The 72,089-nt window shown below is 44.8% G+C and overlaps 1 long non-coding RNA gene across 2 annotated transcripts; it reads left to right on the top strand.

Annotated features, from left to right (window-relative positions):
• The first annotated feature begins 63,235 nt into the window (after positions 1-63,235).
• Positions 63,236-68,590, top strand: LOC120382985. 2 transcript variants are annotated; one of them, XR_005588307.1, is made up of 3 exons: positions 63,236-63,317; positions 65,506-65,610; positions 67,413-68,590. It is a non-coding gene; the product is annotated as an uncharacterized LOC120382985 (long non-coding RNA). The 2 variants fall into 2 exon arrangements; XR_005588308.1 differs by having other exon boundaries at positions 65,506-65,657.
• The last annotated feature ends 3,499 nt before the right edge of the window (positions 68,591-72,089 follow it).

Here is a 72,089-nt window from a genome sequence, read left to right as displayed (position 1 = left end):
GTGTGAGTTCTGCCTTTTCCAAGGAACAACAAAGAGAGCGTTTCAGTGGCATTGCAGGGTGAGTAACACAGACTAATCCACATCCTCCCCCACCTCTTGTCCCAGATTGTGAGTCAGTCTGACTCTGGGGCCAACACGATGAGAAGCTCCGCTTCCTCAATCCTACGCCAGACCCATTGAGAATAATGCCCTCCCTTCACATTCATAACCTGCTGTGATGGCCTTAAATGGGAGTCGGGCACCTACCCCTTTCAATGCCTTTGAAAATCCCACTTCAAACTCCACCTCGGCAATGTCTTGTGGGTGTCTGATCACTCCCAGTGCTTTAAACAGGACTCCAACGATGGCTCTGCAAAGAAGCCTCATCCTCTGTCAGGAGAAACCCACTGCTTGTTACACCTGCACAATAAATATTGCTGATCGAAATGGATGGTCTCCCAGCCAGAAGTATTGCTGCTTTGCATAATTGAAACCATCCATCTTTCAGTAGCTAATTTTCTGAAAGGAAACTATTCATTGTAAGAGCCAAACATTTTCACCATCCCCTTTTGTTGAAGGTCATTGATAAAATATGAAACAAACAACCAACATGAAGGCGTCCTTTCCATGTAATGACGCTTAGAGGCTACTCCAGAGCTTCAAAGACTGTGCTGCATATGCCCTTTATTGTTGCCCTTAGTAATCCACACTAAATAAATTAATTGATACATTAATTACAAACCCAGAGAAGCAGCAGATTTGCATCTTTGCTGGAAGCAGGAGTTTTATGCCTAGGTGATTTGTATGTAAATGTTGTGTCCTTTCCATGAGGATGAAGCACAAAGCTTGGTGCCATACTGACCTTCCAGAACTTGGCCCTGTTTCTGTAAAAAAAGTATTTCCATGTATTATTTTCATTAATAAGATACTAAAAGATGAGAGAGTTCTGCCTGATGGCACATCTACAATTCAATAAAACCCCACAGCACCACATCTCAGAGCCTGGTCAATTGACTCGGGTTTGCAGGGCGCAGGCACCGGGGCTAAAAATTGCAGTGCTGACGTTCGGGCTGAGGCTGGAGCCTAGGCTTTGAGATCCAACCCCTTGCAGGGTTTCAGCTGACCCAGGCCAGCTGCAGCCATGTTGTGGTTCTTTTACTGCGGTATAGATAACCTCAGTGGTTTGAGGAAAGGCCTAGGAATCAGAGCATCTACATTAAATATCCAAAATTGGGAAGAGCCAAAGCGGGTGAGGTAATGGCTTTTATTGGACCAACTTTGGCTGGTGAAAGAGAAAAGCTTTCACGCTACACAGATCTTCATAGTTTGAAAGCCCGTCCCATTCACAAGCAGTAGTTGATCCAGTAAAAAAATATTACCTCACCACTTCGGATCCCATATCTTGGGATCAACAACACTGCAAACAAAGTCTGGGAAACATTTTTCCCTTCTAGGTGCTACCACTGGCCTGCTATTAGAAAATGGGGTTTCCATATAACTGAGCGGCTTCTAGGGCCCTGCAGTACAGTTTAAAGGGTCCATGGAAGCAATGGGACGCAGCAGCATGTTTTGAGAAAAACAAGGATGGTCTTGTGGTTAAAGCACTGGACCAGGACTCAGGAGATCTGATATTAATTCCTCGCTCTGCCACAGAATACCTGTGTGACCTGAAGTTCTGTGTTCCATAGTAGCTGCCCTCTTGCCCCTCAAAAAATGAGAACAACAATACTTTTTCCCCACACTTTGTCTTGTCTATTTAGGCAGTAAGCTCTTAGCAACAGGCAGTCCCTGCCTCAGTGTATCTGCACAGCAGCACCAAGCCTCATGGTGCCCTGATCTCGGTTGGGACTACAAGATGCTACTGTAATATGAATAATAATCATCATCTCCCATGCTAGAGAGCTCCCCAGCTGGGCATCTTGCAGAGAGAACACTTAATATCTCAGGTCCCCCTTGCTGCAAAGGTGGTGGGGAAACCAACGCAAGTGCACCTACCTGCCTACAGGACAGCACCTACCAAAGAGGCACTTCCACTGCTGCTTTCCCAAGGGTGCAGGTTGGGAGAGGAAGGCCAGACAGCCTGAAGAAGCAGAAGGGAGAGAGAACAAAGTGGCGAGCCCCCAAGGATAAATGTGGAAGACCACCAGGCCTCACACCTGCCCAGGTGACTATCAGGATGAGCTGGGACAGTGCCCATCCAAGCTTATTTTTCTTCTTTCAGCCCCTCTGGAAGTTGAGGTCCCCCAGCGCACAGACTAGCATCTTTTCCTCCCCACTCCCTTAAAGGCTTAAAAGGGCAGAGTTCTTTCAGCTTTCTGGATAAGAACATAAGAACATAAGAAAGGCCGTACCGGATCAGACCAAAGGTCCATCTAGCCCAGTATCTGTCTACCGACAGTGGCCAATGCCAGGTGCCCCAGAGGGAGTGAACCTAACAGGCAATGATCAAGTGATCTCTCTCCTGCCATCCATCTCCATCCTCTGATGAACAGAGGCTAGGGACACCATTCTTACCCATCCTGGCTAATAGCCATTTATGGACTTAGCCACCATGAATTTATCCAGTCCCCTTTTAAACATTGTTATAGTCCTAGCCTTCACAACCTCCTCAGGTAAGGAGTTCCACAAGTTGACTGTGCGCTGCGTGAAGAAGAACTTCCTTTTATTTGTTTTAAACCTGCTGCCTATATATACCTGCTGGATATAGTCACAAATGGATGAAGGACCAAGAGCACCCTCTAAAAGCACTCAGCATCCCTTAGGCACTGAACCTGCTGGGATCACAATTCCTCCAGCAGCTCCTGCTGGGTGCTGTGCCTCTATGCTGCCTGCTAAGGCATGTGATGGTCATAACTGAGCCTGTAGAGTGAGATTTTCAAAGATGCCTAAAGGATCTGGACCCCCAATGGGCTGGAAATTGGGCACCCACATCCCTCAGGAGGCTTTGCAAAGTTCAGCCCCAGTCTTGTGCTTTCCAAAGCGGCAAAGGCCGAGTGTGTTTGCTCAGCCCTGAAAGAGGGAAGTGCCTCAAGTCACTGAACAACATCCCTGGACAGTGTTCTGAGCATCCTGCGACACAGTCAAGAGGCATCTTTCCATTGACTTCACTGGGCTTTAGATCAGGCCCAAAGTGAGCCCCTTCAGCTGCACTGATTTGATAGTAGGGAGTGATCAGCACCTTGAAGGACCAGCCCTGCAGTGCGCGAAGTGGGGGTGAAGTCCCAGCATCCTTGGTTCATAGGTTGGCTGTGGTATAAGATCTTGGTGCTGCGTGGGGTGGAGACTAATAGAAGGATTCTTAGGAGCCTGTAAACATCTCCCAAGACCCAGATAAGCAAATGCTTGTGCTGCTGCCTGTTTTAAAGAACTGCTTTACAAAAGCTCATTTCCAAACACTCCTGCCAAATTTCATCAAAAAACATTAATCAGGCAAAAGTGGGGAGGGCGCAACAATTGGGAAATTGCGTGTGAAATGACTGCATTTATCTTCTGGAGCCTCTGGCAGCATGGCTGGCATTCATACAGGAACGAAGGCTGCCTTCCTCCCAGTTACTTCCAGGCTACCTGACATGTTCCTAATTGCTTTTGGTAATGCAAAGGTGAACATTAAGCTCTGCCTTTCAGTTATTCAGCAACTATTAAGTCCAGAAATATCTGCTGCTCCTGCCTAGTGCCTCCCCTCATATCGAGTCTACTGCCCTGAAGGAAGTTTGGTCATCAACATGGAAACAAATTAATGAGGGACACAATGGGCAGCAATAGATGCTTCTGTCATTGCGTCATTCTTTATTTCTCCCAAGCTGCACTAAGTCTCAGGAAAGAACAACGGAATGACTCTAATATGTGCAAGATGAGCCGGGGGTACAGAAAGTAAATATAAGGAAAGCAGGAATCACCTCTGTCTGATAGATACGGGACTGGATTAAATGGGATGGAGGTGAGTCGTAGGCTGGAACAAGGAGCAGGGTACTTGAAAAGCTGCAAAGACAGAAGGCCCTGCCATTCTATCTAAGGACAGATCGCAACTATAGAATCTTCATCTGTTTGCATTCAGGGGACGTAATCCCCTGTTCCCAGTTCATTGGCCAGTGACACAGTTTCTGGGTGCAAGGCAGTTATGTACAGTGGTGAGAGCCTGATAGAGTTTGGTAGTAAGAACATTTTTTAATATTTGGAGGAGGAAAAAACTCTTGCGCTGATACAAATGATGCTCTGGAACTTCCTTACATCCCGTGACCATGGAGTATGTGGGTGAGAGAAGAGTCTGAGCTGGAAAAAAATAATTTGGGAAGCATCCCATGAATGCCAGCAAATGACACAGTGTTATGGACCCAGTCTTGGCATTCTCATTCAGTCAGAATTCAGGAGTTCCATGGGAGTTTTGCCTGACGCTGAACTTCAGCTTTTAACCCTACCTAAAACATCTTATTTTTTTTATTGAATTCCACAATGATTTAATGGAAAATTGGGGTTTCATCTGACGATTTGGGAATCTGTCTGCACACTTGATGAATTCTGTTTAATCCTAAGGCCTCTGTACACATCAGTCAGACTGCAAACTCCATTTTGAACGTGCAGCCTTTCGCCTTCTCTGTTGCCCGTCTGTCTCCATGTTGGACTGAAATTCTAAAGGTTGGTGGCCAAAGAACAATAGGGAGTCATTAAACTTTGACAATTAGCCAGCCCAGTGGCAAAGACATAGCTCTTACCCAGGAGGCCTGATTTGAAAGGTGGAAAGGTCACCTTGGCAACGAAGTCTCTTGGCATGGGTTTTCTGGTCACCTGGAGGAGCCAAGCAGGATGTCCCCTGACCAGGGGAGCTCAAAGTTATAAAGAGGGAGGAGATGATCTCTCTGGGGTCTTGGGCCATTTTGTCTCTAGCTCAATGAGAGAGGACAGAGAAGCAACCCAGCATGTAAGGGCCTGTATGAGGCAGGGGGCCCTGCCGGCCTGAGCCCTAAGGTTGCCAACCATCCAGGATTGGCCTAAAGTTTCCAGGAATTAAATATTAATCTTTAATTAAAGATTATGTCATGTGAAGAAACCTCTAGGAATACGTCCAACCAAAATTGGCAACCCTACTGAGACCAGTTGGTCCCCTAAGGATTCCTGAGGGATGGGTGAGCTAAGGAAGGGCATTGCAGTTAGGATGTTTATTGTTTTCTAAATGATTTGGACTCTCTTGTGCATTATATGGTTAAGTATGAAAGAGCAATAATGTGTTAGACTTATTCAAAGTATCTCCCTGGCTGTTGAATGCTCCACAATTACTACTAGGAGCTGCAGGAGCGAGTGAGAAAGGAACCCAGTAGGCTCTCACCTTGGGGTGGAGTTCTGAGTTACTGTTAAAAGTACCTGGGAGGCTAAATGGTCACCATTGCACCCAGGCACTAGGCGGCTGGACAGCGGGTTCCAGCTCTCAGGATGGGGTGTTAGAAAAAGGATTTTTGCCCCAAGACTGTGCCAAGGAACTCCAAGATTTCGGCAGTGGCTGGGCTCCACTCAGGCTCCAGGAGGCTTAACACACCTGGGGACCCAGAGATTTGGATTCCCCTCACAGCAGTCTGGTGGGTGGCCAGCGAAGGGGAGCCCCAAAAAGATCTGTGACATCGATTCAATGATGTATTCCATTAACTGTGTCTGTTTTGAGCTCCAACATTGTTGTTGTTTTTTTAACAGAATTTCCTGGGTGGGGTCATTTTCCAACCAGCTCTAAAAAAGAAAACGGTGGCTGCAAATGAACTGTTGGAGAAGGAAGAGTTGGCCAGTTGTCACTTTGCCCTGTAGCTTGATGAGTCCAGCCCTCGCCCTGTCAGCTCCTAGGAACGTCTGACAAGCATCAACGGCAAGTTATTCAGAAAGCTCCCCGACGGGATGATCAGGTTTTTCATCCTGCTTGTAACATTCACAGCTGGCGGAAATAAACCTGTTACATGTCCAGCTGCGTGACCAATGAATAGCTCATGCACAGGACGGGGGCGTGTTGGGGTAAGCAAGTCAAAGGCACGGGGAATGGAAGGCTGGATCTTTAAAACGAAATACAACGTACAAGTGACTCTAGGAGTCACAGTTACACCAACAAGAGCCAGGATACGTCAGAGGGCTCCTGCTAGCACTTCCTCTGTGGACATTACAGGGCTGTGAATGCAGGAGGGAGTGACCAGGCAAACTTGAACCTCTTTGTTTTTGACTGTTAAGGTCAGACAAGGTCAGTTAAAAACCTGAGAGTACTGAGCCAGGGGCTGCCCCTGGTTAGAAGAGCCCATAAGTATACTCAGGGGGGTTTCCACCTCGCTGTTCGATCAGGGCATGTTGCATTTACAGACATGGAACTAGTAAGGGGTTTAGTCCCCAGCTATTTCTCTAGATGAGCGTGGATATACAACACATACAGAAGGTAGGAGAATCCAGGCATAGCTCCACAGGTTCCTTACAGTTCCACAGGCTTCTTCCGCCCCCTGTTGCCGCATAGCTCCCAGGTCCCTTAGCAGCTCTGTGCCTCAGTTTCCACATCTGTAAAATGGGAGTGATAGTACTTCCCTACCTCACCAAGGAGTTGTGAGACTTAATCCATCAGTGTAGGTGAAGTGCTCCAAGATCATCCCCCTGGCTGGCACTACAAAGTGTCATTGAATTATTATCATTCAATGGATAAGAACCACAGCATCCAGGGATTGCACATAGGAAAGGGCAAACATCATGGATATTACAATCTCACACCTAAAAGAAGATCATAACCAGTGCCCCTCCCAGCTGCTGAAATCTCCCTTCATTCCCCTACTCTTCTTCCAAGAAACAATTTATTTAGACTTCCCCTTCTCCCCATTACAGCTGCTGAGCCCTCTGGCAAACCACATACATGCAATAAACAAAGAAAAATAACCTACATTGAAATCAAGTTCTATGTGGGGGGTGGGACAGGCTGTCTAAAACTTGCCTCCAATTTCTTCTGTCTTGGTGCATCTGTTGGGAGCAGATCATTAAAACAATTGGCCAGAAAGTTTTGGAAGAAAATGGTTTAGTCAGTCAAATATAACAGGCATCCACTAACCAGATCATTTTGTTGTTCCAAAATGTTACTCTTTCATCTCTTAACAAGGCCTGTTCCTTTAACGGGGTTTCATGTAACAAAGCTGTCCTGGTTTGTGAAGTATGTAGTCTGGTTTGCTTCTGTACCTTGAATACGCATTGCATTCACAGGGCTCTTCTTTCATCACGTCAACTTCAACAGCCTGGTATCTTTTGGTGCACTGGGAATTTGTTTTCAAAAATATTTTTCCTCTTAGCAGAGATTCATTTCAAAGGGCTCTGCTGTACATCTTTGCAGGTTTTGATTTGGATGAATGGAAAGTATTCTCATCTCCCAAGGTCTGATCTTTCAACAAGTGCTCATTGTAGACAGCACAAAAAACATGATAGACACACACAGTAAAGGGGATAAAGGGCCCAGTCTTGTAACCTGTATAATAGCAACATCCCCACTGAAGTCTGGCCATACGACATGAAATGTATCTAGCTGTGGTTATTGCCATCTTCCCAGTCATTATTATAGGCTTGTTATATAAAGGAGCTGTAAAATAATTCAGGGCAAGAAAGCACATGGCATTGCTCTGTCCTCCTGAATTACTGCTGTTTACATGGAATAAGAGATAGAAAGGGAGAATGCTAAACCAAAGCAACCATATTTTAAAGGGGCCAATAAAGCAAGGAAGGTCAGACTCTCAAAGGTATTTAGGTGCCTAAAAAGATAGACAGGTGCCTAGTGGGATTTTCAAAACTGCCTCAGTAGCCTAGGTGCCTGGCTCACCTAAGTGAGTTTATAAATAACCCCAGATGCCCATCTACATCCTTTAGGCACCTAAAAAGTGAATTTGGCCCTGATTGCATATTAAGAAGTACTGAGGGCTCCACACCCCATAACCTTAAACCATACACAATTCTCACTGAAGTCAAGGGAAGTGTTATATAGTAAAGGGCTGCAGAATCAAGCCCCTGGTTTGGATAAATTACAATTCCCAAGCAATTTTGGAAACCTAGGATTTCAGTTCATGGCACACATCCAATTGTATAGAACCATCAGAACAAAAGCCTGTCAGTCTGGATTATAGACTCATAGAACCAAAGAAATGAAGGGCTGGGAGGGACCTCAAGAAATCATCAAGACCAGCCCCCTGTGCTCAGGGCCGGCTCCAGCGTTTTTGCCACCCCAAGTGGCAGAAAAAGAAAAAAAACGCGATCGGCGGCAGGTCCTTCCCTCCCAGAGGGACGGAAGGACCCACCACCGAATTGCCGCCGAAGAGCCGGACATGCCGCCCCTTCCCATTGGCCGCTTGCTGCACTGGTGCCTGGAGCCGGCCCTGCCTGTGCTGAGGTAGGACCAAGTAAAACTAGGCCATCCATGACAGATGTTTGTCCAACCTGTTCTTAAAAACCTTCAGTGATGGGGATTCCAAAATCTCTATTGGGGACTTAGTCCAGAGCTTGACTACTCTTATGGTTAGAAAGATTCTCCTAATATCTAACCTAAATCTCCCTTGCAGCAGATTAAGCCCATTAGTTCTTGTCGTACCTTCAGGGGACATGGAGAATATTGATTCCCACCTCTTTGTAACAGCCCTTAACATATTTGAAGACTTATCAGATTCCCCTCCGTCTTCTTTTTTCAAGATTAAACATGTCTTGTTTAATCTTTCCTCATAGGTCAGGGTTTTTTAAAGATTGTATCATTTTTGTTGCTCTCTTCTGGACTCTCTCCAATTTGGCCACATCTTTCCTAAAGTTGTGGTGCCCAGAACTGGACACAGTACTCCAGCTGAGGCCTAACCAGTGCCGAGTAGAATGAAACAATTTCCTCCCATGTCTTACATATGACAGGCCTGTTAATACAGCCCCGAATGATCTTAATCTTTTTCGCGACTGCATCACATTGTGGACTCATTCAATTTGTGATCCACTGTAGCCCCCGGATCCTTTTCAGCAGTACTTCCCCCTAGGCAGTTATTCCCCATTTTGTAGTCATGCACCCGATTTTTCCTTCCAATGGGAAGTATTTTGCACTTGTCTTTATTGAATTTTATCTTGTTGAATTCAGATGATACATTTTATAAATATATAATGATATATTAACAGGATTTACAGAGCCTAGAAACTTACACTGGAGTACGGAAAAATATTTTCCCTACTTTATTTTGCTGGGGGTTTTTACTGCTGTTTTTGGAAACTGCTATTCTGTTCAGACACACATCCCGCCTTACTCTTACTCCATAAATTTACCGACAGCTGGCAGTCAAGATCCAATAAAACCACTCATACGCTGCCTTTTATCCACATGGTTACCTGGCCAGGGAAAAGCAATCTTCAGAAGAATTTATTATTCTTATCCCTTATCACTGGAAACCAGGCACAGAGGAAACATTCATAAGCACAAGGGGACCTTCAATCTGGAAAACTACTGTTGAGCCAGAGGTACAGTCAGTAACCCTAGTGTCTTAGGGAGGTCTGGTTGCTGAAATTTGCCAATGATAGCTGGGATGTTCTAGCAGCGCTGAAGCAGAAATTGTACAAACAATCTCTCTCTCACACACACACACACACACACACACACACCATCGTTCCACTCTTCACAGCCATCTGAAAGTTCATAGGCTGAGCAGTAGAAATCAGGACTTTCACTAATAACTTTATTTTCAGACACTAGCTATTTATGAGCCTTCAGCATTAGCTCAGCATGCTGAAGAGTGAGGTATGTTGTATGTCAGCTACTGGAAATAGTCCATGATTGTTTAAAGAACACATGAAAAATTAAAGGCCATGTAACGTTGGCTTAGAGCCAAATGAAGATGTTTGCCAAGAGCCGCAAATAAACCTCCCCATTGTCTCTTACAGTGTTTTGGGGAGCACTAGGGCAATCTGAGAACAGTACTGATGCAGCAGCACAGTGATAGAGGTGGGCTGGCCTTGACCCAACCCCAGGGCTGCCCACTGACAATTCAGTTCCCAAGGTTAGGACAGCCCTAACTTTCCCCTCAGCTACTCAAGGCCCATAGTGGAATTGGAGCTTCTAGTGGAATAGCTGGACCGCACAACGGCCCCAGCCACACACCCTCTCGCCCCTTGCCTGTGTCCCATATGGTCTGAAAAGTCCCCATGCACGAGGCGCTCTCGCAGGGGGATTGCAGAGCTGAGTTATCAATGGACTGTATCTCTATGTGCATTATAAAAACAAGGAAACCAAACACAAAACTAGCATTAAATAATTCAAAGCAACACAGTCAGCAGATGATCACTTTAGATAAAGATGCCTTGGGTTCACATTCAGACAGGTGTAGTTCCAGCCCAGTCCAATTCCAACATCCAGAGCTGATCTACAGACTTCAAGTGACAAAACAGCCCTAGGAACTAGCTAGGATGAGGCCGCTCATTTTCCTGAGACTCATCAAAGCCGCAGCGTAAAACAGAGGCATTTGCTACCTACAAGCACTTTCGCTGGAGAAACCTGTTGGTTTCCATTTGAAATTCTTCTTTGCCACCTACGGCCCTCAGGATTATTGACTGCCAAAGAATTTATTTCCCTCTTACATGAGGGAAGCAGCTGATGCTGAAAAACCTCTGCACATGTTCAAGCCTTCACAAGCTTGAAGTTCACTGCCAGATGGTTACTGGTTCCCTATTAATAAAGGCAATTTATTTTCTCTCTCAATCAACCGCTCTCCTTTCCCTCCTTGTGATTCTGGAGTGGCAACTGCAGACTGTTGTTGCCACTGTTCTTTGGCAGGAATGGGAGCTCCTATCTGGTAATAAGAAACCCCACCAACATCCCTTTCTGTGAATCTGTATACTACCAGCATAGAGATACGACTGTCTGTCAGCAATCACCTCGAACTCAGAGCCTCACCCTGCTCCCACTGAAGACAGGGGCAAAATTCTATTTGACCTCTGCACCTTGAAGTCTTTAAACCATGATTTCAGGACTTCAATAGCTCAGACATAAAGTTAGGGGTTCGATACAGGAGTGGGTGGGTGAGATTCTGTGGCCTGCATTGTGCAGGAGGTCAGACTAGACAATCATAATGGTCCCTTCTGACCTTAAAGTCTATGATTCCGCAACCCAGAAAAATGGAAGTAAGCCAAAATAATTTCCCAGCTTCATCTTCTTTGCTATGTGATCTGGGTTTTCTCTACTGTCTCTCCCATTTACATTTTTCCATAAGCCACGGGGATTGAAAAATGGAGATAGCTGCCTTGGTTGCAGGGAAATAGCTCATCAATGGCATTTCAGGTGCCAGATTTTTAAATAACCTTCCTGTGATTATGAAAACTCTGATTGGTCAATAAAGGTTGTTGGCCAATGGCTCAGAACACAGAGATTTGCATGCAATATAATTAGAGAGAAATAGCCATATAGTAATTATGTAAGACAGCCACCAAAAACCAAAGTGCAAAAGTTGCAAACACTCATTCCCCAGTAACATTGCAACACCCACAATCACTGAATAGTAAACACAATTCCATTTGATTAACAAATAGAACAGAATATTTTAAATACTTCGTTCTTTATTCAGTCTCCTAATAGAAAAGGCTCCTGGGAGTGTGGATTAAAGCCCTATTTGAGAAAAAGAACAGAAGCAATGACAAATTGGAGGAGGGTATCCAGAAGTAAAAGTGACTGAGGAATTGATCTATGAGCATAGCTACCAATATTAAATACATACTGCTTAACTGAGGGATAATACAACAGTCTCAGCAGCATGGGAAATGTCTAAACATTAACGAGTTGGAGTGAATGGTTAAGGCAGGAGTAAGTAGATCTAATGGGCCAAAACTGAGCCTATAAAAGTCAGTTAGGCTGTGGAATAGTCTCCAAGCCTAGTCCACGAGGAGCCATTTTGGAAGCTCAGAAGGAAGATCCAGCTATTGCTAAAGTTCTTCATTATAAGTCCTTTGGGCATGAACCAAATGACCAAGAGAACACAGGAGGAGGATGTGGTAAATTCTCCACTCTGATGCGTGAATGGTATGGTTGCATTTGGATACAGATGGAATATTTTTATCAGAAAAAAACCAAATTACAATCAATGCACAGAAAACCACTCATCCCAGGCTCTGGGCATCCTGGGGAAATTCTTAATAAAGCAGTTAATCGTAAACAAACTCTAGCAGTCACCCACTAGCAGCACTACCTGGAAGCACCGGAAAGATAATCAACATGTGAGAAACCCACTAATGAAATCACCAGAGTCCCCCAACCCTGCCTTCTCCCTGCTGGCCACTGGCCCAGCTCCAGTGATACATGTGTGTGTTGGCAGGGTGGGGGGGTCAAGAAAAGTGTTGAGAAGATCTGAGGATCATTTGCCCTACTTGAGCCACTGCTGAAGCCAGATGAGTTTTATCAGGTGTCAGACAACTCTGAGGATAATGCGGCTCATAGAGACCTTGGTGACACTGGGCCTGCAATGTGTGTGGCTCTCCCCACTGCCCCATCACAGAGTGTGCCCAGGCAGCCAGTGAAAGCGTGAAACACAGCCACAAAACATGAAGGTGGTGAAGAGTGCGAGGGGAGAGGGAAATTCCTGCCACCCCGGGACTCGAGCAATGGCTGCTCAGATGTCATCTCAGGCTTTGTAGCCAGTGTGTTACTTATGGTTCCACACTTGCTGGTGAGATTTTTCAGAAACAAAGTTACAATTCCACCCAACTGTGCTAAGGGATTGCCTCCAGGCGAGTTGATTTTCTCTCTCTCTCTCTCTCTCAAACTAGACCTAAATACACCTTCTTGTTTCCTGTGACTGTGTCAGAGGCTGTGGCGGGTGTGAGGGAGGGAATTCTCCTCTATGCTCTGACCATGGTGCTGAATTCTAATAAAGTCGAACAGTCAGCATCTCTCCAGGTTATTTATTTACTCCTCAGCTTACGTTTTCAAATGACAGAGCAAGGCCTTTTTCTCTAATTACTCGGGTGGTATGATGTGTCTACCCAGGCTGGTCCTGAGTCACGAGCTTTGCCTGCCACACTGAGCTGCCATTCTCAATGGCTGTGCTCCCGCCTCCTCTTTACATCAGATGCCAAACGTCAGAGCTCCCCCAAAGCAACACTATTGAAGCTGTTGTGCATAGATGGCAATAAACAGAGCGCAGTCACATTATCCATTGTTGCACGAGAATCTAGGGGGTTGTGGAGAGAACAAGAAACTAAATAGACACCTCTTCTAAAAACAGCAACAAAAATTAATGGATCATTGGCCTTTTCAATGTTTGCTGATCCAGCATCTAAAAGTCTCTATTTCGATTCCAGATACAACGTATTTCTGGTTCACAAGGGTTTTTTAACCGTAGCAAATATTGCTGCTCTCTGATTCTTCACCATGAAAAACTGCCCACAAAAGCTTGGCTTTGAGCTAGGGTTAGGTTGCTTACCAGTGCTGGGCTGCTAGCAGCCTTTTGCTTTGTTTTTAAGAGAGGAAAAAAAGAAAAAAAGTGCTGCACTATTTATTCTGGAAGAACAAACCCTAGGAGCATGCAGACTTTTTTTAAAAAATAGTATTTGTTTGCTAATAACAACTGTGATGGGGCAAGGCCAGATGGCTACAGTAAAGTAGTGAGGAACAGGTATGTTAGCCCCAGGCTAAACAAATCCCTGGTACCATGGTAACCAAATGGCAGTTGCTCCAGGTTAATCAAGACACCTGGGGCCAAATAAGGTCCTTCTAGAAGGCAGTGGAGATAGCTACATTGATTGGGACACCTGAAGCCAATCAAGGGCTGGCTGAAACTAGTTAAAAGCCTCCCAGTTAGCCAGTGAGGTGTGGGTGTCAGGAGCTATAGGAGGGAGCTGTGCTGTTGGAGGAATGAAGCAGTACAAATCCATATCAGGTGTAAGGAAGGAGGCCCTGAGGTAATGGTGAAGGAGCTATTGAGTGGGGGCTGCTGTGGGGAAGTGGCCCAGGGAATTGTACATGCCCTATTTCCAAAAAGTCAGCTACCATAGCTGCTCATTTTAGGGTCCCTGGGCTGGAGCCTGGAGTAGAGGAAGCTCCCCGCTCCTCTCCTTGATTAATCACTGAGACTGGGAGACAACAGAGACTGTGCGAGGGAGGATTGCTTCTCCTCACCTCCATTGTTGGCTTATGATGAAAATGGCTCAGTAAGCTGTGACCCTTGCCTCTACAGAGAGAAGGGCTACATGGAAGGTCACAGGGAGCCTCTGAGGCTAGCAAAAATCTGTCAGGAAACGCAGGACCCACGGAGTCAAAGACAGAACCTTGTCACACAACCCAACACTGCATGTCTTGGATTCCCAAAGAAATGCTAAAAAAAGCAACTTTTTTTCTCTTGCGTGGCTGCACAAAGAAATTATTTTTGGGATGACTGGGGTCCCAGTAATAAGATTATACTCTGCAGCTGAGAAAAGCTCTCCTCCTCAACATTTGCAGTCCAAGATACCATGCACTTCCATCCCTGGGCTGATTAGCTCTAATACCATTGCTGCAGATGCCTCTCTGTGCTTAATGAAGCTTATCCATGCTGAACTTTTGTTGCACACTTGAGACAGCTTTTGCTAACATCAGCTGTGAAGCTCTCAGCTGGGCCTTGACCTCCAAATAGATCCTCTTCTGTTCTTATCAGCCCAGATATTAGGCATAAGAAGATGCAATAATTGGTTGGGGCCCAATCAGGGGGGAAATCTGATTACCTAAACGCAGGTTGTGTTCTTTGTAGCTAGGCCGGCAGGAGGAACAAACGATGCAAACTGGGATTATTTAAGGATCTGCACTCAATGTTTGAATAGCCCCTTTTATACCATCAAATTAGCAAATTATTCAAATCTATTCACTCTCCCGCTTTAGCATTGTTAACTCTTTCCCCATCAAAGTCACCACATCACATGCCTCTCCCAGGAACTCAATAGTAAGTCCTTTCTTAGACCGCTATGGTATTGCGATGGAAAACCTTAAAGACCTGACTACTTCTGAATAAGAGCAGTAGAAAGGGCAAGCAGGAGGCACTGTGTTTTACACTCTAGTGAATAAGTCTGATCACATGACCAACTCTCTAAAGAAACAGTGTGGGCTAGTGGATAAAGCAACACTTTGAGCGTCAGGAGACCTGGTTTCTGTTTCCAGAAATGCCGGTCACTTGCAGTATAGCATTTTAGGTGGAGTGATGGTGTGCCTCGGTTTCCCCACCTGTAAAATTAGGCTAATGATACTTACCCCCTTTTTGCAAAGTGATTTGCGATCTGTAAATCAAAGGTGCAAGCCTCTATCAAAGTCAATGGGAACTGTGGGAGGAGGGTCCTTTATGTTTGTTTCCTATTTTCCCTATTTTAGGGTAGGAGGTGCCTGAAGACAGGACCGTCTCTCTCTCCATCTCTACCTCTCCTCTCCGTGTGAAAATTTCCTCTCCTCTTTTGTTTCTCTCATTGCCCTGTCCTGTGACTTCTCTTAGATCTATGCATCGGGGGCCTCAACCTTTCCTCTCTTTCCTCCCCTGGCAGTTCTCCTCCACGCACCTCTTCTCTGCTGAGAACTAACTGGGTGCACTCAGCCTCCTGTCTTCCCTGGTCTCATTTCCCATTTCTCCATCACTGGAGGGGAACCTGCTCCCCCAGCCTTGCTTTTTCTGCCTCTCCCCCAACACGCCCAGTGAATAGCTAAATCCACTCCTGGACACTACGGCAACTAGCACTCTGTAACCCCAGTCCTATTTCTCTCCCATCAATGGGCCTACTGGGTCCCCCAAACTTCCTGTCTCTTCCTCCCTGAGTTTAATTAGGGGGCTCTTGCTAACTGGGGTTCTCCACACCCCAACAAGAGATTACCTAGATGTCTCCCCCTGCCCATGAGAGGCCAGATGGGCTAGTCAATGTCTCCCCCATCTCTCCTGCACCCAGGCAGGAGTAGAAAGCAGGGCCCAATTCCTCCGCCCTCAGGCACCTTTTCTTCATCTCATTCCTGCACCCACCCCACATCAAACAGGGAGGGTCCTTTGCCACTGCTAGGATCAAAGAGCAGTGAGCAGCCATCTGCCTAGGTACTCCACAACACAGGGTGGAGCCCCCTGCTATTGGCAGGGGTGCGGGACACAGACGGCTGGCTGGTGTAGAGGAAGAGGAGAAGCTGACCCATTGGGGGAGGTGCAGTGGCACTTGGAGTTGCAGGCCTGTGTTTACATGAAGAGCAAGGGGCCCACTCAGATGTTGACCCAGCCAGCCTTTCAGACCAACTGTGCACACAGCTCAGAGCCAGGCCTGCTGTTTCTTCTGAATCTTCCACAGGCCTAGCACGGCAGGCGGGCGGGGAGGGGGGGTCCTGGTTCACAGATGACTAGGGCACCTAGGTGCTACAGTAATACAAACAATAAACAATAATGATGTGAAACATATAACCCCACCTTCTGATACAGACCCAGCCAGAAAGGAACCAAATAGCAGTGCTGCGGGAGGCAGATGGGGCAATTTTATGTGATACCCATTTTGCTGCTTTCTGTCAGTAACTGTGTGTAGTTCACGTCACCTGCCAGAAGTCGTGCAACAGGAATTGACCATATATTATTACAACTGTCCAGAGTAAAACCGATTACAGGAAATACTATTTTACATAACACAAAATTAACCTGTGGAACTCTTGGCCACTGGGTAGCATGGAGGCTAAGAGCTAAGTAGGACAAATCTGGGGGAGAGTTGGATATTTACATGGATAATAAGAATATCCACATTTACTGTAGATAGGATACAAAATATAGGGATATACACCAGCATGCCTCAAGGCAGAAGCCAATCACTAACTGACAGGGCTAGGAAGAAACTTTTCTTATGGGTAGGTTACTCCATAATTGTCCATTGCAGGATCCTTGCATCTTCCTCTGAAGCATGGTCTCTGTCCGTGACAGGACCCTGGCCTAGATCCAGAATGGCAAGTCTTATGTTAACTGTATACACTATTACACACACACAAACTACATTCAAAACACAGGCGCTGGCGTTTCTTTTGCCCAGTGGGTGCTCCTTTCCCGCTCTGCCCCAAGGCTCTGCCCTCACTCCACCTCTTTCCGTTCCCTGCTCTGTCCTCTCCCCTGAAGCCAACCCACCTGCTGCCTGCTCCTCTCTGCCCCCAAGCACCTCCTGCCAGCCCTGGGGCCTCGCTGAACAGCTGATCAGTGGCCAGCCCTGGGGTCACAGAACCACTATGGCTGGTGGGTACTGAGCCTCGTTCAGTGCACAGAAGAGCTGGTGCTCCCTTAACAATCAGCTATTCAATATTTTGTTTTCTCATTATTCAATATGTAGCCCCCAAACCTCATTACTTCACACTATTCAAACCATGCTCTGAAGACAGAATTATCAATTTCCTCATGGGTATTTCTATGGCACACATTGCGATAGTATCCAAGTACTTCACAAACATCAATTAATTTATCGTCACAAAACCCCTGCGAGGTGAGAGAGTGCTATTATACCCATTTTACAGATGGGGAATAGAAGCACAGTCATATTAAGATCGAAAGTATCCACTAATTTTAAGTGCCCAGTTTGAGACACCTAGAACCTGATTGTTCAGAGTAATTAGCATTTGAATATTTGGCAAAGTTCTAAGCAACTGAAAACGGGATCTTATAATGGGAAGTGTCGGGCAACCTTAATAATAGGCAGTACTCCCAGCCCTGCCTGTAATACAAAACACAGCTCCTGAGGCTGAAAATAAATAGCAAGCAATAATGCAGAAGGAAGATAAATCCACAATCTTTATTTAGGCAAGACTCCCTTTGAAATTCCCTTAAATCTGAAAGACCTGAACTTTACCACCTTTCATTGCATTAGAAATGGTTCTGTTCATTTAAAAGTGTGTGGGTGGTTTATTGCATTCCTGTAGACAGAATTAATCCAGATGGTTTGTTTATGCATCGTTAGCGTTAGTTCAGCTATTGAGCTTCTGGTTCTCATTTAATAATACAGGGTTATGTGATGATTCCATTATATTTAAATCATTGGATACTCACCCAAGTCAAATTTTGGTCAGTGCAAACGTGGGTAAGAAAACAGGTCACACTGTTTGCTTTCAAGTGTTTAAAATCTAGATGTGCACCCAAATTTCAGACGATTTTTCTATGCTGAATTGGATGTGGCCAAAAATGAGATGGTGGGATTTCAAAATCCAGAGCCAGACCCACATTTTGTGGCTTATGTCCATTTCTGCTTTTCAGTGCCTCTATGACAGTCTTGCAAACTGTCATGAAAATCTAACAGCCCAGACACACTATCTACTTGCCAACTCTTTACCATAATGATGGTTGTCACATTTCAGGGCAACTGCACCTGTATTCCCCTTCTGTGGTACAGCAAGGGCACCTCCTCTCAGGCTTCCACCTCTCCAGCCATCACCTCTCTTGGGCAGTGACATACCCCAGTCAGAAGGGAGAGAGATGTATTTCCAGGCTGCAGTTTCCTTCCTACGTTAATATCCCCAGCAAGTCAAGCTGCCTCAGCAGGCCAGCTTTCCTTCCTTCCTCAGAGTCTATAAATAGCGTAAGGCCCACAGTTACATTACCACACATGCCTTGCTAAGCAAGCACATTTATTCTTAAGGTAAAAGCATTACAGAGAAAACATACTGAAAATAATAAAAGAACCTCCATGCATGCTAATAAGTTTACCAGAGATCACTTCAACTCCAACAAGATTTCTGGCAGGTGAACAGTCTTTCAAACCCCACCAAAGGTTTTTCTGTGGTTACAAGTTCATAACTGCCTTAGCTCAGAACAAGCACCCCCATGAATGTGCAATTTTGATTCTTTAGTGACCACGAATGGGTAACCAGGCAGACAATGGGTTTCTCCTTGAGGCGTAGCTTCAAAAGGTTGGGTCCAGCAGTGAGGCATTTGTGTTCCCTTTCAACAGGTATTTCCTAGGAAACTCAGTTAGCTTTAAAAGTTCCCATTGGTTGAAATAGTCCTTGAAGCTTATAACAGTTTCTGGGGTTTACATTAGTCTGGTCTCCTCCATAGCAACATTACATACAATCGCACAATCACACACACATTTGCATTTTTAATACAATGAACTCCTAAAATACTAAAACTTAATTCAGTGAGGTTTATCCAGGAAATGGCCATATTTGACATTTGCCCTTAAAAATAAACTATTTGCCCCAGGTGTAGAATTTTGCAAGGCAGCTTTAAGGAGTTAAAGACTCTGAAATGGCTTATCTTCTTAACAATTTTTTAAATCCTTAATCCACTTTACAGAACTAAAACCACATTTGCTCTTAAAGCAGCTGAACTCCTGAAAGTTTAAGCCACTTTCAAGAAGTGCTAAGCTGGTTTAAACTATCTGGGCTCCATACATTTTTCACACTCACTATCCAATGACTGTTCAATAGCCTCCAAATCTGGTATCTCGTGCAAATCAAATCCAGTTTGTGTGTCCAGTACTGCTAGCTAATGATGTACATTTGTACAGATTAACACCTACAGCCTGCAAGGGGATTGGATTAAGAAAGAAAGAAAGAAAGAAAGAAAGCTCCTCAGCTGGAGTAAAACAATGTAACTCCACCACCTTCAAAGCTGATTGACACCAGCTGAGGATCTGGCCCGTGCTCTCGCTGATCTATGTTTTCATCCTTTACTATATGTCCAAAACTAAAACAATCTCTTTCTCGCTGATAGGTTGCCAAAACCTCTCTAGTTCTTCCCCATAGAATTGCTGCTGTATGTTTCAATAATCATCTTTTCTCTGCCAAGAGCTATTCTGTTTCTGACAACTCGTGAACTCTGCACTGGAACAGGATGCATGTTCAGGAGAAACACAAGGAAGACAGCAGCAAGTCACTGGCTTTCCTGTTCCACTTCTGGTAACTCCAAGACAATATGCTACCAGCAGTTTGCACCAGACATCCCTGGAAAGGGAGCATAATCAAAAATGAGTGAAAAGTGAAATCAGTGGTGCTACCAGTCCTGTATCTAGCGGACAGCTGCCACTATCTCAAAAACAGCCATTACAGGAGGAATTAATTGGCACCTCTGCTAGCAGTCCAAGCAAAGAAGTCAGAGACTAAATAAGGGTGGGAACTGACCCTCACATCCTTAGAGTTTTGCTATCTTCAACTCAGGATTAAGTCATATCAGCAAAGGCAAGGTAGAGAATCCTGTGCTAACTGCCTGCACAGTCCCTGTTCTATAGCCATGCAAAGTTCCCATCATCTTAATCTCTAATGCTGTCAATCTGGCACCAGTTCTGAGAACTAAAACATATGGGGGAGGAAGTGGGACATTGGTTTCAAAGCATTAACAATAGCATGTGGCTTTGGAACCTAGTGTTGCTGTCTTTGGTTTGGTTTCAAAGCTATTATGATTGCAGTTCATCTAACAGAGAGAGTGCACAGGAATGAAAACCCACAGAAAACCCTCTAGGTTTGCTGCAGTGTGTCTACACAGCAAAGAAAAACCCACTGCTGGCCTGTGCCAGCTGACTTGGGCTTGCAGGGCTGTTTCATTGCTGTGTAGACCTAGGGCTTGGACTGGAGCCTGAGTCTGGGACCCTCCCACCTTGCAGGGTCCTTGAGCCCAGATGTCTACACAGAAATGAAACAGCCCCACAGCCCGAGCCCCGCAAGGCCAAGTCAGCTGGCATGGTCCAGTCACAGGTGTCTAGTTGCTATGTAGATGTGCCCCTAGAGGTCACACACCCCCATGCACCTCCCTCTTAAGCCAGGCCCTATGCCCCTTAAATCTCAAAAGTGAGACGCCTTTTCCAAGAGCTCCTTTTCCCTTCCCATGCATGCTCCCCTTAAACTTTGGCTGCTCTCCTTCGTGCCGTCAGTCCCCTGACTTCCTCAAGGACGGACTAAGGAGAATGGGATGTCTGCAGACCCATTGGTTGCATGTCCCGTGGTCTGCTTAAAACTCATTTGGACAAAGACTCGGCCTTCAAATGATTATGAAGCTTTGCAGCCACTTTTAACACTTCACGCTTCTCTAGTCAGAGCAGCTCCAGGCACTCATTCCTCCAAACATCTCTTACTGCTCTGTAGATTCCTGACTCTGCTGGTTTTGTTTTATGCTGCACACAGACTGCAGCTCACGAAAGCTCATGCTAAAATAAATTTGTTAGTCTTTAAGGTGCCACAAGTACTCCTGTTTTTTTACAGACTGACTAGAGACATTCTTGTGCTTTCAGAAGGTTATTGAGCCACTCTGAGCATGGACGACTTATTGTAGCATGCTGGAATTTAAGTATCTCTTGCCAGGGTCTGCCCTGGTGGAAGCAAGTGTCACTCTGTTGATTTCAATAGACTTACTCCAGTTTTATACTGGTGTAACCAAAATCAGCATCTGGCCCAGACCAGGTATTGGACCTGCATAAAACCACTCAACAGGTCCGTGGCAAAGGCAGGATTAGAATTAAGGATTTGAGGGCTCCCAGACCGGTCCTCGGGCTCTGGGAAATAACCTCTCTCCTGGATTTGTAGCTTGTGAATTTACCCTTGATAAGAATAATTGATACGATAGAGCACCTTCTATGGAAACGAGATATATGCACAAAAGAGATTCAGCAAATTCAAGAGTTTCTATTTTATTTATCAAAAGGAACTCCGCAGCCTTTCAGCACTCACTGAGTTCAAGGTACTTACACAATAAAAGGGCACGCTTTCATTACTGACAATGGAAGTAGATTGCAGGCAGTAAGGGCCCGGTGATTAAAGCCAGTCCCAACACTATAGCGTCTCTTTTCTGATCTCAGTCTGGAGTGCCCTCAGCCTGCTGAGCAATGGATCGTGACATCCTCACTGGAGTGTGCTTTCCGGTTTCCATTTAAAATACCCATCCCATTTCTGCATCCATTTGTGAAGAATCTTGTTTTATGTTCCGACCAGGATGCCAGTTAGTCAGAGAGCTCAAAAATCCTTGTTCCATGCAGAGCCAACGCAGACCCACATTACAGACCAGTCAGCTAAACTTCTGTACCCGGAAAGATAATGGAGCAAATAATTAAGCAATCAGTTTGCAAACATCTAGAAGATAAAAAGGTAATAAGTAACAATCAGCATAGATTTGTCAAAAACAAATCATGTCAAACCAACCTCATAGCTTTCTTTGACAGGGTAATATGCCTTGTGGATGAGGGCAAGTGGTAGACGTGGTATATATTGACTTTAGCAAAGATTTTGATACTGTCTCACATGACCGTCTCATAAACAAACTAGGGAAATGCAACCTAGATGGAGTTGTTATAAGGTGGGTGCAAAACTGGTTGGAAAACCATTCCAAGAGAGTAGTTATCACCATTTCACAGTCATGCCGGAAGGACATAACGAGTGGGGTCCCGCAGGATTAGTTCTCGGTCCAGTTCTGTTCAATATCTTCATCAGGGATTTAGTTAATGGCATAGAGAGTACACTTATAAATTTTGCAACTGATACCAAGCTGGGAGCGGTTGCAAGTGCTTTGGAGGATAGGATTAAAATTCAAAATGATCTGGACAAACTGGAGAAATGGTCTGAAGTACAGGGCCGACTCTAGGCATCAGCAAAACAAGCAGGTGCTTGAGGTGGCACATTTCCAAGGGGCGGCATTTTGGCCATCTGGGGGTCATAGAAGACCACAAGCTAAACATGAGTCAACAGTATAAAGCTGTTGCAAAAAAAGCAAATATCTGTCTGGAGTACGTTGTAAGTTGTAAGCAGGAGTGTTGTAAGCAAGACAGGAATAGTAATTCTTCCGCTCTATTCTGCGCTCATTAGGCCTCAACTGGAGTATTGTGTCCAGTTCTGGGCACCACATTTCAGGAAGGATGTGGACAATTGGGGAGAGGCCAGAGAAGAGAGACAAAAAATATTAAAGGTCTAGAAAATATGACCTATATGGGAAAATTGAAAAAATTGGGTCTCTTTAGTCTGGAAAAGAGAAGACTGAGGGGACATGATCACAGTTTTCAAGTACACCTCTACCCCAATATAATGCGACCTGATATAACATGAATTCAGATATAACGCAGTAAAGAAGCACTCCGGAGGGGTGGGCCTGCGCACTTCGGCTGATCAAAGTGAAGGACATAAATCCACACCGTGTAGAGGTCAAGCATAGGAGTTTATTACACACAGCGCTGGCGGAGTGTCACCTTGCTTATTAGGCTCAGAGACACTGCCAATCAATTGATTACAATAGAATATATAGATTTTCCATGGGTGGGGGAAAATGACAGAGTAGGCAGTTCCACACCCCGGGATAGGCTTTGCAGCAAGACAAGATAGCACATTAGCCAATGGTTAAAAGGGTACATAATGTCTCCGCCCATGGTTTTAAGTTAGCAAGTTAACATTTAATGAATACTTTGATAAAATGTTATTAGTATAAAATATATATGTTGAATTCTGATTTGGGGTCCATCGGAATGGAGCAACTCCTTTGATTGTCCAACAGATACATTCTTAGGGGTTAAAGCAAAGAAACAGTGAAAGTATATGGCAATAAAGATTGTTTTCTGTGTGTCTTAAGGCAAGGCATTGGTTCCTTGGAAGGGAGGTGAAAGGATGCCAGATCTTATACTGACATGTGCCAACTTTTTATAAACTCAAGGTTGGATCTGTGGGAAGAATGTTTCCCTACAGGAGAAGCACAATAGGACAGGGATCCTTTGTTCAATACATAATTATTCAGTTATTGCTTCAACATCTGGCATTTCTACTGACCAAGCATATCTTTAGCAAAGGCAATGTTATCTTGTTTACCCCAGCTTTCTCTTAGCTGATCACTGTTTGCGAGGCCTCTGGTCTCTTGACCAAACTCTGGACTTTGGGTCTGCAAAAGAGCTGGCACAAACCATATACCAGGTTGTTATATAAAATGCACATGGATTTTAACCCTTCACAAAGCAAGTTCGATATAATGCGGTTTCGCCTATAACGCGGTAAGATTTTTTGGCTCCCGAGGACAGCGTTATATCAGGGTAGAGGTGTATGTAAAAGGTTGTTACAAGCAGGAGGAAGCAAAATTGTTCTTCTTAACATTTGAGGATAAGACAAGAAGCAATGGGCTTAAATTGCAGCAAGGGAGGTTTAGGATGGACATTAGGAAAAACTTCTTAACTGTCAGAGTGGTTAAGCACTGGAATAAATTGCCTAGGGAGGTGGTGGAATCTCCATCATTGGGGATTTTTAAGAGCAGGTTAGACAAACACCTGTCAGGGATGGTCTAGATAATACTTAGTCCTGCCTTGAGTGCAGGGGACTGGACTAGATGACCTCTTGAGATCCCTTCCAGTTCTATGATTCTATGGTTCTAAGACTGTACGGTGTGTTCCGTGCACACCTAGAACATTGGTTATGTGTATGCTTGCATGGTGAACTGATGATGGTATACTAATGTGGTGCTGGGTGAATTAATGAATAAGTGGTTAAAAATAACCAAGTGTTCTGATTTGAGAAATCCTGTTCAAGTGAAAAGTTGACCCAAAAAGAATCCAGCGTTAAAATTAGAACACTAACACTCCCGGGATTCCATCAAAAGGGGTTACCCTGTTAGATTCCATTCTGTTTTAGCTACAACACTTATTAATTGGCAAACCTAATTTGTTCAATTTCAGCTTCAATACCTAATTAGCACCTTGGCAGAATCATAAAAATGGATCCCTTTTCTCGCTTACACCATCTATAAACCACAGTGAAAGCCACCCTGAGCTCTAACATAACAGACAGCTTCCTGCCACACATACAATTCAATTAATCACCTACTTAGGGCTGCTAATTACATTTCACCAACCATAGAGGACCCTTGCTAAGTCAAATTGAAAAGTACTTAAGATCTGCCTTTGAATTAAAGATGCTTTCATGCTATAAAAAACAAATCCCTCAACATGGGAGCAGCAGAGAATACATCACATCACAACAAAACAAGCACTGGCAAGAGCCAACAAATACATTTGTTCGTATTTAGTTTCTGGTATTAAATATGTACTAGATACAAAATAATGTTTCCGCCTCCATTGTTTCATGTGTCTTAAAAAGGAGTGATGCTGACAGGCCAGGTGCCAGCGCATGTCAAAGTACCTATGTCTCAACTGAACACTTCCAGATACTTAGCAGGACTCTGTCTGGCTTGCCTGTGGGTTAATATTGATAGACTAGGTATTAGAATTATAAGAAAATATTTAGTGTTTAGACTCTGTTAAATGCTTGTGAGTTGATGCCTGCATAAGCACCAACTCTGGGGTACTTCAGGGTTGAGCGCCACAGAAAAAAATTAATGGGTGCTTAGCATCGACCGGCAGCCAGCTTACATCCCCGCCAGTACCTCCCACCTGCCAGCAGCCTCACTGATCAACTCCTCCCCTTTCCTCCCAGCGCCTCCCACCCGCCACTATCAGCTGTTTCACAGCATGCAGGAGGCTCCGGGAGGAAGGGGGAGGAGCGGGGACAGGGCACGCTCAGGGAAGGAGGCTGAACTGGGCAGGAAGAGGCGAAGAAGCAGCAGGGTGGGGTAGGAACTTGGAAGAAGGGGTGGAGTGTGATCAGGAAGAGGCAGGACAGGGGTGGAGGATTGGGAGAAGGGGCGGGGTCTGGGGTTGAGCACCCTCTGGGCCTGGAGGAAGTCAGCACCTATGGCTGCCTGCATTAATCTCACTTGTAATATCCGTGGTCCATACTGTAATGTAATATTTGAGCGGTTATATTGTGAGTCTCTGTGACCATATGAATGGCCATCCAGGAAAGGGACGTTAATTAGTGTGAAGAGCTGCCCTTCCACAGAAATTGTTATGCCCTTCCCAAAGGAGGAGACCCATCAATACCAGACAGGCTATGAGTAGATCTTACAACTGGAAACACCCCTACATCTCGATTGAGGAATCATCAACAAAAGAACTAAAGTCTTTTATTGTTGTTCTTCTCTGCTCCTCGTGAAGATGAGTCATGTGAGTGGACTTTTCCCATCAGCTGAGTTTGCAGCTCAGAGCACATGGCAGTAGGGGGATAAAAGGAACTAGGGATCTCTATGCTGCTTGAACTCTGTGGCAGCAAGATGTTTCTAGGCATAAGCAACAGATCCCCAGCTGCTTAGCCTGAGTTAGCCCTAAAGGACAAATGGAGCTTGCTGCTGATAAAAGTGAATATTTCCTTTTGAAACCTCAGACTGTAACTCAATCATGTGTCTATGTTGGCTTTCTTTAACCTTGCAAATAGCTCTCAAATTTCCTTTTCCTATTTAATACAGCTTCATATAGCTTAGGTTGCAAGCATGGTCTCTGGTGTGAGACCTAAAGTGCAGCTGAGCCAGGGTAAGTGACTGGTCCTTTCGGCTCAGGAGTAACCTGAATATTGCTGTGATTCTTGGTGTAAGGGGCCACTGATCACAGAGATATGCTCACCAGGGTGGCAAGACAGACAGGAGTGCCCAAGGGGACAGTCGGTGACTCCATGTTAAGGTTGTTAACGTGTCTCAGGAGTTGCACTTGGTGCACTGAGTTGGTGAAATCTAAGTGTAGAACACAGAACCTATTAGGGCTTGTGCCCTGGTTTAGCTTGGTACTCATGCTGTTGCGTCACCATTGGGAGCATTACAATGAGAAGGAAAAGGAATTTGCAGACTTGACATGACAGCCGACAGTTCATGAACCATGTCTTCCCTTTGATTGTGTCATTGATTTGTTTTGGATATATCAATGCACCCATCCAGTGCTCTGCACGCTGCACTAATGCTAACAGACATGACATTTAACAGAACTAAGAAACAATGTACAAAGAACTCCACCCTCCAGAGTAAACTACTCTCCTGCCCACTCGAGAGCGGAGAATCCCACGGGACGTAGGTGACCCATCAGGTACCACAAAGCGTGAATAACTTTAGGCACAGTCCAAGCAAATGAGTCTGCAAACTATTCAGCGGCTGGACTAGCAGCAGCCCTTGTGCAGGTTAGCGCTGAAGTGTTGTTTGCAGAGCGGCTGGGGAGGAAGCTGGCAGAGTGCCTGTTTGCATTGCCAAGTTGTACTCCGTGTTATTGCCCCCCCCTTTACCTCCACGCACACCAAGGTCACGCCAACGCCATTTCAAAAAGAAACGACAACGAGCAAACAGCCAGGTCCAAAGCACTGTAATATATTTTAGTTCATGAGGCCGATTGCACTGAAATGCCATGCCGGTGCACAAAAACCATTAATTCCAGTCAAAAACCAGAGATGGAAAACATTCCAGCCCTGTCTTAAGGCCACTCGACTCTGCGATGTAGCCATATCAAGCTGTTATGCAGCAGCTGAAAGGCAGGGTAGCTGTGGAACAGAACTTTTGAATTAGACACAATAATGTAAGTACTCATTGTATTGCAGGAAAAGCAACACTCTCTGAGGCTAGAGGTAACTGATGCATATCACGGGTTTGGATTTTAAGAGCAATACCACCAAGTGAGTGGGAGACTTTTGTCTAACCTTTAAAGGTCTTGGGAGTCAGTGATCCTACATAAGTGAGAGTTAGCCTTCTAAAACTGCTAGAGTGCAGCAGCTCCGAAAATGCGTCTTGGCGATGAAAAATTCAGCCTTCAATCACCCTTCCTTCACATGGAGTGATCTTTTTTATACAAGATGTCCTAATACGTGCTTTGAGCCTGTGCCATTGACTTCAGTGGGGACTGAAAGAGCCCCATAATCCCAACAGTCTTGCTTTCAAACAACATCGTGTTGCCTAAGTGCGAGCAAGGGAAACCCCAATACATTTTGTTTGGTGTTCTTTGAAGCTGGTCCAGCCTAAAAATGGTCCATCGGTGCTTTGGCAAAGGTCAGGCAACGATGCCATGGTTTTTTATTAACGCATTCAAACAAACAAAACAAAAAACAGGCTTTCAGTTAAAAAAAATGAAAATGGAGTATTTAATTCCAATTCCCAAGTAATGAGCACTTCTATGAAACCCCACCACACTGCTCGGGAGGGATTGGACGGATTCTAAGCCGCGTTGGAGGAAGCAGCTGAACAGTGTGATTTGGAGCCTATGGAGCGAGTAGGTTTTTGGACCCCTGGCTTGCTAAAGCAATAATCAGCTAGCTAGGGCCATTGACTATCTGCACTCCTTTACTGGGGAGCAACCAAGGCAAAAGGCGGGAGGAGGGACAGATTCTACTATTGAGCTAACCCCTCTGTAAAGGCGGGGGAGGAGGTTCCCACCAGCAGGGCTTATGCAACTTATTAGGCGACCTAGGCGGTCGCCTAGGACGCTGGCATTTGTGGGGCGACATTTTCTTCGGCGGCAACCACAGCAGCTGGATCTTTGTCCACCCCGGTCGTCATTGGCATTTAGGCGGAGGGAGCTGGGGCAGGGGGGCGTGGGGAGAGCTGCCTGCAGCAAGTGGGGGGGGGCGGCACGCAGGGAAACTCCCCACCCCAGCTTGTCTCTGCTCCGCCTCCTCCCCTGAGCACACCACCCCACTCTGCTTCTCTCCCTCCCAGGTTTGCGGTGCCAAACAGCTGATTGGCTCCGCAAGCCTGGGAGGCAGGAGAAGTGGAGCAGCGACTGCGTGCTCGGGGAGGAGGCGGAGCAGAGGTGAGCTGGGGTGGGGAGCTGCCGCACAGCTCCCCAGGCGGGGGAGAGAGCTGCCACGGGGGAGGTGCCTCAGGGCGGGGGGGGGGGGGAGCTGCCGCGGGGGGGCACCTCTGGGCGGAGGTGGGGTGGGGAGCTGCCACAGGGCTCGGGGATGGGCGAGGGCGCAAGGTGGAAGTTTCACCTGGGGCGCGAAACATCCTTACACCAGCCCTGCCCACCAGCAAACTCAGCCAGTTATGGAAGGGGAGTTCCTGTTGTTTTTCCTAATATGTGACACAACAACTGAACAACTCCCGACACAGTGCAGCCCCACCCTGCTCCCTACTCAGGGCTGTCCCCTAGTGGTACAACCTGGCCGGATAGGACAGTTTGCTTAAAGGGAAAGATTTATAACTTACTGACGGCTGAAAGCCTAGCTGCTGACTGGCTCAACCTCTATGTCCTACTGGCAGTGGTTCAGCTTAATACCACATGGCAAGCATTGGCTATGCCTTTAAAAAAACAACACTCACAGTAAATACTTGCCTCATTGACTATTCATGGCTTTGAGTTTGTTCCTCTAAAATAAAAAATTAAGCATCAAATTCCTCACTAGGCACAGGGCTTTATTCTCCTCTCCTTTCTTCACATTTTACTCCAGTGACTTGGATGGCATTCCTCTTGATTCACACAACCGTCAGCGAGCAGAGGATCAGCCCTCAAGTATTGCTCTGTCATAGGTGAGCAGCACAAGCTGTCTCGTATCTGATGGATTGTGACATTTCACAAGCCTCCCTTTAAAACAAAATCTATTAAAAAAATTCCATGTTAACCATCAGTCAGGAAACAGCAATAAGCAAAGCAGTGTTCAAGCGACTCATGCTCTCCAGAAGCTGAAAAATGTTCCGAGCCGTCTCTCTCTTATTCACGTTGGAATTCTGGAGGGAAGAGCGGACATCTGCCTCCGAGGTTAATAACCAGCCACTCCCCACCTGCTGTCAGGCTCTTTACGGTGCACTGGAATTTCATCAGCTGCAATTTGTGGTGCCAAAAAATCTGAAGGAAGGAATCAGCCATGTTTCATATCCCTGAGCACTGCTGAACTGATAAGAGCAAAATCCCTTCCCTGCGGATGTGCTCTCTAAAAAGAGAATTTCATTTTTATTTTTTTAATCATTCTGACAGATATTTTGAAGCTTTTTTCTATTTTTATCAATTTAAATTTTCACAATTGTGCAAAATTCTGGGTTTTAAGCTTTTTTTCAGTATTTATTGATTTAAATGATCATAGTTGCAGGAAACTATGGGCATTTCAGACAACAGGGGGTACAGACAATAATTATTAGTTGAGAGTCAAAAATCTTGAAGCTTTATAGCCATTAAAACATAAACTGTCAACATCCGCGTGTCAAAACATACAAAGTAAATATTCTTAAATCAAACTCTAAGAAGTTCTCAAGCAGCATGTTCCTTACTTTGCCCGTCTGTAAATGTTGATTATTATGGATGGAAGTATTTTTCCCATTAGTTTCTGTGTGTACATTGAAATTGATGTTTAGCTACATTGACAGATTAAAGTCTAAGCTTTCCCAGCCTATTTGTAAATAAGAATGTGTCCAAAAGGTTGCACAGTACAGTTCAGGTAACTTCACCAAGCCAAAGCAGGGAATACCAAATCCAGGGAAACCTTTTAAAAATGGATCTCCGATAACGGTGTCAGGCTGTCTAGGGTAACTCTTGACTGTGAGTGCCAACCTCAAGGCAGACTGTTAAGAAACACGGCACAAACCCCAAACTGGTTGTGTGTTCTGTACTTCGATTTCACCAACCCAGTATCAAGTGTGAACTCCTCAAGCACTATAACATTCTTAACATGGAGTCACGGACAGTCCCTTTGGCCACTCTGGTCTGTCTTGCCACCCACGCAAGCCTGCCTTTGTGATAGAGGGTCCCCTACATCCAAAATCACAGCAATATTCAGGTAACTTCCAGTCCCAAAGGACCAATCGCTTATTCTAGCTCAGTTGTACCTCAGAACCAAAGACAATGCTTGTAGCCAATCCTATAGGTAAAGATTTATTAACTAAGAAAAAGAAATGTGAGTTATTTACAAGGTTGGTACACAAACACACACACACACACACACACATGAGTTATAGTCTTAGGTTCCAAAAAGGTAACAGAAGCTACTGTAATATGCAAGCTCTATATGCCCATTAGGGCTAACCCAAGCTACACAGCTCGGGGATCCCTTGCCTAGGCTTAGAGGTATTGCCCTCTCCAAATTCTGAGCAGCACAGTGATATGGTTCCTTCTGGTCAGGCATTTTTATTCCCTCCCCCCAGAGTTCAAACTGATGAACAAGTGTTGGCGCCTGACTCCTCTTCATGGATGGGGGTGGGGGAGACAAGCAACAAAAGTCAACATGAGTCAAAAGTGCAAAAAAAGCAAACAGCATTCTGGAATGTATTAGCAGGAGTATTGTAAGCAAGACACGAGAAGTAATTCTTCCGCTCTACTCCGCGCTGATTAGGCCTCAACTGGAGTATTGTGTCCGGTTCTGGGTTCCACACTTCAGGAAAGATGTGACCAAATTGGAGAAGGTCCAGCGAAGAGCAACAAAAATTATTAAAGGTCTAGAAAACATGACCTATGGGGGAAGATTGAAAAAATTGGTTTTGTTTAGTTGGGGGAAGAGAAGACTGAGAGGGGACATGATAACAGTTTTCAAGTGCAAGGAGAAGGGAGAAAAAGTGTTCTTCTTAACTGCTGAGGATAGGACAAGAAGCAATGGGCTTAAATTGCAGCAAGGGAGGTTTAGGTTGGACATTAGGAAAAACTTCCTAACTGTTAGGGTGGTTAAGCACAGGAATAAATTGCCTAGGAAGATTGTGGAATCTCCATCATTGGAGATTTTTAAGAGCAGGTTAGACAAACACCTGGCAAGGATGGTCTAGATAATACTTAGGCCTGGTCTACACTATGATTTTAGTAGAATTTAGCAGCATTACCTCGATTTGTCATGTGGACGGGTCCAGGGTTAAAGCCCTTTTTTTCAACTTAAAGGGCTCTTTAAATCGATTTCTTTACTCCACTTCCAGCGAGGGGATTAGCGCTGAAATCGGCCTTGCCGGGTCGAATTTGGGATAGTGTGGATGCAATTGACGGTATTGGCCTCCGGGAGCTATCCCAGAGTGCTCCATTGTGACCGCTCTGGACAGTGCTCTCAACTCAGATGCACTGGCCAGGTAGACAGGAAAAGGCCCGCGAACTTGTGAATCTCATTTCCTGTTTAGCCAGCATGGCAAGGTGCAGGTGAGTGCAGATCTCATCAGCAAAGGTGACCATGATGGAGTCCCAGGATTGCAAAAGAGCTCCAGCATGGACCGAACGGAAGGTACGGGATCTGCTCACCATATGGGGAGACGAATCCGTGCTAGCTGAACTCAGTTGCAGTAAACGAAATGCCAAAACGTTAGAAAAAGTCTCAAAGAGCATGAAGAACAGAGGCCATAACAGGGATGCACAGCAGTGCCGCATGAAAATTAAGGAGCTACGGCAAGCCTACCACAAAACCAGAGAGGCAAACGGAAGGTCCGGGGCAGAGCGAGGGCCTGACGACGTGTACCCAGAATCACCTGCGACACTGTTTTGGCCTCCGGGAGGCCCGCGAACTTTTGAATTTCATTTCCTGTTTGGCCAGCGTATTTGCAGAGCTCATCAGCATGATGTGCACATTGCCCCCCGACCCGTACTTTGTGAGAAGTCTATCACCATGTCCCTCTCGTTACCGCACTGCCGTCACCACCTCGCCTGGTTTTGGGCAAAACAATTGTCTGCCATTGCTCTGATGGAGGGAGGAAGGGAGGAAGCAAATGAATACAAAACAAATCGGGTCTATTTCTTGTTTTGATCCACTCCATCTATCTTCTACATCTTTAGGGTGGCAGCAGATGATGCACTTCGACTCCTAGCCATCATCAGCTCCTGGGTGCTCAGCAGAAGATGCTGCATTATGATTGCTAGCCATCATCATCTCCTGGGTGCTCGGCAGAATATGGGAATGACCTGGCTGAGTCACTCCCACACCCAGGAATATGATGACGACAGCTACCAATCGTAATGCACCATCTGCTGCCAAAAGGCAATGAGCTGCTGCTGTGTAGCAATACAATCCCACATCTGCCAACACCCAGGAGACGTACAGTGACAGTGAGCTGAGCGGGCTCCATGCTTGCCGTGGTATGGCGTCTGCTCGGGTAACCCAGGAAAAAAGGCTCGAAATGATTGTCTGCCGTTGCTTTCACGGAGGGGGGAGGGAGGGAGAGGGGGGGCCTGATGACATGTACCCAGAGCCACCCACAACACTGTTTTGGCCCCATCAGGCATTGGGATCTCAACCCAGAATCCGAATGGGTGACGGAGACTGCAAGAACTGTGGGATAGCTACTCACAGCTACCCACAGTGCAACGCTCCGGAAGTCGACGCTAGCCTTGGTACTGTGGGCACAGTCCGCTGACTTCATGCACTTAGAGCATTTTGTGTGGGGACACACACAATCGACTGTATAAAAACGATTTCTAAAGAACCGACTTCTATAAATTCGACCTAATTTCATAGTGTAGACATACCCTTAGTCCTGTCATGAGTGTGGGGGACTGGACTAGATGACCTCTCGAGGTCCCTTCCAGTCCTATGATTCTATGAAAATCCTCTCTCTTCGTCCTCTGATGTTTCACAAAGGCTCATTTGGTTTCAGTTCTGATCAGCAAGGCCAGCACTTTAAACTAATGAATGTTTGGTGAGTTACACAATTACAGAGGGTTACAATGCAAACACTCACTATGACTTTATACTAGGGAGATCAATACACGCAGCATTCTACAAACATTTCATCAAGTCTAAACATTAAACACATTCTTTAAATTCATTAAACATTCTAATCAACTTAACATTTATTTTAACAATGCTAACACACAGGTGGACCAGACTGGTTCCCAGCTGTGCATTTGTCATTGTTCAGTGAGGCATAGGGGCCTTGGCATGAGCTGGCACCTGGTCTGCCAGTGTCACAAAGAAACCTGATGAAAAAAAATACAATTCCAGGGCCCCTAGAAGGGAAAAATGCCTGTGAAAACTGGTCTCAGAAGATTCCATTGTAGAGGCGGTAGATGGAAAGTGTCAAAATGGAAATGTTTGTGGAAATATCCATTTTCAATTAAATGTTTCAGGTTCTCATGGGGAAAAAAATGAATGTTCCCAAACTGAAAACATTTGTGGGGCTTGGTTGCACTATTGCAATTTTCAAGTGTTTGTTTTTTCAACAAGAACCTGAAAAAGTTCAAGGAAAAACTTTGATTGAAAACTATTTTTTTCCATTTTCATGGAGCAGGCATGGCAATTAAGACTCTTGTTCCCTATGCACACAGGGGAAAGGGGGAATATGTTGCTCCTGAATTTTTCCGACATCGATTGCTTTCCTTCCTCACCCCAATGTCCATTCCACTCGACTTCTATTTGGTGCTCCCCCAACCCCAGCAAATTAATGGCCACACCTGTGAAACGCTGGGTTTGCGGGTAACCACAGTTTGCAGCAGACGTTATCTCAGCACAGCCTGAGTAGTTTGAAGCTGTTCAGCAGAGACTCAAGAGAAACTAAGGCTGAATCAAATGGCAGGGGAATAATGCAGACAGCGGAGCAAAAATTTGTCTGGGTTCTCAGAGGACGTGGAATGCTCAACAATAAAAACCACAACAACAACAACAGAGATAGAATTACAGCTTTCCCTGCAGTAGAAAAGTGACTTTAAATACAAACAAAACCACCGCAAACGGCTCACCAATTTCTATTGCTGTTTAGCAAAGCCACTTACAGAGAAAATTGCCACCTGCTCCCCGATTGCTAATTTGATAGCACTTAGGCTTCTGCTCAGATGCCAGTTCCACGATTATTTTCTAATCCAGTCCGAATACCCTGAAGTGCCACCCTAAAACTGAAAAAACACAGCACACAAGGGATGAAAATAATGACTTCAAACTTCTCCTGAATAGAGCAAATCTCTTTTACATATTTCAGGGGATCTAAGGCAGCACTTGAACTGTGAAGGGAAAGAAAGGATTGGTAAAGAAGTTGGAGAAAACTATCACCTTTTTCTTCCAATTTGAACAGCAATCTGAGAACTATTTTCCATCACTCCATATCGAGGCTTAAAAAACAGCAACCCAAAAGAGACAAAGACAGCTCTCAAAGTAAATTTTAATGGCATTTAATAAACAGATACAACCACAGAGTCTGTAGTCAAAAGAGGTCACACAGTTAATATGCAAATTCAAACCACAAACTAAAACTTTTATTTGCATAAGTTAAAACATTTGCTCTGTTATTTCCCCCAGCGGCGGATGCAAAACAACTGCATAAGATACTGCTGCAAATTCTGTCTGAGGCCTTTTGTCATTGCTCTCATGTAACAGCAGAATTTTTATCTGCACCTTGGTTTTGATAAGTCAGAGCCTGCTGGATAATGGAGGAGGATAAGAAGAACACATTGTGGTGCATGGACAAATAAGCAATGAATATTTTCATTCCGTTATTGAATGGCGCTTAATCAAGGGATTTGAAGCATCTACACCTCCACAAGGAGGAGGGATGTGTTGAATTCAAAAACTATTCCAGCCTTTTGTTTGTAAACCCACTTTTTTTTACTGAGTTGATGCTTACATTCCATCTATAAACAATGTACCCCTCTACCCCGATATAACACTGTCCCCGGGAGCCAAAAAATCTTACAGCGTTATAGGTGAAACCGCGTTATGCGAACTTGATTTGATCCGCTGGAGCATGCAGCCCCGCCCCCTCCCAGAGCACTGCTTTGCCGTGTTATATCCGAATTCGTGTTATATCGGGTGGCCTTATATCGGGGTAGAGGTGTATTAGATTTTTGGTGGGTGGTGGAAGAGACAGGCAGGGGGTCATTTGCCATTTCAAAAAGAAAAGCAGTGTGTGAACTCATTGCTATCAAAACTTGAGAACCCAGGCCCAGATCCTTAAAGGTATTTAGGCACCTAACTCCCATTGAGCTCCTTGGAGGATCTGGGCCTCATTCATGGCTACAGTCAAGCATAATTCACACAGGTGTTGTGCACACTTCCTGTATACCCCTTCTGCCAATGGTCTTCTACCCTCAGCTGCTGCAGTCCCTGCTGTTCCAATCCTGGTCTCGACCCCAGACCACACTGCCAATGCACTTAATGTTTGATTGACAGCAGTCCCTTCTTTCTAAAGCATGATAGGTAATTGAACATTGTCCGTACGCCCATTGTAAAATCAGGCATCCTCTTTTTCCCCCTGTTTATTCCCCTCCTCCCCAATTGGAAACTGATAACTGTTTTTCAGAGCACTCCACACGCAGCAGGTGGCAGTCGCCTGCTGTTTTTTTCAGTGTTTTGGGCATTTGTAAAGTCACCAGCTCTTGACTCCACTGTAGGCAGATGCACGCAGAGGGAACTGCTTTGTACGTTTGTTTTAAAATGTACAACATGTTGGTAATTTTTAAGGCCATATTTACTTCAGACGCTGAAATCATTTGTCTGCAATCTTCACACACAGCAAACAAATAGGGATTCTACCATATATATCCATTATATCATTCCACCATTATATCTTGATTTAGTAAGGCTTTTGATACTGTCTTGCATGACTGTCTCATAAACAAACTAGGGAAATACAACCTAGATGGAGCTACTATAAGGTGGGTGCATAACTGGTTGAAAAGCCATTCCCAGAGAGTAGTTATCAGTGGTTACAGTCAAGCAGGAAGGGCCTATCGAGTGGGGTCCTGCAGGGATCAGTTCTGGGTCCGGTTCTGTTCAATATCATCATCGATGATTTAGATAATGGCCTAGCGAGTACACTTATAAAGTTTGCAGATGATACCAAGCTGGGAGGGGTGGCAAGTGCTTTGGAGGAAAGGATTAGAATTCAAAATGATCTGGACAAACTGGAGAAATGGTCTGAAGTAAATAGGATGAAATTCAATAAGGTCATATGCAAAGTACTCCACTTAGGAAGGAACAATCAGTTGCACACATACAAAATGGGAAAGGACTGCCTAGGAAGGAGTACTGCAGAAATGGATCTGGGGGTCACAGTGGATCACAAGCTAAATATGAGTCAACAGTGTAACATTGTTGCAAAAAAAGCAAACGTCATTGTGGGATGTATTAACCGGAGTGTTGTAAGCAAGACACGAGAAGTAATTCTTCCGCTCTACTCCACGTTGATGCGGCCTAAACTGGAGTATTGTGTCCAGTTCTGAGTGCCACATTTCAGGAAAGATGTGGACAAACTGGAGAAAGTCCAGAGAAGAGCAACAGAAATGATTAAAGGTCTAGAAAAGATTGAAAAATAGGTTTGTTTAGTCTGGAGAGGAGAAGACTGAGAGGGGACATGATAACAATTTTTAAGTACATAAAAGGTTGTTACAAGGAAGAGGGAGAAAAATTGTACTTCTTAACCTCTGAGGATAGGACAAGAAGCAATGGGCTTAAATTGCAGCAAGGGTGGTTTAGGTTGGACATTAGGAAAAACTTCCTAACTGTCCGGGTGGTTAAGCACTGGAATAAATTGCCCAAGGAGGTTGTGGAATCTCCACCATTGGAGCTTTTTAAGCGCAGGTTAGACAAACACCTATAAGGAATGGTCTAGATCAGCGGTTCTCAAACTGTGGGTCAGGACCCCAACATGGGTCGTGACCCCTTTTTAATGGGGTTGCCAGGGCTGACATTAGACTTGTTGCGGCTCATGGCCAAAGCTGAAGCCTGAGGGGTCAAGATACAGGCCCTCCCCAGGGCAGCAGGGCTCGGGTGGGCTCAGGCTTCGGTCCCCCCTCCTGGGGTCATGTAGTAATTGTTATTGTCAGAAGGGGGTTGTGGTGCAATGAAGTTTGAGAACCCCTGATCTAGATTAGCAGTTATCAACCAGGTCTGCCCTCCCCCGCCACGCCCCACTGTATCCCCGGTGCCCCCGCATGGGGCTAAAGCAGGGAGTGGCATAAGGCTAAAGCCCTGATCGCCAGTGCCCCCCATGGGAGCACCGCGGGGCTGAAGTTCCATCCCCAGCACACATACACACCCCGCGGGGTGGAAGCTGGCCCCTAGCTTCCCTCCCTCCCCCGCCCACTGAAGCCAGGAACGGAGGGGCTGAAGCCCCGATGTGAGCAAAAGCCCTGAGTCCATGGGCGGAGTTGAGGGGGTACAAGATGTTCCCCTGCCAAACTGCAGTGCCTTACCAGGGGTGGGGCAGTCCTGGGGGCAGCTCCACCCCCCCACCTCCTCCTCTCCCTCCGCACCCCTCAGGCCCCACTATCTGGTCAGATCCTAGGCAGGAAGCTGGAGCCAGGCAGTGAGGGGCAGCTGTGACATTCCTCCATCTGCTGCTGGTACCCAGGGTTGCAGCTGATCCTCAGCTCTCAGCTCCCAGCCCCCCTTTGACTGCTCATGGGGATCAGCCACTGGCACACAGCCCCAGACAGGGGGGTGGCCTGCTGAGATGAGTCGGGGGTGGAGGTGGCACTCCCTCCCTAGTCCCTGCTGTGCGGAGCTGGTCTGAGCCCTGCCAGCCCTAGACACCCCCCCTCCAACTAGAAGTCAAACTATGCCTATGCCCAAGAGTCCCGTCCCCCGCACCCTGGCTGGGCCATGGAGATTTTAATAGCATGTTGAGGGGGACCTCAGAAAGAAAGTTGAAAACCCCTGGTCTAGATAATACTCAGTCCTGCCATGAGTGCAGGGGACTGGACTAGATGACCTCTCGCGGTCGTGTCCAGTCCTACGATTCTATCTTTATTCACAAAGGGAATGCGTTTAAAATGTAAACCAGATGTTTTCCTGCACTTTGTAGCATTGGCACAGCTTTATTTTTTGCTACCATTCCACTGCATGTGCCATCATATATTATAATTACACACAAAATCTACCTTAAAAGAACATTATTTGGGTTGCAAACTCAAGTGCTCAAAAGTTAGGTAATGCCAGCTGGAACTCAGATTGGGCAAAACAAGGTATTTTTCCGTAGCTTTACCTCTTGGAAATGATTGAACCACATTTGCTGAAATTTTTCAAAATAACTAATATGTTAAATTTTAGCCTGAACAGTTAAAGTTTGGCAAAGTTATAAAAAAATGAAAAGAGGGTCTAATAAAGGGAAGTGTCAGGCAACCTTAATAGCTGGCACTCCCAGCCCTCCCTATAATACACACACACGCACACATCACCGATGGAATGTCACATGCAGAAAGATGTAGGCCCAGATCCTCAATGGTATTTAGGCACCTAACTCCCATTAAAACCAGGATCTGGGCCATGCAGACTCTGTAACCTTGGCAATGCTGACTAGCCACCATATTTCTCACAGAAGAGTCACCTTTCTGAGACCAAACATGGCATCAAGTGGCACATATTGGCCTGATGTTTTGAACAGAGATATGTCCAAGCCAAGAACTTCAAACTGGATCTGAGCATGCCCAAAGTCAAAGAGACAGGTTTCAGAGTAGCAGCCGTGTTAGTCTGTATCCGCAAAAAGAGGAGTACTTGTGGCACCTTAGAAACTAACAAATTTATTTGAGCATAAGTTTTCGTGGGCGACAGCCCACTTCATCGGCTGTCGCCCACGAAAGCTTATGCTCAAATAAATTTGTTAGTTTCTAAGGTTCCACAAGTCCTCCTGTTCTTTTTGCAAAGTCAAAAAGGAGCACAGATCCAGCAATCTGCTTTGGGACCCCTCTCTGATTCTGAAGGCACCAACATGCAACTGCTACACAGATTTTTGTTTTGAGAAAAATTTAAACACTTATCTTAACTCAAGGTCAGTGCAAAATGATCTGAAATGCTGATTGCTTGAGAGTCCTTAGACTGATTGCCCTTTGACTGGATGCTCTGCTGTATTTATTTTTTGCATTGTACAAAGCACAACGATGTATGGAATCCCCATGGAAACAGGATGGGTATCATCATGTATTGTTATCCGAGTAGGGCCTACAAGTATGCGACAAAAATGAAAGGAGTATTTTTGGAGCCAGCCACAGTGTAAGGCCTACCCCTAAAGATGTGTGAAACATGTGTTTGAACATAGCACCTCCTTTTGCATGGTGCCACCCATTTGTGACCATCTGGAATTCATTTTTCTGATTCTTAGGAAGATTTAAGGTGTCATTAGAGAGGGGAGGGGAAGGAATCATCTCAAACAGAAACACAATGCAAATAAATCAGCACTGATATACCAGAGTGAAGTTTTCTAAATGCCTATGGATATAGCAATTTCACAAGCCATGGGAGTAATAGGGTGTCTCAGCTGTGTGTTGGAGAACCAGTTCTCTCAGCATAAGCCGTGCAGCCCCTAGGCATTTCTTCAGTTCTAAACATGCTGCTTAATTAGTTCCATCTTTCTGAAGATAAAAGACAATCTCCAAAATAGCATCCATAGTCCCCCGCTCCCTCGCTCCCTCCACGGTTGCTATGTTAGTGACAGTAGTGAATTAAAGTGCTACCATGCAAAGAATCATCTAAGAACAGGGGATTCCACTGCCTTCCATGAAAGGTTAATCAGAGCAACTGACAGAAACCATTTCGTCTTACTAAAGAGACGTTTAAATCAAAACTCAGTGGGACTCCAGCTGCCCATATGAGCAAACTCAGTTTTGCCAGGCTCCAATGCAGTGATTGAGCCCAAAGTCCAGCTGTGAAAGCCAAAGCAGTAACCTAACCCCAGGGGTGAATTTGGCTTAGAGTGTTCAGTCTACATGTAAACGTTCATTCGGTGTGTACACAGTTCATACGTTAATCCTGACGAGGAACTCGGCTGTGTACCTAAGGATTGAGGGATGGCAAATGAGCAATGCCTCAGGTTGCATGGGAGGTATTAGTCATGGCAACATTCGAGCATCTAATTACATAGCTCACCTGAACTGATCACTCTCGTTAGAGTGTGTATGGTAACACCCATTGTTTCATGTTCTCTGTGTGTGTATATATCTTCCTACTGTATTTTCCACTGCATGCATCCGATGAAGTGGGCTGTAGCCCACAAAAGCTTATGCTCAAATAAATGTGTTAGTCTCTAAGGTGCCACAAGTACTTCTGTTCTTTTTGCAGATACAGACTAACACGGTTGCTACTCCGAAACCTCTAATTACATAGGAATACCAGGTTCTATTCAGGTAATTACAGGCTAAGTGCCAGCTAATTATTTCTCTCTCTTTTTATTTACCAAGCCAAACTGCAGCTGCTACCAAGCAATGATCACTCTCAGACCTTATTCAAGTAACCATACAGTTATCAAGAGGTCTACTGGCAAATAATCGTTGCCACCAATGTTAATGGGAGCTACACATGCAGACTGCTGGGAGAATTAGAGCACAGGGTATTTACCTCCTAAAACCTGTGAAGCTGTTGAAATATAATGAAGGTCACTCACAGGTTAAACTGAGCAACTTCATGCAAGTGCAGGCTTAGCCTAGCCCCAGGCAGCTGAATCCAGCAAGGTTGGCTGAATGGTGCTGATCAGCCTCTCCAGCAGTTTGTTGCTTTTTAAAGCAACAAGGTTGCTTGCAAAAGAAATAAGAAAAATCATCCCTCTTGGAGCATAGGCAGAGTAAAGTGATTTAGCACAAGGTTCTCTGCTAAGTCAGAGGGGTGGAAATCTTCTGTTCAGTTCACAGAGCTGTCCACCAGCCTATACCACAGCCTATGGGGTCTCCTGCTTCCACCACAATTACGCACACTCCCCACTACAGGGCTTGATAGCAACAGATCTGCTGGCTACTCCCTAACATCCCTCAGTCATGTGATACGGAGAAACTGACTCAAGTCTCTGTGATTCTTCCTTCTAACCAAGAATAAAGAAAGCAGCATTATCTCTATGCTACTGCATCTCCTTCACCATCACACCCTGCTGCACTGCAGAGCTTCTGCCTGGAACCTTCCCAGCCACTCCTTCCTGGCTTCCTGCTACAGATCAAAAGCAACACTACTACTCATATCCTCTCTCACACATACACACACATTACACTACTGGATCTGGAGTCCCCCTGGAGCCATGCAAACTTCTCTTCCTGTCCTCATGTGGTACCTCTGCAGTCTCCTTCCCCTGCACAACAGAGCTGAACTGTTTCTGCTGCCTTCTGCACACTTAATTCATCCCTAGTATTACTCCAGTGAATCAGTGGGGTGAATTTGGCTCTGCACTTCTAGATAGGTTGACCAGATGTCCCAATTTTATAGGGACAGTCTCGATTTTGGGGTCTTTTTCTTATATAGGCCCCTATTACCCCCTACCCCATCCCGATTTTTCACATTTGCTGTCTGGTCACCCTGCTTCTAGAGGGATTTGACAGGCAGCAATTAGCCCTAAGCAAAAGTGATGTATGCAGCTTGAAACTGTGATGCCTTTGGTTCCTGTGTACTGTACCTTTGATTTTCCAAGAAATCTGCCGCTGTGCAAAGAGAGCAGCCATTTTGGTCTCAGATTTACTGCAGCATATACTCAGACACATACACTGTGCTCTCTCAGCGAGCCTTTACATTCATTCTTTCTTGTTGTTGTTTTCTTAAACTAAAATAATTTTTATTTTAGAGTAAACAGTTCACTTTGCATGCATGGGATCAGAATGGCAAGTTAAAGTTAAAGGTGCCAAATACAGCCCTGAAAAGTGACAAGGTGGGTGAGGTGATATCCTTTATTGGGCCAATTTCTGTTGGTGAAAGAGACAAGTTTTCAAGCTTCACAGAACTGTTCTTCAGGTCTGAAAAAAGGTAACCAGAGTGTCACAGCTAAATACAAGGTGGGACAGATTGTTAAACATAAGGAGTTAACACATGTTGCAAGAAACCACTTAAAATGAAGTAGGCAACTAACACCTCTGCAGTCATAGGACAGAGGAGGCTTAGTAGATTACAAATTCTTATAATGAGCCATAAAACCAGTGTCTATGTTGAAAGCATAATTTTTAGTGTCTAGCAGAGGTATGAATTTAAGCTCCCCATCTCGTTTTTTGAAGGCGTCGTGCAGGTTTCCTTTGAGGAGTAGGACTGAGAGGTCAGATATGGAGTGATTGATAGCTTTGTAAAAAGGTATTCACCCATGGGTGATATTTTTGTCTTTTATCATTTTTCTGTGTGGCTTCATTTGAGAGCATAGTGATTGGTTTCACCCACATAGTGTTGGGGCATTTGATACACTGGATGAGGTACACCACATGTAGTGATAGGCATGCGTAAGATCCATGGACCATGAAAGGTGTTTTGCTGGGGGTATTGAGTATCATAGCAGTGGAGATATGTCTGCAGATTTTGCATCTGTTGTTCTCGCAGGGTCTGGTGCCTCTTTGAGATGGTGTGGGAGTCCTGGTCTGTGGTGAGCTTGCTTTTGATTATGAACTTAGTGATAATGGGAGGTTGCTTGAAGGACAGAAGAGGGGGTTCAGGAAAAACTTTTCAGGATATGGTCCCCATCAAAGGTGGATTGTCACTGTTTAATGATACTCCGTATGGGTTACAATGTGGAGTGGTAGGTGACAACTAGGGTTGCTGGATGTGGGGGGGTTCTGTATTGAAACAGGTTCTCTCAGGGTATTTGGATGGTCCAAAGCATGATGTGATCTACTTCTCTGGTGAAGGCGGTTTGAAGTATGTTAAGGTGTGTATCCCAGACTTTCTCCTTGGAGCATATTCTGTGGTATCTGAGTGCTTGGCTAGAGACAACAGATTTCTTGGTGTCTGGGGTGATTACTGGATTTGTGGAGGTACATGTAGCAATCGGTGCATTTCTTGTAGGGTTCAACTGTTGGGTCATCTGTAGGATTCCACAGTTGTCTGTAGGGTTCCACTGTTGAAGCTGATCCTGGGGTCCAGGAAGTTGATGCTGGTGTAGGGAGTGTTCTAATGAGAGTTTGTTGGCTGTGTGGTGGTTGTTGAAGTTGTGGTGGAAATCTATGAGGGAGTTTAGGCCATCTGTCCAGAGAATGAAAATATCACCCATGTATCTCAGGTATATCATTGGTTTCATGGTGCATTCTTCCAGAAAGTCTTCCCTGCAGAGTGACATTCCACATCCACAGAACTGGGACTGAATGGACAGCAGGGGTGCAAGTGTCCCCCAGTCCCTCACTGCCCTGCCAGTATGCTTCATTCTGGCCTGGAAAGAAAGAGTGGAGTTACATTTGCATGCTGTAACACAAGGCACACACATTAATACAGAAACCCAGCCCAGCTTCCCCTAGTCTTATTCCCCTGAGTAGCCTCATGATTCAGTTTGCATATTGTGTTTGACATCAGTGTTTAAGTCCTAGTGCAAAGCCCCAAAAGGAGGAAGGCCCTAGAGGACACTGCCAACCCCTTCTAATATATTTTAATCTCTCATTAGTGTCAAAAAAACCCAGATATCCCTCAAAAACCAACGAGGAGTCCGGTGGCACCTTAAAGACTAACAGAAGTAGTGGGGTTTTTACCCACGAAAGCTTATGCCCAAATACATCTGTTAGTCTTTAAGGTGACGCCGGACTCCTCTTTGTTTTTGTGGATACGGACTAACACGGCTACCCCTGATACTTGGCAAATATCCCTCAGCCCTCCAAAGCTGGATTTGTTGCCCAAGGGCTGGTTCTGCTGCAAAACAGTCACCCAGGGCAACAAAACCTCTTGAGCCAGCCCTGTGCGCGCAACAGGTTGCTTCCAGCACCATTAATCCCATTTGTATTGGGCCAGACAAAGATGTTGTGATTTGTTGCATGGATTCAATCTCAGACTGCAGACTTAAAAAGGTCTCCTCACCCCTTGGTGATGCCCCTCACAACTGGCTGAGTTTAATGTCAGGAAATCGCTGCTATTCACAGTCAAGCCGTTACATTTCAAGTTTTTTATTATTTCCAGACAGTGTCCCTGCTGCCTCTGCCATGTGTCACTTCACATTTTATTTTCAGTAACAGAAATAGTTCCAATTCCCAAGTCCTTGTGTCTCACACAACTCTCTGGGTGCTGGGACAATAGGAATGTTGCTACCCCTTCTCATGATTATTATTTGCATTGCCGTAGCACCTGGGAGCTCTAGTCATGGACCAGTGCCCCATTGTGCTAGGTGCTGTACAAACAGAAAAAAAGCCAGTCATTATTGCTTCAATATCCCTGACCTATTCAGTCTGAGACATTCAACATATCATTGCCTCATATTCCTCTTTTTGGATGCATTAGTAATGGTTAATATCAGTACACAAAGTATGAGTTAAACTCATCAACAGCATATTTGGGATCAAATTCTGCATAACCCCTTTAATTGTTGTTAAGTTTCATAAAATACTAGGAAAATATGATTTCAGCTGTTAAAAGTGGTGACTTTTACCAATGCTTAGGACTTCACATTCTAATGACCAGATGTTGTGAGTGTATTGTGCTTACTTTACTGACTGGATTTACTAAACTACAAATACGAATAACGCAGCCAATCACAATACGACCACAACCACCAGCATCCCTAATGCTGCCACTGATACCGAGAATATTGTGCAGTAATTTCACATAAATAAATTATAGAACACAGCACATTCCCTGGCTATAGCTACACAGAAATGTAAGCTTGGGCGGGGTTAGTGGGACTTGAGTCAGCTGGCCTGCGTCAGGGAACCCTGGGCTTGAATATCTACATTGCATTTTAACCCTAGGTTCAGAATTTTCTGATCTATACTTGAATCTAGGGCTCCAGCATCCACACTGCAGTGCACAAACCAGAGTCAAAGAAACCCTATCCCAGAGTGCCTAGCGCCCCACACCCCCCATCAACACTCTAGCCCTAGGAGCATGGTGCACTGTGGGAAAACTCTATTGCCCTCCCTGTTTCCTGTGGCAGTGCTAATGAAGGGACTCATGCCCATAAGGAGCACGCGAGTACATAAAGTGCATAATTAGTTCCTTTGGTGGCTGTTTTAGTAGAATGACGGCAGTTTGAGACCGCTTTATACTGAACTATCATCTAATCTGAGAATTGGGCTCTCCAGGAAAATGCCTGTGTGCAGCCATTCTGAGGATAATTCAGACCTCAGTCACCAGGCTGTCAAATTATTCAAATGAAACTTTGCAACTCTTAATTTTGAAAATGCAGGTGTTTTGTTTGCTTGTGTGTTTGTTTGTTTATTTGTCTGTCTGTCTGTTTTGAAGTCTGATGTAAAATGTTTCAGGTTTCAGAGGAAAACACACACACCCTGGCTGCTGCCGGCTGCGGACTGGTGAAGGGAATCCCCAGGGGTGAGGTGCAGGGTGCTCCAGCACCACCAGGGATCCCTGAGCCTTGCTCCTGCCGTGCCCTGGGAGGCTGCAGGGAAGTTTTGAGGCTGGCTCTCACTCTCCACCCTGACAATGCAGGCAACCCGGGCACCTCTGCACACGCAGCCCCTGGGAAGGTTGGGGGAGCAAGAGTCAGAGAGCGGAGCAGGGAGCAAGCGGTGCCCTGAAGGGAGGGGGAGCAGCAGAGCTCCTGGCTCAGCATGACCTGGGGAGGGATGATCCCCAACATCCTGGCACTCAGGAGCCACCTCCTGCCTTGCAACTTTTCTCCCTGCTCCAGGCAAGCAGTGTTGATGCTTCTAGTGGTAGCAGAGACTTCACCAGCATGCTGGCTAACCCTCCCCAGACCTGCGCCTGGCCTATGCTACAGCTGACCCCATCAGCAGGCCTACTGGTGCAGCTGCATCAGCGAGCAAAGCCATTTACATTTTTCCTGCTGCAGCCCACACCTTAGGGAACAGTCTCCATCAGCTTTATAGATTGGTTAGAACAAAGGCTGAGCAAAATTAGCATCCCAGAAGGTACAAACTGTTTCTTATGAATGACACAGGGCTTTTCACAGCATAAATAATTCCAGTTTTGCTCTACCAAATTCTCTCTTGAATGACACAAACTCTTTATATCAGGTCTGTGTGACAGGACTCAAATCAGGACAGATTAGGATTTTATTTCCTTGCTGGGTAAAAAGTCTCCTGCAGCTTTAATTCTTTTGGTCCCAGATTCCCATCAGATACCGCTATGGTGTGGCCTTTCTTACACATTAAGGTGACCACATTTTCCAAAATGAAAACGGGACATCGTGCGGGGCTGGCCCCCGCCCTCTGACATTGCGACTTGCCCGAGCCCCTCTGCCAGGGTCTGGGGCTGACAGCCCACGCCCCACTGCTCGGTGACTCCACTCACCCCCATGAATGTGTCTCCACACACCCCTGGGGAGGGCACACCTCACCTTTTTGGCAAGAGCAACTGGGACAAATGTCCAGTTTTGCCAAAAAAGTCAGGATGTCCAGGACAGGGCTTAAAAAGGGGATTGTCCCAGGCAAACCGGGACATGTGGTCACCCTGTTATATGTGGGATTCTAACAGGTCCCTTTAACTGACTCCTCAGTGGCATCAGTTTACAGGAGACCAAGGAGAAACCAATTCAAACAATCCCTGACTGTGGAGGCAGCTCCCTGCATATGCAGCCTCTGGGAGGGCTGGAGGAGCAAGGGCCAGAGAGCAGAGCGGAACTGTTGCTGCCACCGTGGGAAAGTTTTGGGGCTGGTTCCCACTCACCCACTCTGACAGTGGATGCAGCCTGAGCACCCCTGCACATGCAGCCCCTGGGAAGGGTGGGGAACCTGGGAGCAAGGGACCAAGTTCTTCCCAACCTCCCGGCAGCCAGGAGCCACCTCCTGCCTTGCAACTTTGCTTCCTGCTCCAGGCAAGTGCTGCACAGTAGCGAAGAGGAACCAGAGCTGCCACCACCATGGGAGGGCAGGAAGGGGAGCGCACTCCACCAGGCAGTAATGGCACTTCTGGGCCACTGTGCTGGCTGCCTCCAACGCTGCTACTCTGCTGCCAGGAACTCTGGGATACCACCGGAAGACTTCTGGGACCCCAGTCAAGCCGGGGCTGTGTGTACACAGGCAAGCAGCCAATAGGGCTCGGACGCTAGGTCCCAGCTTAACCCGGGCTTGGACCTTCCAGTCCTGCAGGGTCCTGGAACATGGGTCGGAACCCTAGGTTAGCACACTTGCAGTGTGGATGCAAGCGGCTTTGGCTTGAGCCCAGGCTCAGACCCAGAATTAAACTGCTGTGTAGACATACCCTCAGTGGCCCAAATTCAAAGTGTTTCTGACTCCCACTGAAGAAACCCGGGATGCTTCTTGATAGTCTGCCCTGAGGTTGGCACTCACTCGCATGAGCTACTCTAGACAGCTTCACACATGTTCCTCGCAGAAATACAAACAAGCTGGAAGAAAGCAGGATCCTCCAGTTTCCCATGCTCCCTGTACTGGAAGTTTTGCCATTGATTTCAATGGGAACTGGATTGGGCCAAGAGAGTGGGTGTGACGCGTGTGACGTCCTTTGGGATCTTTGAAGGTGAAAGGTTCTGTGTCCAATCTGTAATTATTCTTCTATGATGCAGAGACCCTTTTGTCTGGGGGGGAGTAGGGAGTTGCTGCTTTTTGTCTAAGGCAAACAGCTTGTATGCATTTGAGTGGGCAAGTAGCAAGCATGGCTTAACAGACAGCAGAGACAATTTACCTTCTTCATGAAACAGCTTCATTTTAAACCCACTATGGACTCAACCTAACCAATGGTAACCAATGGATTTACTGCAGCTGGTTGCAGAAACCGGTCTGCAGTTAATACAATTTATAATGAAATAAATAGTGCAATACACACCAGTGGAGATTGAAATTAAATTTTCCCATCCGCAAAGGTTAATGCTCTAAATTGTGAAGACCTGGGCATTTTCCAGCTGCCTCTCATTCTCGTTATGGCAAACGCAGAATGGATTATTAATATTTGATCAGTATGTGTGGGAAGGTTTTTAAGACTATTTACTGTACCAGGGTTAGGTTGAAAAGGCAAGCGAGCTTGATTTTTGTGGTCTTTGCTCTCCGCTGAAAGGTTATTGTGTTTAAAGTGAGTTTGGGACTCACAAAGTCTGTTTAACATCTCAGAAACCCCCAGCCTTTGCTCAACTCCTCACCCTACTAACCAGGGGTTGTGCTGTATAATGTGTAGCACAGGACAGCCTTTGTTTATGCACAGCATGGTCAAAGGCAGGATGGCTGGATTCAGGCCTATCTGGGATTCTCCCTCCAGATAAAAGCAAGGACACAAATCCATTCATTCACCCTAAGTGGGAAGAATTGTTACAGTTACACACAATAGGCTCAGCAGAGCGGTAAGGCCATGCAGTGAAGTGCTGTCAATATTTTAAACATGAAAATCCCCCAAACTCTCCCCATTAGCTTGTGCTAGCCCCACGCATGAAGGGTACCTATGCTGCAGGGAGCAGTGATTTTACAAGCAGTTTGGTAGAGATAAAGGGCAAAAAATTGCACAGTCACCAGAGATGTGTGAACCCAGAAACTACATCTGCCCCCATGGATCAGAACTGGACCCAGTTCTTTCCAAAACCTCCAATGGAGAATGGAGAATCCATGTTGAGCTACAGTTCTCTTCCAACGCCCCGGCATGTCCCCTCTCAGCCCTGTACTCAGCTGGAGTGCTGTGTTTGAGGCACCAAAATTTAAGAAAGACAAATTGGGAGAGAGTCCAAAGGAGAGGAATGGAAATTATAAGAGGCTTAGAAAACATGAGGAAAGGTTGAACCATTTGGGCGTGTTTCATTTAGAGAAGGCTGAGTGGGGACAGAAATGTAGCTCAACATGGGTTCTCCATTCTCCCGCAGAAGTTCTGGAACAGGCTTCCAAGGGAAGTTGTGGAATCCCTTTCATTGTTGGTTTTTAAGAGCACGTTGAACAAACACCCGTCAGAGATGATCTTGGTTAATTTGTTCCTGCCTCCGCACTGGGGGCTGGACTTGATGACTTCTCAAGGAGCCTTGAAGCCCTAGATTTATAGGAGTCTCTTATGCACGTAAAATGCCATTATACAGAGGACAGCGACTAATTATTCTCCATGTCCACTGAGGATAAGACAAGAAGGAATCAGCTTAATTTGAAGCAAGGGAGATTCAGGCTGGATATTAGGAAAAAATTTCTGACTGTAGGGATAGTTAAGCACTGGAAGAGGTTATCTAAAGGGAGCTTGTGGCATCCCCAGCATGGGAGGGTTTTAAGAACAGGTTGGACAAACACTTGTCAGGGATGGTCTAGGCTCTTAATCCTGTCTCAGCTAAGAGGGCTGGACTAGCTGATCTCTTGAGGTCCCTTCCAGCCCTATATTTCTATGCTTCGATAACACCCCCATTGAAGTTGCTTGCCTGGGTAATGACTGGAGGAGCTGGCCCTAAAAGAACAGCAATGCTTGCACTGCTCTTACTGCAATGTCAACTATTCTCTGTAGATCTCCCTGCCCCCGGGCCTCCTCCCCACATCCCCCTCACAATGATCCATTTAATGTTAATGAGCTAAAAACACAGGCCAAGAGCAGACTAGCTGAAGTGAATGAAGATTAAGTCAAAAGCAGATCTATTTCTTTCTGTACAAGAATATCCCAGATCCCCCATCCAACCTGTATCCACTCTGGCCTCACCCAATCATTGTTCCCCTGTGGGCTGCTTCCAAATATGTGAGAGCTGAAAAAACTCAATTTCATTCCAATAGAACTGCTAATCCTCATCCCAACCAGCTGTGAAATTGCCATGCATACCCCATTCCAGTGCTTATTTCCAGGCTAATACAACCTTTTTACATTTCATCATTCAGCAGCATCAACATAGTTACAAATCAATTCCATATTCTACTGAGAAGATGCAGGTGGGGGAAGGCACCAGCAATTTGTGTAAAAGAGCAGCGGTGTCTGTCCTGATGCAAATGTGTAATTCAGTCTTAAGTTTCATCTAAAAATCAATACAGTTATTATTTTATTTAAATGGGTTTGTGCTTCATGGTGTACAAATGGATTTGGAATCACTGTTCATTCCACTCGCTGTGAAGTTTTTCAGCCTACCTAATGAATTACTTTGTACCTGCTGAAAATTACACCAGTAATATGGATTCTGCTTATCTAACACATAGCATGACAGCATCACCAGTGCATCGCAATTAGATACCCTCTCTGTGCTGTCATTAAGGACAAACCAGCTGAAGCAATTCAATTATAGCAGTAGTGGATTTTTCACATATGCAGCAAGATGCTTATTTTTGGGAAATTTAACAATTTATTGCCCTCCTTTCCAAAATTGTCTGAAATAATTCAGGAACATAGTAGCAAGAAGGAATGCTGAGAGTCTGTGAGTCTATTGGATAATTATTATTATTCCTAGCTCTTATATAGAGCTTTTTATCAGTAGATATCAAAGTGTTCTACAAAGAAGGTCAGTAACATTATTCCCCATTACAGATGGGGAAACTGAGGTACAGAGGGGTGAAGTGACTTAGCCAAGGTCACCCCGCAGGCCAGTGGCAGAGACAACAATAGAACATAAGTCTCCTGAATCCCAGTCCAGTGCGCTATTCACTAGAACTGCATTAAAGCAGTGGTGATGTAAGAGTTCATTGAGGGGAGAATGGAGGAGCAATGGGGAAAGAAGTGTTTTGAATATTGTTTGACACCATGTACTTTTTTGTTTACTTCTGTGAGCATAATTTACAAGCAACAACTACCCCTTAGAAAATTATTCTTATTCATGTAGAGACACAGGCAGACACAACAGACTTTACTGTTGATATGTTCAGCTTCTGAAACAAACTCCACCATAGGAGACAGACATTTCTCCAAGATCTAATGCCTATATATTCAGATTAGAGCTGGTGGGAATTTTTTCAATAACAAGCAACAACTCGCTTAGACAGTGGAAATCTGTTGCACCGAATGTACATGATCACTCTGCACGCCTTTATTCCAGGCATCTAAGAGCTCCACAGCTTTATTACTGATCAGGTGAAGCCAGGTTAACTGTGGGCAACCATATGTCTGCCAGCAGGCAGTGACCCCTTCTGACCTCAAGTCCAATCTTCAGTACTCCATGTGTGGGGACTTTGTCTCCAGGTAGGCTACTGACCAAAAAGGGCCAGCCAGGGGTGGCCAATGATGACTTCAATCTTCTAGAGGCCAGTTCTCAATTTTTAATTTCCCCACCATTGAAAATTTCAACTTTTCATAAAAAAAAGACATTTTTCTGTTTTTGGCAAACAAAAACAGAAATATTTTCATCTAAAAACAGCTCAAAAATGAAAACAATTCAGCCAAAAGCTGGAAAAAATTCCAGTTTCAGGTTTCTGAAAAAAGACTTGAGATTTTTTTCAGTGAAACAGACACTTTCTGTACAATCAAAAATCCTATTTTCCATCTGAAAAAAATTTCAACAGGAAATACTTGACCAGCCCTGATTCAGATTAACAGAACTAGCGCCATCTGCTGACTCCTGATAATGTTGCAATGGGAAGAGAAAGGCGAGAGTGCTGGCGCAGACACAGGAGGGGGTGAGATGTTTCCTGGGGTAGAGTTGTGAGGCCTTTTGTTACCAACTGCCCTTGCATGTGGGAGCCTTGTCTGAACCCGCTGGAAGTCAGCTCCCTGACTCTCCCAACTGAAGGCAACATAAACACTCCCCACAAGCACTTTCAGCCCATGTAGGCTCTGCTGTCCCTCATGCAGGCTAGAGACAGGCACCCTCCATCTCCCGAGTTCTCCAAACGTCACCCTGCGGCACATGGACCCTGCTCCACTGGACACTCACGGAATAACCAGCAACAGTAACACCAGCTTACATAGGAGCTGGAACAAGGGGTGCTGGAGGTGCTGCCACATCCCCTGCCTTGAAGTGGTTTCTATCATGTACAGAGTGTACAGTTTGGTTCAACGGCTCTCAGTACCCCCACTATACAAATTATTCCAGCACCCCTGCCAGCTTACGCATTACACCTTAGCCACCAGTTCCACTTAACACACAGAGCTTAGAATTGTTTATAGAGACAGCACGTCTGAGCTTAGTTAACAAAGACTAGAGATTCGTATGCTAGCAAAGGGTTACATATAAAACAAAATCATAACATGCATTCTAGAGCCTAACCTCAACTGACGAGATTCCCCTCTTGCCTACAAGGTACTGATTCTCCCCAAAGTCTCTCTCTCTCTGTTTTTCAACCAGGACAGCTGAGAGCCCTCTTTTATGAGGCCAAGCCCACTGGCAGCTTGCCTCCCGCAAAGAAGGATGCCAGAGCATATTTCTGCACCCAGATGTAGCAGCACAGCCCTTTGACTTCACTTGAAAACAGGGTGCCTCCCCACGATTTACCTATTCCGGTTAATTTGCCTTTTGAAGTCCCCACAAGCTCTTCATTAGCATTTGACTCAGTATACTAATAGACTCTCGTAAGACACACAGTACACAGTGGTCAACAGAGAAATGAGTGTCTTCCATCTTCTGTGTGGTGGAACCTGACTGAACCTCTGGCTAACCTGCTTTTCTCTTCCAGGCCTTAGGAATAGTTTCCAGTACATATACACATCTCCTTACCTATTATCTGCACACCCATTTCACAAAAGTTATGATGAGCTGGGTGACACAGGCTTTCAGTAGAAATCTTACATGACACTCTGCTACCAGAATGTAGATACCAGACGCCAGGGATCCCTGTAACCCATATGCCCCCATGTGCTCTGCCAGTTGGCATTAGCAGGTCCTTGGGTCATAGGACAAAACTTTGTCTGTGCAGGAGACAAATCTTTCATGGAGACCAGTCTGAGACTGTGGAACGAACTCCTCCAGGAGCAAAGGACCATCACAAACCTCACCACCTTCCACTCCAAGTACAAAGCGCTTTCTTCATTCTGCCTTCTCTGAAATAAGCACACACCAGTGAATACATAAACAAAGTAAATGAGACTAAAAACTCTACCAAAAGGAAACACTCCACTCCACACAAAATTTTCCCCTAGGGAAAGGCTAAGCAAAAGGACAAGATGCACATGACAGAGGTCAGTCATCTCGTTCAGTGCATGACCAGGAGACGTTCAGATACTACAGTGAAGAGGCCAGTATAGGAAGAGACCAGAAAAAGAACATGCTGCAGAGGTAAGTCTGGGGGAAGTTCTGAGGTAGAGAGTCAGGAACTAGCTTGTACCTGAGTGTCCTATGTGATTTAAAGAACCTGAGCAATGTCACAGCGTAGCTCCCTCAGAACTTTCAGGGCTGGATGTTGCTCTAGTGAGATCACCATTAGGCCCAGTGCAGTAGCTGACTTTAAAAGCTTGCAGCCATGTGTGAGCACGTATCTGTGAGCAAGGCCAACCCACCATATTTTTATCTAAACCACCCAAAATGTTCAGAGCACATCCTGCCACCCTCAGCTTGAAATGAGCCCTACACCTCCCATCAACTTGGTTGCATGACTTTGACAAGGAGTTCTCAGGAAACACCAAGAGCCACCTCCAGCCTCTATTCTTCCATAAGCCTCTTCCCTAGCTCTTTGCCCACACACACAATTCCAGAAACAGAGCATCCTCTTCTCCTGCTGCTTGCTCCCCTCCTGAAGGGAATCCTCTGTACAGTTAGATGCTGTGTAAATTATAATGTCACAGAGGAGTATGGGCCTGATTCTGCAAAGCGCCGAGCACACTCGACTAATTCAACTTCAGTGGGAGCTGAGGATACAAGAGTCTGTCTGTGCTCACATTGCCAATATTACAAACAACATTTAGAGCTTGTCTACGTACAGAAGTGGCACCAGTTTAACCCAAATCCATTTAAAAACTGATGCAAACCCACAGGTGGAAGCTAAACCGATACAAGGCAGGTTAAGAGGATCCATGCATGAGGTTGCACCAATTTAACTAAACAAGTTTCAAATCACACTTTAAGTTAAACCAGTATGACTTTAGTAGTAGACAAAGCCTTGGGGCTGGATTTTCAGATATTTGGGTGCCTAAAGCGACAGGTAGGTAGGTGCCTAGAGAGATTTTCAAAAGTGCCTAAGCAGATGTTGTGACCTAACTAGCTAAGCATCTCTCTGCTTTCAAATCTGTAAAAGAAATAAGTGGTGCATACTTCTAGGCTGACGCATGGTGTCCAAGAGCAGCCTGAAGGGAACTTTTATGTCCAAGATCTAATGCCAGGAAAAGGAGGTGTTTACCTAACAGAATGGCTGCAACAGCACTGACAGGCTCCAGGCACTGTTGTAACGTCTCATAAACTTGTAAGTTATGGGATATCGGCTATTTACACCTGCCACTGTTCTTTTGCTTTCTAGTCTGGCACTGTTGGATTTTAAGACCTATGGCATTTTCATGCAGGCTTCTCACTTCACTGCCTTGCAAAAACGAACAAAACAAATGTAAATTGGATGGTTTGTTGTTATTCAACATTTTACACATATTTAATAAAACTGCTTTGTTAAATAACATTAAAAGCTGAGGAAGAACAGCAGTTCAGCATTTGCTGCAGTGCCAGGAACATGACCCTGGGATGCGCACCCACCAGCTCACTGACTTGTGCTGGTTTATCACTCTGTAGATCCATGCCAGCATGGAGCCCAAGCCATGCCTAGCACAGCACCCAAGGCTGGTACAGTCCGCTGTTCTACTTAGTCATTTTATATCCTGGTAGCTCAAAACCAAAATGACTCCGATTACTATCATCTGCCCAGATGTGGTATATCAGGGCTCTCTCCCAGAACATCTTGCCAATATATCCTGCAAGGACTTTTTGTTATTCACATGCAAATGAATTTAATACAGAAATGCTTTCAAATGAATTCAGGGCTCCTGAAAGGTACCAGAGTGAAACTGACCTTTGTATTCCTACATCAGGTGCTGCATGACCATCAGCAGCTGCAAGTTTGGCCAGGTACATCCATTTTAACTTATCCCTCTTTGGGGGGTTCACCCTCCATGATTATTCAGTCTTTGACCACCTCTTCTCTAAGGCCTTGGCTACACTTGCGTGTTATAGCAGAATAAGCCACCAAGAGCGCTCTACATCACTCCCCGTCCACACTGGCAAGGCACGTAGAACACTTTGACTCCACTCCTGGTACTCCACCTCCCCGAGAAAAACAACTCTTGTTGCGCTCTCACTGGAGCGCTGTGGCGCCATTGTGGACACCTAATGCACTCTGATTGGCCTCTGGAAGTGTCCCACAGTGCCTGTTCTAGCCACTCTGGTCATCACTTTTGAACTCTGCTGCCCTGTCCTCAGGTGACCAAGCATCAGACCTGCCCTTTAAATTCTCTGGGAATTTTGAAAATCCCCTTCCTGTTTGCTCAGCCAGGCGTGGAGTGCTCTCAGCAAATCTTTCCAGGTGGCCATGCCTCCACACACCAGGCGATCCCCAGTATGGAGCAATGGCGAGGTGCTGGACCTCATCAGTGTTTGAGGGAAGGAAGCTGAGCAGTCCCAGCTGTGCTCCAGCCATAGGAATTATGATACCTTCTGCCATGACAGACAGGGGCCGTGACCGGGATGCGGTGCAGTGTCGGGTTGAAGTGAAGGAACTGTGGGATGCCTACCGCAAAGCCCGCGAGGCAAACGGCCGCTCTGGTGCTGCCCCCACAACCTGCAAATTCTACAAAGAGCTGGACACAATACTTGGGGGCGATCCCACCTCCACTGCAACAACCACCATGGCCACTTCCGAGCCCAGCACAGCAAGGAGGAGGAGGAAAGCATGAGCAATGGTGCTGAGGCCGGGGGAGTCACCCCAAAATCCCTAGATGCATGCAGCCAGGAGCTCTTCTCGGGCCAGGAGGAAGGCAGCCAGTTGCAGCATCTGGTGCTTGGGAAAGGACAAACAGAGGAGGTTCCTGGTAAGCGGCTTTCTTTCCAGGAAGGAAGTTTTTAGGTATGGGCTCTTTGGGCGAGGAGGGGGGACCATTGCTGCACACAGGCAAACTGCATATGGGCCAGGGCAGAAGCCACATTTTAGGAGAAGACCCTCCCTTGCTTCCCTGGTCATCCTCAGAAGCGAGATATCTTCCAGGACAAACTCCTGTGGAGAATGTTGGGACAGTGTTCAGTGTAGGGGCCCCCTGCAGCTGTTGGCTCTCCCCAAGGCACAGAAACCCAGAGGACAGTACAGCCATGAAACAATCAGTCCCCATCGACCCTGTGCTTACTCACCATTTCTGGGGCTCCCCCGTTACACTTGCTATACTCAGACTGAGGACGACTAGAGAGAAATTACCTCAGGAACCCATTTGTGCACCCCTTAAATCAGCCATCAGGCTATCACAAAGGAGTGACAGGGCTGCTTCTTCCCCCTCTAGCCTAGGGCTGGGAGTGACCCCCACAGCTCTCCTGGCCCAACCTCGGGCCAGATCCAGAAACAAAACCGGTCTCCCACATTGCAGCATAGAGCCCTGCTTCTGCCCACTGAGCTGTCTGCCGGCTCCCCATCTTCATAAATCGGCAGCAGTAGCTTGAGGATAAGCCTTTTGTGGGCCGAGTACCTTCCTGGAAGTCATTTCACGTCCTGGCAGCTCAAACATAAAATGAATCAGCCTGGCCCACTTTAGCAACCCCACATGCACGAAGCTTCTTCAGGCAAGATCAACTGGAGGGGTCACAAGAGTTACCAGGCCCAAAGCTGCATCTGGTTCCTCGGGCTCAGTTCAGCTATTTACCGCAGTCGCCTTTATTCATTTTCTCCTCTCCTAAAAGGCCAACAGAAATATTGCAGGAGGTTCACTCAGCTCTGGTAGGAAAAACAGTTGTCAAACCAGGATGAGAAGTGGCATCCTGGAGATGGAGACACAAGATGTAAAACTTTGGATCTGGGTTCAAAATCCTGGGGGGAAATATGGGTGTGTTTAAATCAGGCCTAATCTCTAATCCCTAGCTGTTGGACCCCCACCCCCACCCCCGAAAGAAAATTGGGGTTAAGTTTTGAGGTGAGTTATGTTAATGGTCTTAGTTCTAGTTTGTATTGAGGTAATACCCAAAGCCACCAGTCAGGATCAGGGCCCCATTGCTAGGCGCTTATAAAGATTTAGGGAAAGTCTGTAACTGCCCCCAAAGAATTTAAAGCAAAGGTTCAGATTTGTGAGTTTTGTTGGTTGGTGTCTCAGCTCTGAAGAGTTTTCTCTTCCCCTTTAAGTTCCTTTAGGGTCTTTTCTCCGTAAGCAAATGTTCCCAGCTGACAGTTTGAATTAGTTTTTTTAATGTTTTAGGACACTTGATGAATCATGAGACCATTTGGTAACTAAATATTGCATGTTTTATTCATATAGACTACAAATTCTCTTTCACATCCCCATGGAGAGTTTCATGAAGCAGACTTTAAATCCAATGTTCAAAAACCTGGTAGGGGAAAGAGAATAACTTGGAATTTTTTTTAATCGTGTGCTGTCTGGAGAGCCCCACAAATTATCAATTACAGCACTTACTGCTCCCAGGACATGCCTCTTCTCCAGCTGTGACATACATAGCGGCTAGAGATTTTTAAGGCAGCTACTGATGTGACTGAATGAAGGAGCCTGTCATCCACGCCTGGGTAAGTGTGAAAGGACACACCAGAGTGGAACTCCCATAATGAATCATGGGAAAAGATGCTCCATTTTCAGCCTCTGGGAGGGACTCCAGGAAGGAAACCAAAAGGTTTTCAGGCAGGCACAAAGATGCATTACAGAAACTGTAAAAGTTGCCTGACTTATTATCACTGTGGTTTTTAGGGATATTTGCAATCAATTACACAGGAAGGCATGCAGGGCTTAGCTGCAGCAGTGTTGTATACAGATAACAGAGGTACTTACTGTTGTTCTGCATGAGAACATACACAGTACTTGCTATAGCTCTATTACACACATGCATATATACAGGTATTTGGGCAATGACTATATGTTGCTATCTCCACACGTAGCAGGTACAGCATTTTTATACAAAGGTAAGCAACATGGGTGCAGTATTTTTATATTCAGATTGCGCTGTCAATTAATCACAGTTAACTCACACAATTAACTCAAAAAAATTAATCACAATTAAAAAAATTAATTACGATTAATCACACTGTTAAACAATAGAATACCAATTGAAATGTATTAAATATTTTCAGATGTTTTTCTAAATTTTCAAATATATTGATTTCTATTGCAACAGAGTACAAAGCGTACAGTGCTCACTTTGTCTTATTTTTTATTACAAATATTTGCACTGTAAAAAAGGTAAAAGAAATAGTATTTTTCAATTCACCTCATACAAGTAATATAGTGTAATCTCTTTATCGTGAAAGTGTAACTTACAAATGTAGATTTTTTTTGGTTACATAACTGCACTCAAAAACAAAACAATGTAAAACTTTAGAGCCTACAAGTCCACTCAGTCCTACTTCTTGTTCAGCCAATCGGTAAGACAAACAAGTTTGTTTACATTTACAGGAGATACTGCTGCCTGCTTCTTATTTACAATGTCACCTGAAAGTGAGAACAGGCATTCTCGTGGCACTTTTGTAGCCAGAGTTGCAAAGTATTTACGTGCCAGATATGCTAAACATTGGTATGCCCCTTCATGCTTCCGCCACCATTCCACAGGACATGCTTCCATGCCGATGATGCTCATTACAAAAATAATGTTAATTAAATTTGTGACTGAACTCCTTGGGGGAGAATTGTATGTCTCCTGTTCTGTTTTACCTGCATTCTGTCATATTTCACATTATAGCAGTCTCGGATGATGACCCACCACATGTTCGTTTTAAGAACACTTTAACAGCAGATTTGACAAAATGAAAAGAAGGTACCAATTTGAGATTTCTAAAAATAGCTACAGTACTCGACCCAAGGTTTAAGAATCTGAAGGGCTGTCAAAAATCTGAGAGGGATGAGGTGTGCGGCCCACTTTCAGAAGCTTTAAAAGAGCAACACTCCAATGCAGAAACTACAGAACCCAAATCATCAAAAAAAAGAAAATCAACCTTCTGCTGGTGGCATCTGACTCAGATGATGAAAATGAACATGCATTGGTCCGCTCTGCTTTGGATCGTTATTGAGCAGAGCCCATCATCAGCATGGACACGTCCTCTGGAATGGTGGTTGAAGCATGAAGGAGCATATGAATGTTTTGCATATCTGGTAAATACCTTGCAACACCAGCTACAAAAGTGCCATGCGAACGCCTGTTCTCACTTTCAGGTGACACTGTAAACAAGAAGCTGGCAGCATTATCTCCTGCAAATTGTAACCAAACTTGTTTGACTGATTGGCTGAAGTAGGACTGAGTGGACTTGTAGGCTCTAAAATTTTACATTGTTTTATTTTTGAATGCAGGTTTTTTTGTACATAATTCTACATTTGTAAGTTCAACTTTCATGATAAAGAGATTGCACTACAGTACTTGTACTAGGTGAATTGAAATATACTATTTCTTTTGTTTTTTACAGCGCAAATATTTGTAATAAAAATAAATAGAAAGTGAGCAGTGTACACTTTGGATTCTGTGTTGTCACTGAAATCAATATATTTGAAAATGCAGAAAACATCCAAAAATATTTAAATAAATGATATTATATTATTGTTGAACAGCATGCAATTTTTTTAATTGCTTGACAGCCCTAATTTAGATCAATATGCAGGTGTTGTTTATTAATTATAAAAGTGAAGAGATTCCAGTCTTTCTCCTGTGGTTTGAGCTTCAAGTCAATGTTTGTCTTTTTTCTTGTGTGTTACAAGTAACATATTATCTAAGGCCCAACACTGATCTAAGGAACTCTGGGCAAGGTAACCATGTTTTCAAAGTCTGGGGCACTTTTATGAGGGCATTTTTCTAGGATCATAGAACTGTAATACAAAAGCACTTCTTTAATGCATGTGACTCATGCGTAGTTTTGAAGTGGAGGATTTTTTTCCGCTAACTTAGTATCTGAATGAGTTTATCATGAAACCCTGAACTTAAACTTTGAGAAGCAGACCAGATTTCATAATATTTATATGCATTTCACTTTTCCCTTTAAATACTGGGCCCTCTTTCCACTGGACTGATTGTTCCTAGTAAATGCGGAGTAAACTCTGCCTGCTATAGCTGTACCTCTTGAACAAACATTTTGTACTTGTAAAAAAGTTTTAATTGATTAAATGAAAACCAGGATATTTCATGAATGAGAAACTCTGAGTTGGGACATAGAGTCTGTTTAATTTGGGGAGTATCTAAACTGAGCTACAACCTGTTCCATATCTGAGATTCTTTAATATTCCTTAACCAGCTTAAGCATAGAGTTTGGTCCTGGGAAGCACAAGATGACAATGCCTTTTGTTAATATTCTGGATAAGTGTTAGCTCTGGGATTTTGAATATGTCAGTCTCCCCAACCTTTTTTTTTAAATCAAAATATATCTCAGTTGTTGTGTGAGTTTGCATAAGTCTTCTGGCAATGCCAGAAAGTACCTGCAGTTCCTATATGCCCATGCCCTTTCTACCCAGACTGTGAACAGGTTGAGTTAATTTTCTTGGTGATTAATTGGTTTACCACCCCTGAGGCTTGAACTGGTTCTGGTTCATGCAAAGCCTTGCAGCCTAATGAGATCATTGCTTCTCAAGAAGATCTCAGCCTTCAATTATATTTCACTCCGTAAGGATTTGAAGGCAACAGGGCTCGAGCGTGAAGCAGGAAATACAAAGCATCATTATTAAGCTAAAACTAATTAAGTTTCAACAGTGTGGAAAGTTGTCAGTTTAGGATTTCTGGTATGAAAATGGCATTGCCCAAGAGAACTACCACTCTCCTGACAGCATTGTGCTATGCTTGGCACGATATACGGGACTTCTGGTGTGTGGCATCTATTTTGTATGGTTTTTAAAGTGATTTCCAGTTTTGATACCCAAGGGAGGTACTGCACAGGGGCACACCTCTCCACAGAACCTCATTTTGAGGGATGTGAATATTTGGTTATTGGCAGGTTAAGAGATATGCACAGGAGCATCCATACTTGGTAGAAGCCCATAATGCACCTGGCTAACTGTGCTAAACTGTATATGAGGCAGGGAGACAGCTAGGACATACAGGGAGGAAAGACCCAAATAACATAACAAGACAGGCATTAGACTGGAAACCCCAGGGCAAGAGACAATGAGGTCCACCAAGGATAACATGGAAACACACAGTAGCAGCAGAATTGAAAGCTTTCAAAGGGACATTGAAAGCAGCTCAGGCTGCAGCAGGAGACCAGCAAAGACAGGAGGCAGAAGTGAAGGCCCTGCACAAAGCTGGGGCAGCACACACACAAAAACACACACATGCAGCTGAACATCTAACGACAGGCCCTATTTTCCACATGGAATAGAGAGGCACAAGACAGCATCCATGAGGCAGGGGAAATCTCTTTCCTGACTTTTTTTGCCCAACCACAGATACAACTGTTGATGCTCATACATGTATCCAGGCCTTTTTAAAAAAAAATTAGCCACTCTACTGGTCTCTCCAATAGGGCGGGACATCTTGTTATTTATCAGGACAGCGTACAAGACCTGGGAACCTGTGTCAGTGTTTAATATGGAGAATCAGCCTCTCAAATCCAGAGAGGAATGCAGAAGCCAGCCCTGTAGTGGTGGGGAGAAATGTATCAGATTACCTGGTGTCATATCGAAATCTCTCCAGCTTTCTTATCTCATTGGGGATGGGGTAGAGGGAATTAAGTGCATCTAAGCAGCTAACTGTCCCCAAACTCATTAAACCAGACCAGATAATGATCACATCAAACACCATAATCCCATTCAAAGCAGTCACCTCTTTTTAGAAGGGGGATATGATGCAATCAATGTCCTTTTTATTACACAGTTTGCACCATTATTTATGAAAGGAGGAGCAAAGAGCTGCCTGATAACCTTACCAGAGCTGAAGCCTAAAAATCTATCTTTGATTAAGCATTTAAGGAAAAAAAACAAATTGCTGCAGACCCAGGTCATAACGTTGTTTGGGTCCAGTCCTGCTGTTACTGTAGGTTAATGGCAGTTTTGAAAGGCTGAGGGAACCAGATTGTCTGTTAATCAGCACCCCCAATTGGGTCAGTCTTGTTTACAACAGAATCTGTTTTTTATATGGCAAGTTTTATACTGCAGGTGCTTCACAAATCTGACAAGTTAGACTCTGGCAGGGCCATGGCTGTAGAGTGCAAATACCCCAGTTGTTAAGAGGTTATTCCCTGTCTTGTCTAACAAATCTGCTCCAGGTGCCCACAGTCAGACACATATTCACAACAGAGGCCTTCAAGCAGGGTGGAACGTAAAAGAGGCTGTTTGTGAGACTCCTAACCATGCAGCACTGAATAAAAAGAGCCAGGAAGTTGTATATTAATGCCACTAACCACCATCATCTAGAGAAAATAAGCTTGGCAGATCCAGCCCATGTGAAACTGATCATCCAAGCACAAAATGGGAGATTCACCCCTTTCACACTCAGCAGAACACACTTGTAGATGACTGAGTTCATGCCTAAGATACAGCCAGGTTATGTTTCATTTCATTTTGAGGTCACCCCTTCTCCCTAAAGATCTTTCCTATTTGTTTCCAAGCTTGGTCCTTCCCTCCCACTTCCTTTTCAAATGGTCTAGGATATCTCCTTTTTCCTGATTGTCTTCTCTGCAAGCGCCATTTCACTTTCCCCCTCCCCCAATACCAAGGACCTAAGACACACACTAGCTGGGCAAACAGAATTTTTCATTTCCTCAGAACAAATAAACACTATATGAGAAAGAGCTACATATCTAGTCCTAATCCTATCCCTCCCCACCCCTTTATAACATCCTGATCCTTTATAATACCCCCTGCACTCCAGAGTTGGCCTTTTATAAGAACCTTTTTCCCAGCATGCCTTTCAGGGGCTGCTCCTTTAAATATGGCAGAGCCCATCAGCTGCAAGCCTTAAAGTGAGTGTTTTGTAAATAGGTGTGTGGCCCCTCTAGCCTAGCTGGTAAGTATCTATCTGCTATGTTTTCTCTTTGTCATAGCTGATGAAGCAAGATATAGGCAATATAGCCATGTTGGTCACAGGATATTAGAGAGACAAGGTGAAGTGATATCTTTTATTGGACCAACTTCTGTGGGTGAGAGAGACAAGCTTTTGAAGCACCAAGAGCTCTTCTTCAGGTCTGGGAAAGGTACTGCCAGCATCACAGCTAAATGCAAGGTGGAAAAGATATTTTTAGCAAAAGCAGGTAGCACACATTGTAAGGGACCATTCAAGGTAGAGTGGCCCATTAACACCTCTACAGTCATAGGACACAAATTGGGGGTTAGTAGGTTGCAGATTATTGTAATATGCTATAAATCCCATGTAGCTGTTCAATCCATGATTTTTAGTGTCTAGCAGAATAATGAATTTAAACTCCCAGGCTTGTCTTTTGGAAGTGCTGTGCTGACTGTTAGGGCAGATAGAGTGATTGCTCTGTGAAGTGTTCACCCACAGGTGTTGTCATTTTATCATTTTCCTGTGAGAGTTCATTTGAGAGCCACATTCTCATTCTTAGCTAGTAGATAACTATCTCCCTTCATCCTCAAGGACTTGGCTGGAGTTACCACAACTGGAGCTGAGCTCTTGTGTTACCTGCTGCTGCACTACAGCACTACCCAGGAAGGGGTGCTGCTGTCTTAAAGGTCCTATTCTTCAGATGAAATGTAAAACCGGAGGTTCTTTCAGCCTGGTTTTAGTAGATTCCCAGGGAGATGCAAGCAGACCTCACTGCATTTTTGTAATGCAGTTTGTCAAGGAAAATCCTGCTGTGGGGAAAAACCATTTCTACTCCCGACAGATCTAGTCCTAATGACCAAGGCTTTGTGTGAGCTATTGTCTGGTGCAGAATGACAGCAGCAGTTGCCTAAATAGTCACTGTACTGCCAATACCTAATTTATTAGTGTAAAGGGAGCTTTAGGAAATGCCTTGGGTATGACAGCTGCCATAAGAAACCAAATTCTAGTCCAATCTAAAACTTTTAGACCATGTTGGTGCTGTTTGCCCCAGGGAGCTCCAATGGTGAGCTCCCAAAACTCGTCCTGGAACATGCAAAGAAAATGACAAATACTGTATGTCTTAAAATCTAGCGGATGTATAGCAAAGAGTGTGCCCTGGGCCTTCCTTTGGAAGAAGGCTACCTTTGCTAATCGAGAGAGCAAAACAATAAAGTAACCTAGTTAATTTTCAGCAGGATATTATATGTGAGCTGTGGCTCTAGGACTAAAGAGAAATAATTTATTATCAGACAATCATTACTGTTTAATTTCTGTTAATAGACTGGAATCAATTATTTTGACCTTTTCCATCACCCCTTAGATGGATAAAATAAACAGATGGCGTAGACTTAGCAACACACTGTTAGGGCCAAAATCTTTATTCAGGCCTAACCTCCCACTCATAACGTTAAAAATACTTAGCACTTACATAGCGGTTTCATCCCTAGATCCCGAAGCACTTTACAAAGGTGAGCAGAGGTATCATCAGCAGTAAGTGATTTTGCTCAAGATCATACAGCAAGTCAGGAGCAAATCTAGGAATAGAACCGAGGCCTCGTGACGCATGGTGGTGCTCTATCCACTCTGCTGCCCAAATGTCAAGGCATAAGGTCAAGATGGGAGCCATGGAGAACATGACTCATACCTGAGATAATCATCTCAAAGCCCAATGCAACTACTATTAGAATGTGTGGAGAAACACTGTCTGTTGCACAACAATGGGTATAAATCATATCCCTATGAATGCCAGGAGCACATCTCAAACCCACTCAAATGTCACCATAGTCTAAAGCAGGGGTCGGCAACCTTTCAGAAGTGCTGTGCCGAGTCTTCATTTATTCACTCTAATTTAAGGTTTCGCGTGCCAGTAATACATTTTAATGTTTTTAGAAGGTCTCTTTCTATAAGTCTATAATAGATAACTAAACTATTGTTGTATGTAAAGTAAATAAGGTTTTTAAAATGTTTAAGAAGCTTCATTTAAAATTAAATTAAAATGCAGAGCCCCCCGGACTGGTGGCCAGGACCCGGGCAATGTGAGTGCCGCTGAAAATCAGCTCGCGTGCCACCTTCGGCACACATGCCATAGGGTGTTTACCCCTGGTCTAAAGCAAATCTTTGATCTCATTTAAGTGCCTATTTTCTAATCCAGGCTACTGGCTTGGGGAAGGACTTGGAGCCAGACTGTAAAAGAAGAGCCAAGCGGTGGTACAGGGAGAAAGCAGCAAGTAAGGCTGCCATTGCCATCAGGAGCAGTGTGAGTTGGGCACGAGGAAGCAATGAAGTCCCAGAATCAGGAAGAGGGTGAGTCCTTGACAGAGGCTAAGGGGACCATACTTTCAGAATGAAAAGCAAGAGATGTTTGTGGTAGCATGTTTTAGAGTTGTAAAACTGATCCTTTGAAAGGGGATAGTTAATTGTTATCAGGGTGCTTGAGCGTTCCCCGTTCCAGCTTCTTTCTGCTCAGTTGGGTCAGAAAACTCCACCTGCTTAGTCTCCCCTCTGTCCATTGCTTCCCTGCCCTCTATGATTCCAGGGACCATAGAAAGGAGGAAGGTAGGGGATAGAGAGATGACTAGATTACCCACTTCTTCCTTCTTGCACCCCCAAAAAGCCAGAGCAGGGAGTTTCTCATTGACTATATTGAAACATCGTCACCTGACAAGTTATGACAAACTTTGGCTATGAACACACTGACCAAAATTGCCTCCTTGTTACCTTGTGCCCTTCCCCCACCTCCCTCCCAGTCAGTCATATCCACTCGTTGTTTCTTGCATACTTTGACTGGAAGCCTTTTTGTTAGGCTTGTGCCATGCCTAGCCCAACAGGACTGGGACCTGTGAGTACTACTGTGATACAAATAATAAGCAGCTGGTCCAAAACACACATTCCTTACATGAGTGAAACAGGAGCACAAGGCATTTCACATTGGAGTAGCATCAATACAGTTTGAACAAAGAATTTGTAGATACAGAGGAAACAAACATTTTGTTTGATGGTATGAAAAGCTTAGTCATTTCAGGCATCCCCCCAAAAAATTCCCAGAATACCAAGACACAAATCACAGGAAAAGCTGAGACACTCTCACCAAGTCAGGGACATGCAATCTCTCAAAGAAACTAGATCTCCTAAACTGCTTGCTAAATCTTGTATAAAAAGTATGGACTTTGCATTTCTCTCAAACAAATTGCAGCTTCAAACCTGATCATATGGGAGATGTAGGCAATGGGGGAGCACAGGTATTGGGAGGGCTGTCACCAATATTTAAGGCACAACAAAGACTCCAATGTCTTTCCCTTCCCCTGTCTTTGTTGATTCAGAAGGTATTAAATCACCACAGGAGCAAACATTAAACTAAAAGCACCTCAGAAACCAGCAGAACGTGGGAGTTTGTTGTTTGTTTGGTTTTATGAATAGGAGAACTCTTATAGCATCCGTCATGCACATTAGTGTCCGTGACAGACAAGCAGATAGCATGGAGTCACCAGTTTCTGTACAAATTAATATCATTTCCAAGGCTGAACATCCAGAAGACCTGCGGGGTGTTTTTGTATGTAGGCACTGGGCAGTATTCACACCCCATTGATCTTTTTGTTGTGAGCTGAAGCAGACCGACTTAGCGATTATCCAGACTTTATATTTAAGCTTCCCCAGGGGACTTTTAGACTCTTTGCAATCAGCATGAGAAGGAAGGAAATTTAGTAGGCAGTACAGAGGAGTATTGAAACTTTGGGCCTAATGCATGAAAGAGGGTGTAGTTTTCTTCTAGTTTAGGAGGAGTGAATTTTAGTGCTACCAGAAGTGAAGGAATGATAGCACTGGCTTGAGTTAGGTATAATGTGGCCAGGCACCATACAAGCTTCCATCAGAATTCATTAATGCCACAAGGGTTTGTCTACACTGGAACTGGAGGTATAATTGCCAGCTCAGATAGATATTCACACTAGCTTTCATCAAGCTAGCATGCTTAAAATAGCCGTGTAGCTGCAGCTGCATAGGTGGCGGAATGAGAGTGGCCCTGAGTACTATCCCATCTAAAACACTATTTACCTATTTAAGGTGGCTAGATTTCACCAGGACAGAACAGTTCCTTAAAGTGATAACTCATACTTGCCAAATCCAGTGGACCTGAGAATGCCAAGACAGCTGGGCTGGAGAGAGAGAAGAAAGACATGGTGAGGATTCTTAGATCTTACTGTCACTAAGAATAAAAGACCAATGGACAGCTACAGATGTCAGGGAAGCTGAATGTCATTATAGCATGGAAAGAGCAACATAGCTCCTGTGTGATTAGCTGCCAACAACAAATTTCACAATAAGCTTTTCCTGCAAAAACTCAATACAGTAAGAAAACTGGAGAGAAACCAAAACCTTTCTCCTGCAGTTTAAGTGACGCATAAACTCATTTATAATCAACCCCATGATGGTGGGCTTGAAATTAGGCAAAACAGCTCTGCTCCTCTCTAATCAGGAGCCATCAATCTTTGACGAATCAGGCAGTTGGAAAGAGACAAAATAATTTTGAAAGTGGTTATGATGCTGACAGACCAGGTGCCAGCACATGCAAAGATTCCTAAGCCTCAACTGAACACTGACAAATGCAGAGCTGAAACCCGTTTGGCTCAGCTGTGTTAGTGCTGTTAAAATAGGTATTAGAGTTATAAAAGTGTTTAGCCTTTTTGAAATGCTTGTAGGAATGGAGCATGTATTAATCTCACATATAATATCTGTACCCCATGTTACAAGATATTAAGTGTATGCATTGTAATCCTCTGTAATTATGTAAGTCAAACAGGAAAGAAGCATTAATCAGGATAAAATGCTGGCCTCCTCCAGAAAGTGTTAGGTCCTGCTCACCATGAAGGCCCATCAAAATCAAATGAGCCATTGTGAAACATCAAAGAACAAAGACTTTAATTGCATCCCTCCCTGTTTCCCCCCACCCCATGAAGAGGAGAGGTGTGCATGAACTCATCCCATCAGCTTGAACTCTGGGGTAATGGGAATAAAAATTCCTAACAAGGAAAAACGGTATCTCTGTGTTGTTTGGACTTTGTGAGGGCAAGATTTCTAAGCATAATCAAGGGATCCCCAACTGCTTAGTCTGGATCAGCCCTAAAAGACATGCTATAATATGTAAGCTATATACAACTTCTACCATCTTACCTACCTAAGACTGTAACTCATGTGTGTGCATACGTTTACCTGATTTAGCCTTGTAAATAACTCATGTCCTTTTTTCCAGTTAAACTATTTAAAGATTTATTATCATAGGATTGGCTACAAGTGATGTGTTTGAGAGATCTGGGGCTGCAATTGACCTGGGGTAAGTGACTGGCCCTTTGGGACTGGGAGTAACCTGAATATTGTGATTTTTTTTCAGGGGGGGTGTGAGGGACCATCTATCACAAAGGCAAGCTTATCTGGGTGGCAAGCTAAATTGGAATACCCAAGGGGACTGTCTGACTCCATAAGGCTTTTATACTGGTTGAGGAGTTTATACTTGATAATTGGTTGGTGAAATTTAAGTACAGAACTCCCCACCAGTTTGAGCTTTGTGCACGGCTTCTTAACAGTGTGTCCTGACGTTGGTACTCTCACATGTGAGCCATTGCAAGACAGCATGACAGTAGCTTGTGATTTTGGGTGCCTGAATTTTTTTGATGCCCAGCTTGAAATACCTTAAAGGTGCTTGATTTTTTCCAAAGGGCGAGCGTTTGGCACTTTTGGAAAATCAGGCCCCTTTTTAAGGAGAGCTAGCCAAAAAACTGGAATTTCCATCTCTCAAACTTTCCTAATGTTTAGTCCTGAATCAGAGAGACACAAGAAAAATCAAAATCTTGGAATTTTGCTTTGCAACAAATTCTAACATATTCCATTTACCTTAGTGAAATATTTCATTTTTACTTTGTTTCAACTTTTGTATTATATTATTTAGAATGTCAAAACATTTTGACTGTTATATTGTAATATAATGTTCAAACGAAATAACGTTAAAATGAAACTTTGATAACTTCCCATAACATTTTTAATTGCTATGTTCCTGCAAAACATTTAGATTTCATTGAAACCGCATGTTCTGACAGAAAACTGTTCCATCAGAAAATTTTCAACACTCTCTACTTTCTAGATGTTCAATTTGAAACACCTTAAAACAGACGTACCCAAAATTATTAGTCATTTCTGAAAAAATCTAGGCCATTCATATGCACAGCCTTATGGCACCCAAGAGGGCACTGGTCTTGTGTGTCAAACTTTACTCCTTCATTAATCTTGTCTGAATATTAAAAGCTACTGTACAATGCAAAGAAGGCGGAATCTTTGTAGAAGTCTCTATGTGATTTGGAAACAAATTGAACAAGATTTCTCTCAAGGACAAGACTGGTTAGCCTACAACTTCACTTATTACAAATAAGATAATGAGGCTGCAGCAAAAGTTCTGTCTTTTTTTCATACACCTCATCCAATCTATGAAGAAAATGAGGCATTTAATGCATCTCCAGGGTATCTGTGAGAGACAAATGCTATCAGCATGGAGAGGGCATTGAATTTGATAGGTCACTTTGATTTCTTTGGTTGCCAAAAAATATGCCAATTACAAAGGGTCCACAAAGTCAGACTAAGATTTAGCTCTATGAAGATATTCTCAGTTTATTGACACATGTTGGCAGCTCCTCCTGCTTTACTGAGGAATGCTTTATGAAAAATTAAAAATGGGAAATAGATGTATCTGCTCAATTATTTTTCCAGTGAGCGTAGTGCTTGGAGAAGCTGCTACATTGCAAGCCCTGGAGACAGAACCATTACAGCACAAGCAGCAGCCTCAACCCTATCCTGGGACAACCAACTCAAAGGCTGACCGGGAAGCTGTGTCTTCATGGCCCCATTCAGTCCCTAGCCTCATCTCCACTAGAAATGCTTGCCAAGACAGCTATGCTGGTATAGCTCTACAGCCAACCCTGCTAGTGGAGGGGTTCTTTGGCCGTTATAGGCTATACCAGTTCCCAAATGAAATAAGCCATCCTGGCTTTTGCTATATAACATTATCTACACTGGGGCATTTGCTGGCACAGCGGCATTGGTTAGGGATGTGATTTTTATTTCACCCTCCTGCCATAAAGCTTTTAAGCTTACAGCAGGCCTCAGACTGTGGACAGGGGTTCCAATTCATGCCCATTGTGGTGGTAGGTTTTAATGATGGGGATCCCTGTCTACTAGGAACTGGACCAAGACCAACTCAGTTCACAGAAAATACCAAATGGCAACAACTTTTGGTCATTCCTGATCTGGGCTGGATTCAGACCTGTGCCTGGTCTGCAGAAGGAGCCCTTCACAATGACTGTTCAGTTACAAAGTAAAAACTGTTGCAGAGATGCATGAGGGGCTTAAAACGTTACTCTCGGATAGCCATTTTGAATTGACTGTGACATGTTCCCTTGCTGGGAGAGGAAGGATTGCATGCAGTGGTTGGAGCACTGGCCTAGGAGGTGGAAAATCAGGGATCAATTCCCTGTGCTGCCAGGACCCCCTGTGTGACCTTGGGCAAGACACGTAGCCTCTCTGGTTCAGCACCCCGTCTGTAAAAATGGGGGTCCCAGAGAGGAGACAGGCACTACTGGGATAAAACTGCCCATTGAATTGTCATGAAATGATACCCCCAGGACCAAGTCCATCAGGAGATACAGATGTTCCCTTATTGTGAATCAGCAGCAGAGAAGACTGAAATCTCCATTGCATTTCATGGACTCTGCCATGGGCAATTTCATGTATGCAGCCTTAGTGGTACCCCCTTTCGTAGTGCCTGAGAGTCAGCTGAGAACCTGCAGTGTGTGTGATCTGTACAAGAAATAAGCAAATATTGCTGCTCAGATCATCGTGCCAAGTTTCTCCAGTGGATCTTTACTACAATCCAAGGATTCAGATCTGCATTTTCTTTGAAGCAAAGAGATGTAGCAGTTCCTTCCAAATCAATCTGGACATCAAGTCATCTCTCCAATGCTCCTTTCTGTCAGTAAACAAACATCAAGGTGATTGTCTTGTCTCCAGATGCATTTGCTGACAGTTCAGTGACTCTCCTCTAGGGTGCTTTCCCCCCCTTGGGGAGTAAAATAAACTAAAATAGCATGAAAAGAGATTAGATAACCCTCTGGGCTTCTCTCTTAGGGATTAGGAGAAATAACAAAGGGATGGAAGATTAAAAACAGGTGATCCTGTCATCGCATTACATGTCAAAAAATCATCATTTTTCATGACAAAGCAGCACTAACCAGCAAGCTTCTTGTCACAGCTGTCTAAAAATGAATAATCTGAGCTCTGCCACACGTAGGATTGTAAGAATTATTGTGACCAAATATTTACACATTGTCTTATTATGAGAAGATCCCAGAGAAGCAGGGCCGATAAGGCATCCCTCGCTCAGAATGGATCTTCCATATGGAGATGGACTGGCTGGCACAGGTGCATGCCCCTCTCAGAAGTATGAACATGAGAAAAACAAGGATCGTGTTTTTAAACCCAATCTCTTCACTAAAGGGAAAAGGGCCAGGCATGAGGGATAGGCAGCTGGTCTGTCTCTGTACTCATTCTGTGATGTTTAAAGTCTCTCTCTGAGGCCCGTCACCACAGTTGATTTCAATCAGTAAGACAGCAGCATTCAAATGACAGAAGGGCAAGATTGTTCAGGAATATCTTTAAATGCATTAAAAGTTTGTGATCGCTCAGATACTACAGTGATGG

This window comes from Mauremys reevesii, linkage group 15 (assembly GCF_016161935.1).
Source record: "Mauremys reevesii isolate NIE-2019 linkage group 15, ASM1616193v1, whole genome shotgun sequence".
Taxonomy (NCBI): domain Eukaryota; kingdom Metazoa; phylum Chordata; order Testudines; family Geoemydidae; genus Mauremys; species Mauremys reevesii.
This window is presented reverse-complemented; position numbering and strand designations above follow the sequence as displayed.